This window comes from Tachysurus fulvidraco, chromosome 11 (assembly GCF_022655615.1).
Source record: "Tachysurus fulvidraco isolate hzauxx_2018 chromosome 11, HZAU_PFXX_2.0, whole genome shotgun sequence".
Classification (NCBI taxonomy): domain Eukaryota; kingdom Metazoa; phylum Chordata; class Actinopteri; order Siluriformes; family Bagridae; genus Tachysurus; species Tachysurus fulvidraco.
Genome location: NC_062528.1, coordinates 21,878,235 through 21,950,323, shown reverse-complemented (window position 1 = coordinate 21,950,323; position 72,089 = coordinate 21,878,235). Strand labels below are relative to the sequence as shown.

Sequence of the window (72,089 nt, the reverse complement as noted above, 5' to 3'; positions counted from 1 at the left end):
TGAATGCTGTACCCAATACTGGTGGAATTAACAATCCTTCAGCCTCAGGAGTACCGTATCCAGTTCTGACTATGGATATGATTGATCCTCCTGGTGTGCAAAGAGTCGTGGTGGAGCACGTTGTGAGGACAAGTGATATGGCAGCCCAGCATACTTCCCTATGTCTCAGATCTTTCTCAGGGAAAATTCCACGTCCACCCAAAGAACCAGACTTTGAAACATGGCGAGCAAGTGTGCAGTTCCTACTGGATGATCCATCTGTTTCAGACTTGTCTCGTACAAGAAGAATTCTAGACAGCTTGCTTCCACCTGCTGTTGACATAATTAAGCACATTAGTCCACAATAATCGCCCTCAGTATATTTAGAGTTACTAGAATCAGTGTATGCATCAGTGGAGGATGGGGAAGAGCTGCAGGCAAAGTTCATGACGATGTTGCAGAATCAGGGAGAAAAGCCTTCCAGCTACCTGCAACGCTTAAAAGTGATGTTGAATGCTCCAGTGAGGAGAGGTGGCTTTGCAGAGAGGGAGCGTGATTGCAGCTTGTTGAATCAATTCCGTCGGGGATGCTGGGATAACAGCTTAATTGTCAATCTTCAGCTGGAAAGGAGAAATAACCCACCTTCCTTTGCAGAGGAAATAACCCACCTTCCTTCCAGTGCAGAGGAAGACCGGCGAGCTGCAAAGGAGGATCGGATGAGGAGTCATTTTGGGATGACTAAACAAGGTCTAGCCCCTCCCAAGTCACGAGCTGCAGCTCACCAGTTGTCTGCTCACTTTCATGAGGTAGTCAGTGGAGAAGAATGGAGTGAAACAGACTCCATGAGAAGGCAAATATCAGAAATTCATGCTCAACTTGCCTCCATGCAAGCATTGACTCACCAGAAGTGCCAGCCTGCTTGCTCAAAAGTGGTGGATGTGACTTCACTAAAAAAAGAACTGACTGAACTACGAGCCCAGGTTCAAGCTGCAGTTTCCCAAAAGGTCCAGAACAGAAGCTCAGAAGCAGAGGAAATTACTGAATTAGTAAGACAGGTTGCAGAGCTAAAAGCTCAATTAGCTGTCTCAGAGTCACAGAAACATCAGCCAGAAAGAACATCCAGGTTCAGGAGCTCTTCTGCTATGTCACAGCCCAAGCAGACAAGACATGAAAAGAGTAAAATAGTCAGTATTAATGGATAGACTCCAGCTCGACTGCATCCAGGATATTGCTTTGGCTGTGGGGAAGATGGCCATATTGCCGTAAATTGTGAAAATGATCCAAATCCTGCCAAAGTAGAATACAAACGACGTCAGCTGAGAGAGAAATCACAGAGTTGCATCCTCACAGTTAAACTCCAATCAGTCTCTGTAGCGGGGCATACAGAAACTGAGGAAAGACCCACATGCCCTAATAAACCTAGAAGAGTATTCAGCAAGTGTTGTGAAGAGGTAATGCAGAGAAAATTACCAAGAGGATTGGTTGGAATGAAGTGTACTGCCCAGTTGTCTGTTGAAGGAACTCCAGTGAATTGTTTGCTAGATACAGGTTCCCAAGTGACCACCATGCCACTTTCCTTTTACCACGATCATCTATCTAATCACCCAATGAAGTCACTTGATTCTTTACTGGAAGTGGAGGGAGCAAATGGGCAGTCAGTTTCCTATTTAGGCTATGTAGAGTTCACTCTGAAATTTCCTAAGGAGCTCTTGGGAGTAGAAGCAGAAATTACCACATTAGCTCTAGTGGTTCCTGATTTGATGAACATGCCCCAAATCTTTGTGGGAACCAATTCCCTGGATGCTCTTTATGCGAATCATGCTCAAGAAAGCTCTGGAAACCTCAATCCAGCTTTTAACGGATATCGAGCAGTACTACAAATTCTGCGTGTCAGACACAAGCAAATGAGCACTGAAGTTCTGGGATGTGTGACGTTGGGAGGAATTACTCCTAAAATTGTGTCAGCAGGGAGTGTAGCTGTTCTTGATGGTGTTGATCATATACGTCACTGTTCTCCAGAAAGCTTAATAACTCTAGGGCAGCCAGAAATGTCTTCTATGCCAGGCGGGTTATTAGTGGCTAGCAGATTATATACTTTGCCTGTTAAACGCTCCTATAGTTTACCTGTAGTGGTGAGAAACGACACCCAGATTGACATTGCTGTTCCACCAAAAGCTGTGATTGCTGAAATGTATGCTGTTCAGCGCGTAATTGAGACACAGTCAAGACATGATGCGCCTCAGACTCAACTGAACTCTCACAGCTCACAGATAAAATTTGATTTTGGAGATTCCCCCTCACCAGCAGAGTGGAGGACCCGAATATCAGCTCTATTGAACAAGATGCCTGAGGTTTTTCCTTACATGACATGGATTATGGGCATACAGATTAAGTGAGACATCACATCAAACTTAGTGATGAAACTCCCTTTAAACTTCGACATAGGCCCATTCACCCACAGGATGTCGATGCTGTTCGCAAGCACCTGAAAGACTTGTTGGCTGCTGGAATAATCAGAGAATCTGAGTCTCCCTTTGCCTCCCCTATTGTGGTGCTGAAGAAGAAGGATAATTCCGTACGCCTATGTATCGACTTCAGAAATCTTAACTCTCAAACCATAAAGGACGTCAAATGCTCCCAGTACCTTTCAACGGCTCATGGAGCGCTGTATGGGTCATCTGAACCGGAAAGAGGTGTTAGTGTTCATAGATGACCTTATAGTTTTTTCAGAGCCACTTGACGAACATGAACGTCGACTATTGGAAGTACTTACCCATCTGAAAAAATATGGCTTGAAACTCTCACCTGAGAAATGTAAATTTTTTCAAACCTCAGTGCGATATTTGGGACATATCGTTTCTCAACGTGGCGTAGAAACAGATCCAGCTAAAATCGAGGCCATTAAAACCTGACCAAGGCCCCAGAATCTCAAAGAGCTGAAATCATTCTTGGGATTTGCCGGGTATTATAGGAGGATTATAGGAGGTTCGTTCAGGATTTTTCCAAAATAGTCAAGCCACTCAACAACCTCACGGCTGGATATCCCCCAATTCGAAAAGGAAAGAAGTGTAAAGACATAAATCGTCATTACTACAACCCAAAAGAAAAGCTAGAAGACAGATGGGATGCTTCTTGTCAGGAGGCTTTTGAGAAAATTGTGGAGAAATTAACAACTGCACCGGTTTTGGGATATGCTGACCCTAGATTGCCATACGTATTGCACACTGACGCCTGCACCATAGGCTGAGGTGCTGCGTTATATCAAGAACAGGAAGGCCAGTTGAGGGTCCTTGCTTATGCTAGTCGAGGACTAACTAAAAGCGAAGCCAGATACCCCGCTCATAAACTTGAATTTCTGGCCCTCAAGTGGGCAGTTACTTCAAAGTTCAGCGACTATTTGTACGGGGCTGAATTTACTGTTGTAACCGACAGTAACCCTTTAACTTACATCCTGACTTCTGCCAAATTAGACTCCACCAGTTATAGATGGCTGTCTGGTTTATCAGCGTATAAATTCAAGATCCAGTATAGAGCAGGAGCCCAAAACCATGCCGATGGGTTGTCCAGACGTCCAAATGGTCAGCTGTTGAATGATCTGGAGCCGCCGCAAAAAGAACAGGAGAGGATTAAACAGTTCACTCTAAATCATCTAGCTGAGATGGATGAAGATCTGTCAGTGATCCTGCCAGAGGCAGTGAAAGCTGTGTGTGAGAAGCATCAGGTTAGCCTGTCCCATGATGGATGCCCTGTCTTCATGACATTAGCAGAGTCCATGGTGATGGATGCGGGTGCATTACCCCAAGGATTCCAGGAAGAATATGAACATGGCTTACCTGTAATCCCTCACCTCCCTGAGGAAGATTTAGCAGCCCAACAACATGCAGATCCTGAGTTGAAAGAGGTCCTGGAGTACATAGAGTCTGGTGAAAAAACCCTTAGTAGGACATCCCAGTCACCTACCATGGCTATGTGGATGAGAGAGTGGAATAAGCTTGAAGTCAAAAATGGAGTGTTGTATAGAAAATTAGCGTTACCCATGGATCTTCGACAGATGGTACTCACCAGTCTTCATGATGACATGGGTCATTTAGGGATGGAGCGAACTCTTGATCTCTTCCGTTCCAGGTTCTATTGGCCTAAAATGGCTGATGCTGTGAAGAGAAAGATAAAAAACTGTGAGCGTTGTATTCAGAGGAAAGCTCCACCTCAGAGAGCAGCTACTTTAGTGAACATACAGACCAGCAGGCCTTTAGAGCTGGTCTGTATGGACTTCCTGTCAGTAGAGCCAGACCGTAGCAACACAAATGATATATTGGTCATCACAGACCATTTTACAAAATATGCCATAGCGATACCTACCAAAGATCAAAAGGCTCGGACTGTGGCTAGATATCTCTGGGATCATTTCCTACTGCACTATGGCTTCCCAGAAAAATTGCATAGTGATCAGTGTCCAGATTTCGAATCCCGAACCATTCAAGAGCTGTGCAAAGTCGCGGGTATTCGTAAGGTGAGGACGACCCCCTATCACCCAAGAGGGAACCCAGTGGAGCGGTTCAACAGGACCCTGCTGCAAATGTTAGGAACCCTGAAAAACGACAAAAAAGCCCACTGGAAGGAATTTGTCAAACCGCTTGTGCATGCCTGTAACTGCACAAAGAACGATGTAACAGGGTATTCACCTTATGAAATGATGTTCGGACGCCAGCCTCGATTGCCTGTGGATCTTGCCTTTGGACTCCCAGTCAATGACTCTTCCCAGTCTCACTCGCAGTATGTGAAATCTCTTAAGGACCGGTTAGAAGAGAGTTACCAGCTTGCAACTCGCAATGCTATGAAGGTAGCAGAAAGAAACAAGAGGAGGTTCGATTGGAATGTAATTGCTTCCATTCTGGATATAGGTGACCGAGTCCTAGTGAGGAATGTTCGGCTAAGAGGAAAACACAAAATAGCAGACAGATGGGAACCCGACATCTATATTGTGTTAAAGAAAAGCAGTGGTATTCCCGTGTATATAGTTCGGCCGGAAGGAAGGGATGGTCCAGTGCGTACCTTGCATCGCGATTTACTTCTGCCGTGTGGGTATTTGCCCAGCACTGAGTTGGAAGAATCTGTTCAGCAAAAAGAACATCATAGGAATAGAAACTTTGCATAGTCATTCTGATTCTGAGAGTGAATCTGTTCACATTGATGTACCTGGAGAGTCCTTTGAGTTCACTACTAGAGTTATTCCTGAAGAGAGACCAACTCATGAGTCAGCGAGTTCATTGGTTACAAGAGACTTACCTGTACCAAAATCCACTGTCTTCTATCAGCTAAGAGATGATTCACCTGTTGAACGAAACCCAATTAGTGATGGAGTTGAGATGAACTCACCTGTGATGCATCATGCAGAACCAGACATCTATGGAGTTGAACCTGAAATAAATAGAGAAGAGGGATTAACAAAAGTAATCTCAGAAAAAGAATGTGATGAATTAAGTGAACTACCAGATGAGTCATATGATGTGGTCAATGAAACTGGATTAGATGCACATGAAAAGAATTTTACTCCCTATCCTGACTCACCTCCTGTCAGATATCTTCCAGACATTCCATCTGTGCCAGAGGAGGCAGGAGAGATGGGACCAAGACGTTCAAAAAGGCAGAGTAGACCCCCAGACAAGTTGCAGTATGCACGGCTGGGAAATCCCTTGATTTCAGTCATCCAGTCTTTATTGCAAGGATTGAGTTCTGCACTTTCCGAGTCAGTGGAGGAATCTGATTATATAAGACGTCACAATGCTGAACCCAATGCAGTTTCACCTGTGTGACTGTGTGAGGTTACCAGAGTAACACATAAATAATGTTATTAATATAATAACATACAGATGTATAAATAAAACAATTGGAAACTACTTAAAATAAATGTATTTACAGAGAGATAATATTTATTTTATATAGATTTATATATTTCTACTTGATTATCAGTGTGACCAATCGCGAGTGGTTTTTAACCCGAGCATGAGCCAATGAGAATGTAGCGGAGTGGAGAAATTGGTTTCCGGTTTTGCACGAGGTTTGCTCATGGAGTTAGAGGCAGCCCTTGTTAGCGTGCATAGATGCAGAGGAGCGCGGTGTTTGCTAAAGCTCCGGTGAAACAGAAATAAAGAAATAACCTTTTTGATGTGCTTTATCGACGAATTGATGTTAAAGAGAAGGATAAAATTGGATGTGCTGTAGCTGCACCTTTCTGGAAATTTCTCTGAGTTAACTTGCTCCTTGGTCAGGTTTTTTGTTTTGTTTTTGTTTTCTGATGTTCGAAGGCATGTGTTCCGAATTTGTCCCGGCATTCCAGTGGTTTTGAAGAGGGTTTGGACTGGCGAGCCTCCCTTGAGTTGTTCTTGGACACTCTGTAGAAACACCAGTTTTTTTTCTATACTCTGCAAATGGTAGGAAATCAAATATTTTTTTCTCGTTCGGATGAAGACATATTTTTTCCCTCATCGACAGTGAAAAGACATTTGTATCTCTATGCAAATTAATTGAAGGACTGTTTTCTTTGAAAGACTGAGAAATTGAAAGTTTAGAGATCAAAGGACATTTTATTTCATTGAGAAGTGTCAGTTTTTTTTGTGTGTTGATAAGTGATATATTGTTTTTTGATGCCTGAATGTTTATTTTTGATGAATCAAACTTGAAGTTATTGAACAAAGAACTTACTTTGTTGAAGACCAATGGGAAAATTTCCCGAAACCTGTTAAAACACGAGTAATAACAAAATTTAGAAATAAGAATTTCATTTGTGAGATTATTTTTTTTTCTTTGTTTTAATTATTTCACATTGATTCAATTTACCTTTTGAATGTTGTTAAATAAACACACATTGTATGTTCAATCAACCTGTTCCTCGAGTCCGTTCACTGTTGTTGTTGCATCTTTCTCCGTAGCGTACCTATTCTTCTGAAAAGCTGGTCCATATGACGCGTAAATTATTTATATAATCTATAAGTTATTAGCCAGAGGGAAAGTGTTACAAATACTTCCTCTTAAATTGAAATAAAACAAGCAAATCGTCTGAAACAATATAACATAATTAAGAACATCAACAACATCAATATTTTAAGTAATTATAAAAGATAGCCTCTCGTGTTGACCACGAGGTACCCATACTACGCATGTGCTCAGACACACTATCAAAAGTAATACAAAAGTTTTCAAACCGTTTTCAACACACTTAACTCAATAGTATCGCATTAAATAGTGTTCGTTTTTAAATAAGTGTCTTAATTTACAACTACTGTACCTGTATAGATGTACATAAGGATTAATTACTGAAATAATGACACGGAGAACGCTGCAGTGATGGCTTCCGTGACTGTGTATTAATTCAAAATGAAGTGCATCGGGGCGCATCACCTAGTGGCGGGCGTGCGATGACGTCATCACGCAGGTACGTCAACTAATAATTAACACAATAAATGCGCTAAATTAAACACTTGTTTTATGTAAAAATACGAATTGGAAATTAACCACTATTTAATGAACACTATCTAATGAATATTATAAAAATAAATGTAACATTTTTATAATGCATTTAAATGTAAATACTTTCAGTATATCACACTCTCCCCTCCACTGTCACAGATATGCTCAGTTTACAGTATTTACCTCTTTACCCAGCAGGTGTCTACAACATCATTCATTCATTCATTCATTTTCTACCGCTTATCCAAACTTCTCGGGTCACGGGGAGCCTGTGCCTATCTCAGGCGTCATCGGGCATCAAGGCAGGATACACCCTGGACGGAGTGCCAACCCATCGCAGGGCACACACACACTCTCATTCGGGGAACGGGGAGAACATGCAAACTTCACACACACAAGGCAGAGGCGGGAATCGAACCCCCAACCCTGGAGGTGTGAGGCAAACGTGCTTACCACTAAGCCACCGTGCCCCTCTACAACATCAAATATACAAAATAGTTGTCACGTTACTTGTACATTCTCCTTTCTTTTTTTTATCAAGCATACATTCACAATTGTGATATTGCTCATGTCAACTTACAAAAGTCCTTGTTCATCAATAGACAATAGGCACTTGTTTGTAAATAGTTCCATGCGGTAGTTCTAGAAAAATAGGAAGTCATTTGCAAACTCCATTCATTTGCTCCAGCAAGAAAAATATGACAGGCCTTCGAGAAAAAAAAACTATTCAAACAGTGTCAATAAGGAAAGTCTCAGAATGATTCAAAGTGTCTGCAGATTTAAAACCGCACAACAGTCCATTACTTTCCAAAACCTGAGTACAGAGTATTTTTGTTTTGCAATAGTGTCTCACTGTAGCAATAAACAGTCTCTGGATAACGTTCTGTATAGTGACATCTCACGCCTTCAACACAGGCCATACGGTGACAAGATAGAGGGTGAGAAGGGTATGTAGTAGTGCAATTTAAAGTTAATAGCACACATATGTAGGCTGGGGGTAACAAAGGGGTGTTGATGTCCAGGGTGTCACAGCTGTCGTCCCACTAGATGCAAAGCGTGGGTAGGGGTTGTTGCCAATTATCTGCATATTTTAGCATGATGGGGAGACAAGATTGTCATAGGTAAACTTTCTAGGTGGACGTCGGGTTCTCCTGGTGACTGTCGATGGGAAGCCTTGGCGAGCGCCCGAACAGAAGGTGGAAAGGTGAAAAGCCAGTCACATTTGGTACAGTTATAAGCAAATATGAGTTTATGAAGTGAATCTTTCCAATTAGATTTTTGTCTTTCAGTCAGGGTTTTTAACATCTATAGTAAAGTCTGTTTAAATCTTTCCACCTGCCCATTCCCCTGGGGGTGGTAGGGTGTTGTCCTTGAGCCGGGAATGCCACTATACTTTCTGAGCTGAGGGAAAAACTGATTTTTGAATTCTTCTCCATGATCATGGTGAATTCTTGATGGGAATCAAAATTTGAGGACGAAGTCACTGAATAACCGGTCAGCCACCGTTTTTGCTGATTTTGAGGTGGTGGCGTATGCCTGTGCAAATCGAGTGAAGTGGTCAATGATCACCAAAATGCATTCATAACCTCCCTTGCATTTGTCCAAGCGAAGGAAGTCAATGGACACCAATTGAAATGGGTAGGTAGATTTGATGCTTTTAAGTGGTGCTCTCATCTCTCTACATTTTTTTTTGTTTTAGGCAGGAGCAGGTTCTGAGGACATAATGTTCAATGTCTTTTTGCATGTATGGCCAGAAAAAATGATCTCTAATGAGACTGATAGTATGGTCAAGACCCTGATAACCCATCTCATCATGCAGTTCCCTTAACACAGTTGGTCTGAATTCAGTCGGTAATACCAGATGGGTCCTTTGGGATGTTTTTCGAAACAGAATACCATGTTCATCCAAATTTAATTTATCCCATTCTCTCCAAAGACTTCTGGGTATTGAACTGGCTGAACACCACTGCTGTAGAGGCTTGGATACTGACTGTAAGTGTTAAATGATTTTTCCAATCTCTTTTCATCCCTCTGAGCTTGTCTAATCTCCTCTTTTGACAGGGTTTTGAGAGGTTCCACGCTGTCCGTCTCACATGCTGATGCACTCTGGCAGGCTATAGTGAGGGGTGCATTTTGATCATTTTGAATCTCCACTGCTTGGATCATTGCTCCTACACCATCAGATGAAAGCTCTTCTGTGTATTCTCTCATTTCCAATCTTTTACATATTGGCGATAATAGCTGAGCAGGCCCAGTACTTTGCGTAATTCTCTCACAGTGTTTGGTGTCTTATCTTTGAGTGCTGTTACAGCAACAGTATCTGCAGGGTCCACACGGCTACCTTCAGCTGAGACGAGTCTCCAAAGATAACGTACTTCATTCTTGAAAAGTTCACATTTTCTCGGTTTCAGTTTAACTCCGTTGGATTTCAGTCTTTCAGTACTTTCCTCACTGCCTCAACATGTTCATCAAATGACTCAGTGAAGACAAGAATGTCATCGAGGTAGGGTATGCAGATTTTATCTCGTAGTCCCTCCAGGCATTCCACCATAAAACGTTGGAATGCGGCTGGCGAATTCATAAGGCACCATTCATATAAGCTCCACAATGTAGTGAATGCGGTCAAGTGCCTGCTCTCCGGGGACATAAAACCCTGATGATAGGCCTTTCTTTGATCTAATAGAGAGAACCATGCATTGCCTCCTAGTCCATCTAGTACATCCTGCACCCTAGGTATCGGCTGGCGGTCAGGAAATGTTTTGCTGTTCAGCTCTCTGTTCAGTCGACACACAATCTGAGGCTCCCATCTTTTTTCGGATGCAGACGATTGGGGATGAGTAAGGAGAATGGGATTTCTGCACCCATCCTTGGGCAATCAGATAAGTAGTCCTTCATTTCCTGGTATAGCGAAAGTTTAGGAACTGAAGTGTAGGTGTGATCATTTAAGGTAAGTCTCAGTTGCAATCTTGGAATACAGCCAATGTCATCGTCTGACTTTGAGAATTCGTGACATTCCTCACGCAACATCTGCTTTACTTGTTGTTGTTGGATCCCATGGGTCATTGTTGACGTCTGCACTAATGGTTTCTTTTGGGTCCTGAATAACAGAGGCTGTGACTGCACTCTGTGATGTTGTGGCTGGTAGGACCGATTTAACTGCTTGCAGTGTCCCTAGTTCTGTTCTGCCAATAAGTGTGATGTTGTGATCTGTTCCATTCTGCACACTGATAGTAACCGATGGGCGAGCACCTTTTTTCATAATAAGAAGGGTGTCAAATAGTTCAAGTCCATGAGAATGTTGTGGGTTTACATGTGGTTCAGCAAGATGCTATCTTGTGACACATAAGGTACTTTTACCTGACATTGAATCTTCATAACAGTGTGCTTGGGGATGTTCACAGTTTCCTTCACTGTCCTAACTGCATACTCTTTGGAGTCCTCCGCAGACACTAAAATGATGAAGGTGTGAACCTCCTTCTTCTTGAGGCTAGGGAAAGCATTTCTAACAGTCCTATACAAGTTTACACCAGTCCCATTAGGAAATCCATTCACTTCATGTTGCTTCATAATCTGCTCAATGATGTTATATCCAATGATAGGTCTGGACAATTCTTGGTCCTTCAGAACAAGCACAGGAATTATTAACAACCTCCCCCTGGTCCCAGGAGATGCCAGCTTAAATGTCATTTCCACCCACCCACAGTATGGCATGTTTGTTCCATTGGCTGCTACTGTACCAGTTGTGAAAAAATCTGGCACTTCTGTTGCCTCAGAAATATTTCTCATTGTCAGTTCAGGTGCATATTTTGTTTTCCATTGCTCATCTATAACACATACTTGGGAGCTTGTGTCCCATAAGGCTTCTGTCTTTTTCAATTCAATTCAATTCTACTCAAGTTTATTTGTATAGTGCTTTTTACAATAGACATTGTCTCAAAGCAGCTTTACAGAACATAAACATAGAGCAGAAGGTAAACATAATTAATGATAAAGGAAATAACAAATAATAAAAGTAAAAGAATTGACAGAATAAAAATTCTAGATTATTATTAGATATATATAGTTCACAATGTGTATGTATTTATTCCCCTATGAGCAAGTCTGAGGTGACTCAGGCAGCAGTGGCAAGGAAAAACTCCCTTAAATTGGTAAAGGAAGAAACCTTGAGAGGAACCGGACTCAAAGGGGAACCCATCCTCATATGGGTGACACTGGGGGTGTGATTGTAATATACAGTCAGTTAAATGTTGTATTGGTGTAAGGATCATGGACTTCGGATCTCCTTAGTATCACAGAGTCTAACTGGAGATATCTCAGGATTCTTAGAGTCGGCCTCGGCTCAGTGGACGTCCAAAGGCTTCGTCCCACCGAGGAAGTTGGGAGCTGGCACAGTGTCTGGATGCCTCGGGATGGGTACAAAGAGAGAAGCAGTGGAAAGGGATTAACATATCTGCTGTTCATAAAAATGTGCAGGTCTGATGTACTAGTGCATGATACTATAAGATGTATTATGTGTACGCCTGACTAAAGAGATGAGTTTTTAATCTACGTTTAAACTGGGAAAGTGTGTCTGAGCCCCAAACACTGTCAGGAAGACTATTCCAAAGTTTGGGAGCTAGATAAGAAAACACTCTGCCACCTTTAGTAGACTTAGATATTCTGGGAACTACTAAAAGTCCTGAGTTTTGTGATCTCAGAGAGCGTGAAGGATTGTAACTTGTTAGAAGACTAGTTAGATACATGGGAGCTAAACCATTAAGAGCCTTGTACGTAAGTAGCAGCAGTTTGTAATCAATTCTAAACTTAACAGGTAGCCAGTGTAGAGATGATAAAATTGGGGTTATATGATCATACTTTCTTGTCCTATTGAGAACTCTGGCAGCTGCATTTTGGACTAACTGTAACCTATTTATTAAAGATGCAGGACAACCACCTAGTAATGCATTACAATAGTCCAGTCTAGAGGTCATGAATGCATGAACTAGCTTCTCAGCATCAGATACAGACAGGATGTTTCTCAGCTTGGCAATATTTCTAAGGTGGAAGAAGGCTGTTTTGGTAGTATGGGCGATATGATTTTTAAAAGACAAGTTGCTGTCTAATATAACACCGAGGACTTTCACTGTTGAGCTAATAGTAACAGTACATCCCTCTAAATGGAAGTTAAATTGTGAGAGTTTCTGTGCACTGGTTTTTGGACCTATGAGTAGTATTTCTGTCTTTTTGAAGTTTAACAATAGAAAGTTGCAGCTCATCCAGTCTTTTATCTCTCTAAGGCATTGAGTTAATTTGGACACTGTGGCTATTTCATCTGGTTTTGATGAGATATATAACTGTGTGTCGTCAGCATAACAATGGAAACTAATCCCATGTCTTCTAATAATGTTCCCTAATGGAAGCATGTATATAGAGAAAAGCAGAGGTCCTAGAACTGATCCTTGAGGGACCCCATAATTAACTGGTAATAAACTGGAGGATTCACCATTTAATTCTGCAAAATGGTATCGGTCAGACAGGTAGGATCTAAACCAAAAGACTGACCATGAATACCTGTGTAATTTTGTAAGCGATCTAGAAGAATGTTGTGGTCTAGTAGAACTAATAAGGACATACAGTCTTGGTCCGAAGCTAAGAACAAGTCGTTTGTAACTATAACAAGTGCAGTTTCTGTGCTATGATGGGGCCTGAAACCTGACTGAAACTCTTCAAGGATGTTGCTCTCCTGTAAGAAGGAGCTCAGTTGAGCAGACACAACCTTTTCAAGTATTTTAGACATAAACGGAAGGTGTGAGATAGGTCTGTAATTTAATAGTTCATTAGGATCCAAGTTAGGTTTTTTGATGAGTGGCCTAATAACTGCCAACTTAAAAGACTTTGGGACGTAACCTAAAGATAACGAGGAGTTAATGATATTAAGTAGAGGCTCACCAGCTTTATGTAACACTTCTTTCAGTAGTTTAGTTGGGATGGGGTCTAGTGAACATGTTGTTGATTTAGTTGTAGTAATAAGTTTATCTAACTCTTCCTGTCCTGTACTTGTAAAGCTGTGTAAAGCCTTAGGTGAGATTGTGTCACTGGTTGCTCTCATATGTTGAGCGTCACCTATTTTATTCCTGATACTTTCGATTTTATCAGTGAAGAATCTCACTACTAAGTCCTCACTACTGAAATGTGATGGAATAGTGTGTTCAGATTTCTGGTTTTTTGTTAAACTAGCCACTGTGCTAAATAAAAACCTGGGATTGTTCTGGTTATTTTCTATGAGTTTTCTCAGGTGCTCAGCCCTAGCAGCTTTTAGAGCCTGTCTATAGCTGGACATACTGTCCTTATACGCAATTCTAAAAACCTCTAATTTAGATTTTCTTCATTTCCGTTCGAGGTTACGGGTCTCCCTCTTGAAGGTGTGAGTATGACTATTATACCATGGTGCAAGTGTTTTATCTCTAACCTTCTGTAATCTGACTGGGGCAACAGTGTCTAATGTGCTAGTGAATATAGCGTCTATGCTGTTAGTCATTGCATCTAGGTCGTTTGAGTTTAAGGGTACAGTAAGATGTCCAGACAGATCAGATTATTTGTGAATCTGTCTTTGGTGGTCGGAATAATGGTTCTACCGAGTCGATAACGTGGTGAGACATAGTTAGTCTGTTCTATAGGTAGTGTGTACATTATGAGGTAATGGTCAGTGATGTCATCACTTTGAGGTATGATATCTATATGTTGTGTAACTTCACCTTTATCTTAGTCTGAGCCAGTGTTGCCAGATTGGACTAAAGATTTCCAGCCCAACTACAGCTTACATTTACATTTACATTTACAGCATTTGGCAGATGCCCTTATCCAGAGCGATGTACATAAGTGCTTAAATCTCTAACACTGAATACATTAATGCTGGTTCACTAGGTTACATACTTAAGATACCATGAGTTTCAAACATTTGTTCAAAGTTACAATGAAAAAAAGTGTCAAAGGTTGTTTTTTTTTTTTTTAAATGCAAAGGATAAGGAAAGAAGTGCTAGTTGAAGTGCTTCCTGAATAAGTAGGTCTTCAACCGCCGCTTGAAAATAGCCAGTGACTCAGCTGTCCGGACCTTTAGGGGAAGTTCATTCCACCACCTTGGTGCCAGTACAGAGAAGAGTCTTGTAGTATACTTGCCTCTTACCCTGAGAGATGGTGGAACCAGTCGAGCAGTGCTGGTAGATCGGAGGTTGCGGGGTGCAGTGCGAGGAATGATGAGGGCTTTGAGGTAAGAGGGAGCTGGTCCATTTTTGGCTTTGTAGGCCAGCATCAGTGTTTTGAATCGGATGCGTGCAGCTACCGGAAGCCAGTGGAGGGATCGCAGCAGCGGGGTGGTATGCGAGAACTTTGGCAGGTTGAAAACAAGCCGGGCAGCTGCATTTTGGATCATTTGCAGAGGACGGATTGCGTTAATAGGCAGACCTGCCAGCAGTGCATTGCAGTAATCCAGTCTAGAAATGACAAGAGACTGAACAAAGTACCTGGGCAGTCTGTGTGGACAAAAATGGCCGAATCCTTCTAATGTTGTAGAGAAGAACCCGACATGAGCGACTCACGTTAGCAACATGAGAGGAAAAGGACAGTTGATTGTCCATGGTTACCCCAAGGTTGCGAGCTGTGGCTGAAGGGGAGATCAGATCGTTGTGCAAGGATATAGCAAGATCATGACCTGGTGATGAATCACCTGGGATGAACAGCAGTTCAGTTTTGCTAGGATTGAGCTTTAACTGATGAGCAGTCATCCCTGATGAAATTTCTGCCAGACATGCTGAGATCCGGTCAGAAGCTGTGGCATCTGAGGGTGGGAAAGAGAAGATAAGTTGTGTATCATCAGCATAGCAGTGGTAAGAGAACCCATGTGATGGAATAACTTCCCCAAGAGAGTGAGTATACAGGGAGAAAAGAAGAGGACCAAGTACTGAGCCCTGTGGGACGCCAGTGGAGAGTCTGTGTGGAGCAGATGTCACTCCCCTCCATGTTACTTGATATGAGCGTCCTTCCAGGTAGGAGGCAAACCATTCCCAAGCTGATCCGCAAATCCCAAGACTCTTGAGGGAGGATAAGAGAGTCTTGTGGTTGACCGTATCAAATGCTGCTGAAAGGTCAAGGAGGATAAGGACGGATGACAGTTTGGCTGATCTAGCAGTATGTAGCTTCTCAGAGACATCCAAAAGGGCTGTTTCTGTAGAGTGAGCTGCTTTAAAGCCAGACTGTTTGGGATCTTGGAGGTTGTTCTGTGAGAGATAGACAGACAGTTGATTATAGACAATGCGTTCAAGAATTTTTGAAAGAAATGAGAGAAGTGATACCGGTCTGTAGTTTCTGATGTCTGATGGATCCAGAGCAGGTTTCTTTAGGATGGGAATAACCCTTGCTCTCTTGAAAGTAGTTGGTACCTGACCAGATGCTATGGATCTATTGACGATAGTGGAAATGAAGGGCAAGAGGTCTTGTGAGATGGTCTGGAGCATAGTGGTAGGGAGTGGATCCAATGGGCAGGTGGTAGGATTGCAGGACTGGATGAGTTGTAAAATCTCTTCTGCTGCCACAGTTGAGAAATGTGACAACGAAGGTGTAGGGGGAATCCATACTCTGAGATGTAAGTGCAGTCGGGGCTGAAGTGAAGGTCCGGCAGATTTCCTCAATCTTCTCCTGGTAGAAAGAAGCAAAGACTTCTGCAGTCAGGGAGGATGAAGAAGGTGGAGCCGTGGGGTTGAGCAGAGAAGAGATGATGTTGTGGAATTTCCGAGGGTCATGTGAGGAAGCTTCAAGCTTTTCCTTGTAGAAAGAAGTCTTGGCAGAAGTCACATCTGAGGAGAACTTGACAAGAAGTGTTCTGTAAAAATCAAGATCTGCATCAAGTTGTGATTTCTTCCACTTTCTCTCTGATGATCTTAGCTCTCTTCGATTGTTGCACAGCACATCTGAAAGCCAAGGAGCAGAACAAGAAGTTTTCTTGGGTTTAGTGAACATAGGGCAGAGGAAGTCCATAGTTGAGGAAAGAGATGAGAGGAAAGTATCTGTGGCTGAGTCTAAGGGTAGTGAGGAAAAAGACTTAGCATCAGGAAGGGAAGAAAGAGTGTCAGAAGCTACAGATGAAGGGGAGACAGAGTGAAGGTTGTGGCAAGTAAGAGCGAGGGGGGTGAGAGGTAGTTTTAGGTAAGATGGGTAGAGTGGTGGTGAAGGATACCAGGTGATGATCAGAGATGTGGAGTGGGGTAGCAGTCACGTCTGTAGCTGGAGAAGGACGGGTGAAAACCAGGTCCAGGACATTGCCTCCTTTGTGTGTGGGGATGTAACTGTTGAGTGTGAGGGAGATAGAGTCGAGAAGAGACAGGAGGGAAGTAGAATGTAGCTTGTCAGAGGGGAGGTTGAAGTCACCAAGCACTGTCAGGGGGGAGCTATCGGAAGGGAAAGCACTAAGCAGTGAGTCCATTTCTTCCAGGAAGTGTCCTAGGGGACCAGGAGGCCGGTAGACAACAATGATAACAAGGTTGATAGGAGAGGTAACTGAAATGGCATGAAATTCAAAAGAAGAGATGGTTAAATGAGAGAAGAGTAGAGGTGTAAAGCACCATTTCTTTGACAACAATAAACCTGTACCACCACCCCTGCCTGTTTCTCGTGGTGAGTGAGAGAAAGCATAGGCAGAGGATAAAGCAGCTGGTGTAGCAGTGTTCTGTGGGGATATCCAGGTCTCTGTTAGAGCAAAAAAATCAAAGGAGTAATGGGAAGTTAAAGCAGAGATAAAATCAGCTTTCTTTACCGCAGACTGACAATTCCAGAGCCCACCTACCACTACTGTTTGAGACTTACACAACAGAGGAGGGTAGATGAGGTTATTGGGATTGTGACCTCTGCTTTGTGGATGAGAGCGTCTGCGAGAGTAGGCCTTGAGTACAGAGATGGGTTTAAGGCACATATTTGTAGTCAAACAAGAGTGAGAATTAAGGTAATGTTAGAGAGAGAGAGAGAGAGAGAGAGAGAGAGAGAGAGAGAGAGAGAGAGAGAGAGAGCTACTAACAAACCGCTACAGACGTGTAGCGGAGAACCTTCAATTTAAATAGGTAAGCCCTGCCCCCAATTCACACCTTAAGGGAGACTGAAACTACTCCTGATTAATCAGCTGAGAGAACAACAAAAACCAACACTATAAAAATCAACAATGTTATAGAATATAACACAATTCAAATCATACTACTCTAGAACAAAGTGAGTTAAGCAAATAGTATACAAAAGACAGGAACCTACTTTACCAGAAGACAATATAATCAAATGTAGAGAGTTAAAGCACACTTAAAAAGCCCAACTACAGCTTTTAAATATAAATGATAATTTTAATAAAACACAAGGTCTACATCGGAAACCTCAGAAGGGGACAACATTTTTTATTGTTCTTGTGCTACTATTGTCAGAACTACAGTTCTTTTCTAATACAGTCGGCCACTTCTCAAATCATTTCATTATTTTTGTATTCACATGCTGTTTCAAATCATTTAACTGTGCTCTGATTTCTGATTGACAGTATTTACAAAATGCCTTTGGCATGATGATGATGATGATGATGATGATGATGATGATGATGATGATGAATGATGATCACTGATGATGATAATGCAGTTTTGACGACATAACGAATTAGCCTGCAACAACCCGATAATCAAGCTTGAAGTCTGATTGGACAGGATTCCCCTGAACCTTATTGGCTAACCTGAACCATACCTAATTTGAACGTCAATATACATTATATAATTTATTTTATAGTTAGTCTTCATTATGAAATAATAAAGAATACTGTTTATAATCAAAAAATAAAAACCCGCCTGTTGCATCAAAAACCAGGCCAAATTTTAAAGACCCGCCCAATACATTTTTATCTGGTCGGACATGACCAAAAGGAACCCATTTTGGCGGGAACCAGCCCAATCTGGCAACACTGGTCCGAGCTCCTTTTCTCTATAAAGCCACACCTCCTCTCTCTGTTACACGATCTCTCTCTCTCTCTCTCTCTCTCTCTCTCTCCCCCTCTCTCTCTCTCTCTCTCTCTCTCTCTCTCTCACACACACACACACACACACACACATTACAGAGTCTCTGTGAGATAAAGAGTTGATCTCAGATCTGTTTGTGTGTGTGTGTGTGTGTGTGTCAAATCAAATCAAAGTTTATTTATAGAGCACCTTTTTAAAACAGCAGGTGTTCTCCAAAGTGCTGTACAAACAATATAAAATAAACAATAGAACTAAAAAGCATAAAATAATAATAATAATAATAATAATAATAATAAATAAAATAAAAACTAAATAAAAGTAATAAAAATGCAATAATATACAATAATAATTAATAACACACACTAAAAAGAACTCCTAACAGGTAACTCTCATACTGTGTTGTACAGTATGCTGCACCATACAAATATGTTTTTAAATGTGATTTAAAAACAGCAATTGAAGGAGCCTGCCTAATGTACAAAGGAAAATTATTCCAGAGTTTGGGGGCCGCTACTGCAAAGGCACGGTCACCTCTGCTCTTTAATCTTGCGTTGGGGGATACTAAAAGCAGTTGCCCAGCAGACCTAAGTGCTCTGGATGGAGCATATGGCTCCTCTTACGGGTCGCACGGCACGGAAGTAGCAGTGACCACTAGGGGATGACCCAGAAACAAGCTTCAATTCAACTTTAAAGCATCAAATCCTCCAAAAACACGAAAAACAGACAAAACTGACCTAGGTGGCGCTAGACCGGTTTTTCCCTTACCTTTAGACGCGTCTCTTTCTTCACTGGGGTAATATATTCCAACACAAAAAATCCACACAGGTCCAAGGAATTGAAATCTGTAAGCCTTTTAATCCAAAACGCTCTGGTCACGCCGCAAATATTCCGTTAGTGTTCTGAAAACTGGAAACAGAAGTGCGCCATCATCTGGTTTTGCCGCTCTAACTCCTAATTGGGATATTCAAAAATTCAAAGTCTACGTCATTTTTATAGCCCAGGTCCTAACGAATCAAATAAGCCCCCATTTGAGCCAATCGGTGCTTGTATGGCAGAGATAGACGGCTGAGAAGCCAATGGTGGCATGACCTAATTTTTGGGAACCCGCCTTTGACTGACAATTACTCCTTCCAATAGCAATGAAATGGGCTGGGACCTATACAGCCGTTTAGCAAATAAGCAGACAGTTCCAACGGTATATGACATGCCGTATGTTCTTTGCCTGTGTCTGCGTGAACTGGATGCGCGGAAGAATTCTTGCGTAATCCCTGACCTTTTGTCCCTCTCACAGCTCAGGGCGTCAAGTTACAGGCCTGTTTTCACACCAGAGTGATAGAGAGAGAGTCTAGGCTTATTTATGGCTTGTCAGACTGAGCCTGCAGCCTTTTATTTCAAAGTTATATAGTAAACAAGTACACAAAAATGCTGCACCCGACGACCAGGGCCGTAGAAAAATATTCATATAAAATCCATTTTTGGGTCTTTTGACTTGAAATTTTTTTTGATGAAAGCCAAGACATGTGGCTATGACTCACAGTTGTTGGTTTGTCCCTAACATGTTCCAGAAAAATAAGATTAATCAGTTTATCAGAAAAACAACCCAGGCGGACAGGAAAATCTGCATTCAAACCCCTGTAACTTTGTGCCAGTAAGGCCTAGAATCAATCTGAAACTAGAGAATCTCTTCTTTCAAATGAGACCAGGCTCACCCCTGTGTGTCAAACTATGTGGGAGCTGTACCACTTTTTGTTGGATAATGGATATAGGCGGAGGTCCATAAGAGGTTAATAGGTCTGGAAGATACTTAGGACCAATCTTATTTAATGATTTAAAAACTAAAAGTAAAATCTTGAAATCAATTCTAAAATGAATGGGCAACCAATGAAGGGAACTGTGTGTGTGTGTGTGTGTGTGTGTGTGTGTGTGTGTGTGTGTGTGTGTGTGTGTGTGTGTGTGTGTTTTCTAACAGACACGTTCACAGGCAGCAGTAGATGACAGTGAGAGGATCTTTACTGAGATGATCAGCTCCATGGAGAAAAAGCGCTCGGAGGTGATGCAGCTGATCAGAACTCAGGAGAAAGCTGAAGTTAGCCGAGCTGAACGACTCCTGAATCAACTGAAGCAGGAGATTGCTGATCTTAAGAGGAGAGTCACTGAGATGGAGCAGCTTTCACACACACATGATGACATCCACTTCCTCCAGGTAACACTCACTGTCTGATCTACAGAGGGCGCTGTTCCTCACAAAGTTTCCTCCTAAAAGCTCATTACAGCAACAAGACATGTTCCTGTCTGATATCACAAGTGTGTCTTTGTTCTGATTCAGTCTGAGATTCATTCGTTCCTCTCGTCCACTTTTCTCCTTCTCTATGATGTTTCCTCTCTGTAGAGTTTCCCGTCTCTCTGTGTTTCTCCTGGATGTGACGACTCACTCAGCTTCACTGTCAATCAACATCTCTCATTTGATGGAGTGAGGAAATCTCTCTCAGATCTGAAAAAACAAGTCGAACAAATCTGTGAGGAGGAATTCAACAAAATCAGACCAGAAGGTGAACAAACAAACATTGTTTCTGTATCACAGTAAAAAGAGCCATAAAATTCATCTAACAGAAATAAGAAGTAAGCAGGAACAAGACTGTAGAAAATCACACAGTATTAGCATCAGTCTTGTAAATGACATCAAGATCAATTTAGCAGATAAACAAAGTACAAATCTTACATTTTTGGACAAAATTGTAGCTGATGAATAAATTGAGATGGTGACTTTGTTGACATCTGAAATAAACGTGAGGAAGCAAATTTTTCACATTCACACTTAAACTGTTTCCACGTCTCCAAAGCTGCAGCAGTTCAGATGGTTTTACCTTCAGAACCAAAGAGCAGAGAAGATTTTCTGCAGTGTAGGTTTTACACACACACACACACACACACACACACACACACACACACACACACACACACACACACACACACATATACACACACACTGAAGTAAATTATACTGACATACGTGTCCTTTAGTTACACTTGTTTTCGGATTGCGTAGGAAACCCTTCCACAATCCCAAAGGATGTGTCCTAGTTTGCACGGGTTAGTATTGACAAGTATCTAACAAAGGTTCTGCTCCAAGTTCTTCTACCTATTCTATTGATTGAATCTTTAGATGAAGGAGTCAGACTTAGACCTTTTTGTCTTTTCAGGATACTCACAATGGGAGGCCTTGTTTTTATTAAAAGCAGTGTAATACAAATAGATCTGTTTAATATATGTAAGGTAAAAGAAAAGAACATTACAAACAAAAAGCTTTCACTGTTACTCTTTGTCTTAATATCTAAAACATACCAATGAAAATTATATAATTTCTTAATCACATAATGGTTACATACACTCATATAAAGGTAAATGAAACTTGTCATTATAAAAATGAAAAAGAAAATTTATATAAAGGTAAAGGAAACTTATCATTATGAAAAATGGAAAAGAAAACTTATAATAATTCTATAATCTTCTCTCAGCAAGATGATTGGTCTTGATCCAACTGTCTAGGTACAGTGTCTGTTCCTCTGTGTGTTGAATCAGGTTCTTCCTTCGTCTTTTCTTTACAGTTTTTTAATCAGATATATTCAATTTCTTTATGTCAAATAACAATTTCCCCATTTCTTTTAGTTTATTTTCCACAGCTTCCTTTTTCCTCGCTCTTTGTCTTTGTTGTCTTTTATTTCTTTTCTCTCTTTTTGCTGCATTAATTTCACTTTGTTTCTTTATAGTATTGGATGAGATTGTTAGATGAGGATAACCATGTGTACGTTGTATGGCAGTTACATGTGATATGTGTAATAGAAAAATGTTGTGAATAACAAAAATGAACATTGAACATTCTTTATCAATACACTCACCTGAAATTAGGAACAGCAAGGATAACATCCAGCATCTTGTATAAATAGAGAACTGCTTTTCAAACCAACTAACTCACTCTGTTCAGACTTAGGTCGGGACAGACTGACTTCACACTTGCAAGTGTATTGAATAAAGAAGTTTGATACTCCACATGATTCTGCTACGTTCTTCTCTGCAACTTAGGAAAAGTTTACTTGAACTATTATTTCTGATTAATAGAATAGAATTTTCTCCACATTTTCTGGGGGCTCGTCCGGGATAGTTTGTTCGTCCACAGGACCACCTGAGAGGCGACGGACTGCTGCAGAAGTCACGTAAAGTTGTTAACAACCTCCTGTCTGACCCAAAGGACAGTGGGACTCAGAGTGTGACTGGGACGACACTACTATCCTATAGGGAAAAAGAACCTTGCAGAGAGAAAGAATGAGCAGACTCCAGAGGGGTTTTTTTAAACGACGATTGATGTAAGTACAGTTTTTGGTGCACATAGTGAAAGGGAAACTGGGTTTCCGCTCACTTGACTGACGAGCAGTGAGAACATAATGAAAGGGAAACTGGATTTCCGCTCATGTGCTGACGGGCCGTGAGAGCATATTATTGTTAAGCATGGGGTCCTGTCGTACTGTAGCGATTTTGGCTCGCGAAGCAAGGTAAATATTTATAAGTAATTATAACACGTTATAGTGACTCTAAATATTTTAACCTAAGTTGAAATTAACGGTACTGGAATTAACGTTACACTTATTTGGTCTGTTCATCCGGCGAACAGGCCGTGTAACCTTTATTAATTCTATGAAGGCGGTATCTTCCCGGCCCAGGAAGGTTCACTCCTCCTTTACTTTACACCGTAATTTGAATTAAATTAACTTAATAGAGCATGTAGTTCAGACCAGATGTTGCAGGTACTTTAATTTGTGAGCGATACTCAGAGACAATCACTTATTTGGCACAAAAATATGGCATTTAATGAATGAGACAAACACAACATAAACTAACTACACAAACAAACAAAAGAAATAGAGAAAACGAAGATGAAAATAAAATAAAACAAAAGAAGTTAAAATTGGGGAAAGGGAGGAAGAGACTGGAAAGAAGGAATTAGAGAAAGGAAGGAAAGGAATGGCAAGCTTAAACTTCAGAATTAATCACACCCTAACTGGGAAATCGTCACAGAAACTTAAATTCACCTTATTCAATGAAAGATTCCTACTTAAAAATATGCATCTAAATTGGTTGGTAGAGGAAACGGTTACTTGCATTGGCTTACTGCACAAGAGTCCGGATGCAACAGAGAAATTTCTGAAGAGTCAGTTAGGGTGGGGTCAGACGTTCTTCCAAGTTCTCCGGAAGATCAGAGCAGTTGTCGTTCTTGGAAGTGAAGCTTGCAGGAACTTCCTTGAAGGAAGATGGAGTCGTCTTGAAGCTGTTCCGAAAGTCTCCGGATTAGTGGTGTTTGTGACAATTTAAAGGTCGCGAACTCCACGCATCTTTGGGGAGATGACCAATACTTCGGTCAGGATTTTGGAGGGAAAAACTCCCTTTGTTTCAGGTGTCTGTGGGCGTGGTTTAGCTATCAAACTTTTAGATGACTTTAAAGTTTGATCCAGGGTGTATTAAGACAGTATGGCGCCTTTCGTGCTCAAATAAAATACACCAGTGTTTGAAAAATGAGTAACCGATAATTTTGTGGTCATTTGGATACTAAACATGAAGGGTAATGACGGTATAATGGCAGCGGTACATTATATACACAGATCAGTAATCGAAGGGTAACTGATGTTAATACGATATTGTCTTCTTATATTGGCAAAGAAACAAAAAATGAAACAAAAACAAGATGCACTTTCATTAGGGAAGTAAAAAGAAAACGATAGCTTCGTATACATTCTGACATCAGACCTTAAAGGGGCATACAGCATTAGAACAGGTATACATTAACATGCCATGATCAGTAATTAGAGTATAACTGATTTTAAAATACAATGTTGTTTTCTGACACATGAATAAAATACACCCTTGTCAGGAAATTAAGGAGCAAATAATTTTAAGCCAGGCAAGCCTTAAAAGAAGAAACACATTACAAAAAGGGTTATAAGAATGAGAACCTTAGAGTACCTTATCTTCGGGTTTTATTAGTAAAAGGAATGTCTCATTGTTTGTGTGTGTGTGTGTGTGTGTGTGTGTGTGTGTGTGTATGTGTGTGTGTGTTGAGGGCCCCTAATCAGAGAAGCCGCATGGGGTTACCTGGTCTTTGTGTAGGCTCCAGTCATTCTGGAGCCAGGTGTGTGTGTGTAAAACTGGGTTGCTCATCGGTTAATTGAGGAGTAGATGTTGAAATTTAGGGTGCCTGGGACATGAAATCTAAAATGACTGGTACCAGACGCTACAGTACTAAGAGTGTGTATAAGGAAGAGAAGGATGAGGAAAATGTTTTGCAGAGTCTGGGACTTAGCTAATATGACAAGGGATGTCTAAGAGAGATGTATAGGCTTATGGAATCAAAGTCTGAAAACTGGGAGAATTTAGGGCTTTGAATGGCTAGTACACACGGCACCCCTGATGTAACTTTTTTTTTACCGTTCAAAGATGGCGCCGGTGTGTGTGGCAGGCCGTCTCTTCTCTCTAACCGTAATCATGTTTGTGTTGTTTTTACTAACTACTTTTAACAATGTAGACTCTCTACTGGTGTATGATCGCCAGACACTTCTGAACATTAGAACGAATATGGAAAATATGTTAATTTATAATTCTGGTGACTCGAAAACCTCACCTCACCTGCACAATTTACCTGCATATCTCTGCCAAACGCCGCTTCCTGCTCGGAAGAAAAAGCGACATAGACGGCGGGGGAAGTGTGGGGGCCTGCTAGTAAAAATTAAATCCCAGCTGGCAGTTTCCCACAGTCCCCGTAGAACGTTAGCGGAGTATCAGGTAGTCGACTGCTTTTATATTTCCATGCGCTCTTTGGATCCTGTTTACACCTGGCTGGTACCGGTGGTCGACGCCAACGAGGAGTCCGGGGTTCCCCGGTCAGTGTCTCCCCGCTTGCGGAGAGGTGGAGTAAACTCATCGTGCCTACGGGTGTTGGATCGTGAGACCCGGATAGCAAATAAACCAGCTCCAGCCAGGATTGCTCTGGTAAATGCCAGATCACTGATAAACAAAACGTTTATCTTAAATGACTTTTATACCTCAAACAACTTGGATCTACAGTGCGTGACTGAAACCTGGATGAATGAGGGTGAGTTAAGCCCGTTCTCAGAGATTTTACCGTTAAACTGTGGCTTTCTCAGCTGTCCACGACTTACAGGACGGGATGGAGGAGTTGCTATTATTTTTAAGGAAAAATTAAAATGCCGGCGTGTGATGTGCAACACGTACACAAGCTTTGAGCTGATTGTGTTTGAACTGAATCAACCTGACCCAGTGCTATGCGCTGTGATTTATCGTCCTCCCAAATACCATATAGACTTTATAAACGACTTTTCCGATTTTCTGGCAGAAATCAGGCCGAAGTATGACAGAGTTTTAATCGTTGGAGATTTTAACATCCATATTTGTTGTCCCTCCAAACCGTTGGTTAAAGACTTCCTAAATCTCATTGAATCGTTTAATTTAACGCAGTTTGTGGCCAGCACCACTCATGAGCACGGACACACATTAGATCTGGTCTTATCATGTGATCTACCTGTTAATAATATTAATGTTTGTGATGCTACTTTTTCTGACCACATGCCTGTGCTATTTGAGATTTCTTGTTTTTGTAGTCCGAAACCACGTGCTCCTGCTCGTCGCTGTCGCTCATTTAACTCTTTAACTGCAAAACGGTTTACTGATGTTTTTAAAAACACAAACATGGCCTTCTCAGTGTCCACTCAACATTATAATACTGATGAATTAACCTCATTATTTTATTCTTCTTGTGAGAATGCACTGGACATTGCTGCCCCTTTCAGGACTATGCGTGCTAAGCCAAAATCTGAACCATGGCTGAACGACACTACCCGTGCTGCAAGGTGTGAATGCAGGAGAGCTGAACGGCAATGGAAAAAAGATAGGCTGCAGGTTTCGTCTGATATCTTGAAAGACAGCTTGTTCAAATATCAAAAAACTGTAAAAACGGAGAAGTCAAGGTATTTCTCAAATGTCATAGCAAAAAATTCTCATAAACCTCGTGTTTTGTTTAATACTATTAATTCTGTTTTACATACATCTCAACAAATAAGTTTGGAATCTTCCAAAGAAACATGCGAAAATTTTTTGCAGTTTTTTAACGACAAGATTGTGACTGTTAGAGCCAATATTGTTCACCCTTCTGCTGATATGTCTTCTTTCCCTGTGTGCTCCTCCGTTTTCAATCAGTTTGAGCCAGTGTCTCTTGCCTGTTTAAAAGACATCATTGATAAAATGAATCCATCTTGTTGTCCCTCAGACATTATTTCCCCAGATTTCCTAAAGAAGGTTTTTGAAACCCTTGGCCCTAACATTCTGACGATTGTAAATAGTAGTCTCACTCATGGAGTTGTACCCCTACATTTTAAACACGCTATAGTGGAACCACTGATAAAAAAACCTAACTTGGATTCATCGGTTCTTGCTAATTTTAGACCCATTTCAAAACTCCCATTTCTTTCCAAAATATTGGAAAAAGTTGTTTTTAGTCAATTATTGGCCTATCTACACTTGCATGGCTTGCAAGAGTTGTACCAATCTGGTTTTAAATCACTTCACAGCACGGAAACGGCCCTGTTAAAAGTTTATAATGATTTATTATTGACCACTGATGCAGGTAACTATGCTGTTCTTATGCTGTTAGATCTTACTGCTGCGTTCGACACCATAGATCACAATATACTAATCTCTCGCCTTGAGCATTGTGTTGGTATAAAGGGTGCCGCGTTACAATGGTTTAAATCTTATCTGGGTGAAAGAACTTTCTTTGTACGTCTTGGGGAATTTGTGTCTTCTACTGCATCTCTTGTATGTGGAGTCCCTCAGGGTTCCATTCTTGGACCGATTTTATTTTCTTTATATATATTACCTTTAGGGTCCATTTTTAGGAAACATGGCATTTCATTTCACTGTTATGCAGATGACGGAACGTCTTTGAAACGGAACCATGCAAACTCTGTGGCACCTTTGCTGAGATGTCTTGAAGATATTAAAGCCTGGATGGCCTCCAACTTCTTAAAGTTTAATGAAGATAAAACTGAAATAATTTTATTTCGACCTGGCGGTAAGATTAATACTCATGATGTAGATCTGGGTGACTTAAAGTCATTTGTGAAGCCTGTTGTCAAAAACCTGGGGGTTTTAATGGATGGTGACTTTAAACTAGAAAAACAGATTAATTTGGTAGTTAAATCGTGTTTTTTTCAGTTAAGGCAATTATCTAAAGTCAAGTCATTTGTATCTTTTACTGATTTTGAGAGGGTCATCCATGCTTTTATATCATCCCGCCTGGACTATTGTAATAGTCTCTATGTAGGCATTGGTGAGGCATCTCTAACACGCTTGCAAAGGGTACAAAATGCAGCTGCACGTTTATTAACGGGGACACGCAAACGAGAACACATTACACCTATATTGGCTTCCCTTCATTGGTTGCCCGTTCATTTTAGAATTGATTTCAAGATTTTACTTTTAGTTTTTAAATCATTAAATAAGATTGGTCCTAGGTATCTTTCAGACCTATTAAAGCCATATGCTCCATCCAGAGCACTTAGGTCTGCTGGGCAACTGCTTTTAGTATCCCCCAACGCAAGATTAAAGAGCAGAGGTGACCGTGCCTTTGCAGAAGTGGCCCCCAAACTCTGGAATAATTTGCCTTTGTACATTAGGCAGGCTCCTTCACTTGCTGTTTTTAAAAACATATTTGTATGGTGCAGCATACAACGCAGTATGAGAGTGTAGCGTTTTGTACCAGTCATTCTAGATTTCATGTCCCAGGCACCCTAAATTTCAACATCTACTCCTCAATTAATTGATGAGCAACCCAGTTTTACACCCACACCTGGCTCCAGAATGTCTGGAGTCTCCACAAAGACCAGATAACCCCATGTGGCTCATTGGGGCCTGCAAACAGAACTCACACACACACACACACACACACACACACACACACACACACACACACACACACACACACACACACAAACACACACACACAACACAATGAGACATTCCGTTTACTAATAAAACCCAAGATAAGGTACTCTAAGGTTCTCATTCTTATAACCCTTTTTGTAATGTGTTTCTTCTTTTAAGGCTTGCCTGACTTAAAATTATTTGCTCCTTAATTTCCTGACAAGGGTGTATTTTATTCATGTGTCAGAAAACAACATTGTATTTTAAAATCCGTTATACTCTATCATCATATCTTACTGATCATGGCATGTTAATGTATACCTGTTCTAATGCCGTATGACCCTTTAAGGTCTGATGTCAGAATGTATACGAAGCTATCGTTTTCTTTTTACTTCCCTAATGAAAGTGCATCTCGGTCATGTTTCATTTTTGTTTCTTTGCCTTTATCTTTGCCTTGATTAATGATCTATGTATGTAATGTACCACTGCCTTGGAACCGTCATTACCCTTCATGTTTAGTATCAAAATGACCACAAAATTATCGGTTACTCATTTTTCAAGCACTGGTGTATTTTATTTGAGCACGAAAGGCACCATACCATCTTAATACACCCTGGATCAAACTTTAAAGTCATCTAAAAGTTTGATAGCTAAACCACGCCCACAGACACCTGAAACAAAGGGAGTTTTTCCCTTCAAAATCCTGACCGAAGCATTGGTCATCTTCCCAAAGATGGGTGGAGTTCGTGACCTTTAAATTGTCACAAACACCACTAATCCGTGGTCAGACTTCCGGAACAGCTTCAAGACCACTCCATCTTCCTTCAAAGAAGTTCCAGCAAGCTTCACTTCCAAGAACGACAACTCCTCTGATCTTCAGGAGAACTTGGAAGAACGTCTGACCCCACCCTAACTGACTTTTCAGAGATTTCTCTGTTGCATCCGGACTCTTGTTCAGTAAGCCAATGCAAGTAACCGTTTCCTTTACCAACCAATTTAGATGCGTAATTTTAAGTAGGAATCTTTCATTGAATCTTAAGGTGAATTTAAGTTCTGTGACGATTTCCCAGTTAGGGTGTGATTAATTTTGAAGTTTAAGCTTGCCATTCCTTTCCTTCCTTTCCCTAGTTTCTTCTTTCCAGTCTCTTCCTCCCTTTCCCCAATTTTAATTTCTTTTGTTTTATTTTATTTTCATTTTCGTTTTCTCTATTTCTTTTGTTTGTTTGTGTAGTTAGTTTTATGTTGTGTTTGTCTCATTCATTAAATGTCATAATTTTGAGCCACGGGTGATTTGTCTCTGAGTATCGCTCACAAATTAAGGTACCTGCAATATCTGGTCTGAACTACATGCTCTATTAAGTTAATTTAATTCAAATTACGGTATACAGTAAAAGAAGAGCGAATCTTTCTTGGCCGGGAAGATACCGCCTTCATAGAATTAATAAAGGTTACACGGCCTGTTCGCCGGACGAACAGACCAAATAAGTGTAACGTTAATTCCAGTACCGTTCATTTCACTTAGGTTAAAATATTTGGAAGTCACTATAACACGTTTTAGTTGCTTATAAATATTTACCTTGCTTCGCGAGCCAAAATCGCTACAAGAGTTACCTGTTAGGAGTTATTTTTAGTGTGTTTTACTAATTATTATTGTATTTATTGCATTTTTATTACTTTTATTTAGTTTTTATTTTATTTATTATTATTATTATTATTATTATTATTATTATTATTATTATTATTATTTTATGCTTTTTAGTTCTATTGTTTATTTTATATTGTTTGTACAGCACTTTGGAGAACACCTGCTGTTTTAAAAAGGTGCTCTATAAATAAACTTTGATTTGATTTGATTTGAACTCTTTCCTAAGTTGCAGAGAAGAACGCAGCAGAGTCCTGAGGAATATCAAACAGTTCAGTCCCCCTTTGTTATCTTTGCTGTTCCTAATTTCAGGTGTGTGTGTGTATTGGTAAAGAATGTTCAATGTTCATTTTTGTTATTCACAACATTTTTCTATTACATGTGTGAGCTCAAACTCCCATGCATTATGTGATGACAACTGTAGCTCATTACTCACTTCACCTACTGTCCTTATAGCACACAGACATATACTGAACATGGTGTAATAAATTAGAACATTTATTATTAAACAGTGCTTAGAATTCTTATGTTGGCTTTGTAGAAGCCAACATTCTGTTTTCCTATTTAAGCTTAGACAATAAATTATCGATTAACTCCTCCTAGGGCTTTCAAGCCACATGCACCAAATTCGGATATGTTGTAGACGCTGGTCTGAAGTTTGGTGCTATTACTTTTCTAAGTGATCCGAGTACCAGTACATCCGGTACCAGGTCACAAATTGGCCTTTTTTCCCTTAGACTCCCATTATAAACTTTGGAGGTTCATAACTCGGCAAGCTTTAAAACTATCTACACCAAACTCGGCCAGCTCCTTTAGGGTGATACTCTGAACAAAGGTTGGTGTACCGACTGACCTTTCAGTTGTCCCTCAGCCCCACACCCAAGATATGCAAAATCAAAAAACTTTTTACATCATGGAAATGTGACATATGAAAACACTCAGCACGATAAGGGGAACTGCCTCGCGGGTATTCTGCTTACGTCAAGTGATGTCACGTGAAAACAAAAAACATTCGCACAACATGGACATGTGGCATATCAAAACACCCAGCCCAAGGAGGGGAATTGCGTCACAGGTTTTCTGATGATGTCACATGCTTGTCTCCACTTGCCTCCAAAAGTAACCCTGACCGTTACAGTATGTCCACTTGCCTCCAAAAAGCACTGGCCTTTGAGAATACTTGCCTCGTCAAAGCCAACATCAAAGTTTGTTGCGACAAACTTTACAAATCTAGTTAAACGTTAGACTCCACTTATAGTCTTGAAACAAACCAAGCAGTAATGTTTTTGTTTTTCTAAACCAGTAATGTCGTGTGTGTGTTGGAGCTCACCCCAATCCTGTGTAAACTGTTTTGTCCTTACAGTTCCCTTTGGATTCAAAACACCATTAGCATCCATATCACTTGTGGATAAAAATAAAATAGCTGCATGTATAAACCTGTAGACTCCTACCACAGCGACAAGTCCCAACTCCTTCACTGCAGCAGTTTCCCATGAACAGTCTCCATTCCTCTCGCTAGCACAACTGAAACCCCTTTTTCCTTTCTTATTAAGAAAGCTGAAAGCAGACTTACATAAAAAAATATTTTGGAACATGTGAGTCTGCCTTCATTATGTTTTCTAGAAGCTTCAGATCTTGCTAGACTGGTGTAGATCCACCGGAATAGATTGAACCTTTGAGAGATAAAATACTGTCTAAGCTGTATCCTCATTTATCCTAATTTTTGTTCTTTCTCTTTTCGAAAAAGATCCAGAACTAACCACCAAATTACACAAACAGATTTTATTGATTTAAGTCACTTGTAATAACTTGGCTAACAGTTAGTGTAACCGTATGCTTCTGTGGTCTGCGTTGTGTTTGGAATGAGTGAAAAAACACAGGAGGTCGCTCTATTGGGTCTGCATAGAGAATGTATTTTCATATATAAACAGGCCTTCACGGCAACCTCAGCTCACACATCAGTAACACTGCCAATAAAAATAACAATCCCAAATATACCAATCCACAACAATGAAACTTATGTTAAATATATATGATCTTACATCTGTGAATATCTAACAAAATAAATAAGAACAATTTAAACATTGTGTATTTCTGTGTGTGCATTATTTTCAACCTATGCTAACAGCATACCTCTTTGGTTCAGGAGAAAGACGGAAAAGACCGCTAAAAGAGCAATACAGCAGGTATGGTTACCTGGGCTGAACCACTTTGTTGTAAAAGGAGAGGGGGAAACCATCACTCTGTAAAGCCACACCTCCTCTCTCTATTACACAATAACACACTGAACCAGTTCATTTCAGAGAAAACAAAACTTATAGAACTCTCTCTCTCTCACACTCTCTCTTTTCCTGTGAGTTCAAGAAAATGGCAGAAACTAGTGATCAGGATCAGTTCAGCTGTCCATTGTGTCTGGATCTCCTGAAGGTTCCAGTGACACTACATTGTGGTCACAGTTTCTGTAAGGTGTGTATTAATGGCTGCTGGGATCAGGAGGACGTAAAGGGAGTCTACAGCTGTCCTCAGTGTAGAGAGACTTTCACTCCAAGGCCTGTTCTACGCAGGAACAACATGCTGGCTGAAGTGGTGGAGAAACTGAAGAAGACTGAACTCCAAGCTGCTTCTGCTCACTGTTACGCTGGACCTAGAGATGTGGATTGTGATTCCTGCACCGGGAGAAAACACAAAGCTGTTCATTCCTGTCTGGTTTGTTTAGCCTCCTTTTGTGAAGATCACCTTAAACCTCACTATCAGTCTCCTGCCTTTAAGAAGCACAAGTTAGTTGAAGCCTGTGCAGAGCTCCAAGAGAAGATCTGCTCTGAACATGACAAACTGATGGAGATCTACTGTCGTACTGACCAAAGTTTCATCTGTTACTTGTGTACGATGGATCAACACAAAGGCCATGATACAGTTTCAACTAAAGCAGAAAGAACTAAAAAACAGGTGAGAACTGGACAACATTATTCTTTTCTAAGTCAGATTTTACAAATTGTATTTTAAATCTATTTTCTATTGAGTTATACTACTGTTATTCAGTGTGAAGTGGATTTTTTTTAAGTCAAAGGTTCTTCTGGTATGAAGTGTGAAAAGCTCAGACCAGTCAGTGCACTTTAAACAGCCAACAGTGTAACAAGATTCTTAGAGCATTTTTATACCTAAAGTTTATAAAGGCCATGTTAAAACTCTGCTAAAGAATGAGTTAAAGGAGGATCAGATAAAATCCCAGCAGAGGATCCAAGAGAAGCAGAAGAAGGTGCAGGAGCTGAAACAGACTGTGGACATTATTAAGGTGAGGAGGAAACTGAGAGATTCACATAAAAACACACATTATAGAGTCACTGTAATAGAAAGAGTTGATCTCACATCTCTCTCTCTGTGTGTGTGTGTGTGTGTGTGTGTGTGTGTGTGTGTGTGTCCTTACAGACCCGTTCACAGGCAGCAGTAGATGACAGTGAGAGGATCTTTACTGAGATGATCACCTCCATGGAAAAAAAGCGCTCGGAGGTGACGGAGCTGATCAGAGCTCAGGAGAAAGCTGAAGTGAGTCGAGCTGAACGACTCCTGAATCAACTGGAGCAGGAGATTGCTGATCTTAAGAGGAGAGTCACTGAGCTGGAGCAGCTTTCACACACACACACACGATGACATCCACTTCCTCCAGGTAACACTCACTGTCTGATCTACAGAGGGCGCTGTTCCTCACAAAGTTTCCTCCTAAAAGCTCATTACAGCAACAAGAAATGTTCCTGTCTGAGATCACAAGTGTGTCTTTGTTCTGATTCAGTCTGAGATTCATTCGTTCCTCTCGTCCACTTTTCTCCTTCTCTATGATGTGCTTCCTCTCTGTAGAGTTTCCCGTCTCTCTGTGTTTCTCCTGGATGTGACGACTCACTCAGCTTCACTGTCAATCAACATCTCTCATTTGATGGACTGAGGAAATCTCAGATCTGAAGAAACGAGTTGAGGAAATCTGCGAGGAAGAATTCAACAAAATCAGACCAGAAGGTGAACAAACAAACATTGTTTCTGTCAACTGATCACCACCTGGTGGTGAGTTGGGTCCGATGGCAGGGGAGGAAGTTGGACAGACTTGGCAGACCCAAACGTACTGTTAGGGTCCGTTGGGAACGTTTGGCAGAGTCTCCTGTCAGAGAGATCTTCAACTCTCACCTCCGACAGAGCTTCAACCAGATCCCGAGGGAGGGTGGAGACATTGAGTCCGAGTGGACCATGTTCTCCACCTCCATTGTTGATGCAGCCGCACGGAGCTGTGGCCGTAAGGTCTCTGGTGCCTGTCGTGGCGGCAATCCCCGAACCCGGTGGTGGACCCCGGAAGTAAGGGATGCCGTCAAGTTGAAGAAGGAGTCCTATCGAGCCTGGTTGGCTCGGGGGACTCCGGAGGCAGCTGATAGTTACCGGAGGGCCAAGCGAGCTTCAGCCCGGGTGGTTGCAGAGGCAAAAACTCGAGTCTGGGAGGAGTTTGGTGAGGCCATGGAGAAGGACTATCGGTTGGCCTCGAAGAAATTCTGGCAAACCATCCGGCGTCTCAGGAGGGGGAAGCAGTGCCCTGCTCACACTGTTTACAGTGGGAGTGGGAATCTGCTGACTTCGACTGGTGACATCCTCGGATGGTGGAAGGAGTACTTCGAGGATCTCCTTAACCCCACCAACATGTCTTCCATTGAGGAAGCAGAGGTGGAGGGCTCGGTTGTGGACTCGTCGATCCCCCAAGCTGAGGTCACTGAGGTAGTTGAGAAGCTCCTCAGTGGCAAGGCACCGGGGGTGGATGAGATCCGCCCTGAGTACCTTAAGTCTCTGGATGTTGTGGGGCTGTCTTGGCTGACATGCCTCTGCAACATCGCGTGGCGGTTGGGGACAGTGCCTCTGGACTGGCAGACTGGGGTGGTGGTCCCTCTGTTTAAGAAGGGGGACCGGAGGGTGTGTTCCAACTATAGGGGGATCACACTCCTCAGCCTCCCCGGAAAAGTCTATGCCAGGGTACTGGAGAGGAGAATTCGGCCGATAGTCGAACCTTGGATTCAGGAGGAACAATGCGGGTTTCGTCCTGGTCGTGGAACACTGGACCATCTCTATACCCTCACCAGGTTGCTGGAGTGTTCATGGGAGTTTGCCCAACCAGTCCACATGTGTTTTGTGGATCTGGAGAAGGCATTTGACTGTGTCCCTCGTGATGGCCTCTGGGGGGTGCTCTGGGAGTATGGGGTCCGGGGCCCTCTGTTAAGGGCTGTCCGGTCCCTATATGACCGGAGCAGGAGTTTGTTTCGCGTTGCCGGGTGTAAGTCAGACTTTTTCCCGGTGCATGTTGGACTCCGACAGGGCTGCCCTTTGTCACCGGTCCTGTTCATTATTTATATGGACAGGATTTCTAGGCGCAGTCGGGGGCCGGAGGGAGTCAGGTTTGGGGACCACAGGATTTCGTCTCTGCTTTTTGCAGATGATGTTGTCCTGTTGGCTTCTTCAAATCAGGACCTTCAGCATGCACTGGGACGGTTTGCAGCCGAGTGTGAAGCGGCGGGGATGAGAATCAGCACCTCCAAGTCCGAGGCCATGGTTCTCAGCCGGAAAAGGGTGGCTTGCCCTCTTCAGGTTGGTGGAGAGTTCCTGCCTCAAGTGGAGGAGTTTAAGTATCTTGGGGTCCTGTTCACGAGTGAGGGAAGGATGGAGCGGGAGATCGACAGGTGGATCAGTGTATCTTCTGCAGTGATGCGGTCGATATACCGATCTGTTGTGGTGAAGAAAGAGCTGAGCCGCAAGGCGAAGCTCTCTATTTACCAGTCGATCTACGTTCCTACCTTCACCTATGGCCATGAGCTTTGGGTCATGACTGAAAGGAAAAGATCCCGGATACAGGCGGCCGAAATGAGTTTCCTCCGCAGAGTGGCTGGGCGCACCCTTAGAGATAGGGTGAGGAGCTCAGTCACTCGGGAGGAGCTCAGAGTAGAGCCGCTGCTCCTCCACATTGAGAGGGGTCAGCTGAGGTGGCTCGGGCATCTGTTTCGGATGCCTCCTGGATGCCTCCCTGGGGAGGTGTTCCGGGCATGTCCAACCGGGAGGAGGTCCCGGGGAAGACCTAGGACACGCTGGAGGGACTATGTCTCTCGGTTGGCCTGGGAACGCCTCGGTATTCGCCCGGAAGAGCTGGAGGAAGTGTCTGGGGAGAGGGAAGTCTGGGCATCCCTGCTTAGACTGCTGCCCCCGCGACCCGGACCCGGATAAGCGGTAGAAAATGGATGGATGGATGGATGGAGAATTCAACAAAATCAGACCAGAAGGTGAACAAACAAACATTGTTTCTGTATCACAGTAAAAAGAGCCATAAAATTCATCTAACAGAAATAAGAAGTAAGCAGGAACAAGACTGCAGAAAATCACACAGTATTAGCATCAGTCTTGTAAATGACATCAAGATCAATTTAGCAGATAAACAAAGTACAAATCTTACATTTGTGGAGAAAATCGTAGCTGATGAATAAATTGAGATGGTGACGTTGTTGACGTCTGAAATAAACGTGAGGAAGCTAATTTTTCATATTCACACTTTAAACTGTTTCCACCTCATTTTTCTGTCTCCATTTTGTCTCTGTGTCTCCAAAGCTGCAGCAGTTCAGATGGTTTTACCTTCAGAACCAAAGAGCAGAGAAGATTTTCTGCAGTGTAGGTTTCACACACACACACACACACACACACACACACACACACACACACACACACACACACACACACACACACAGATACACACACACACACACACACACACACACACACACACACACAGAGATACACACACACACACACACACACACAGATACACACACACACACACACACACACAGATACACAAACACACACACACACACACACACACACACACAGATACACACACACACACACACAGATACACACACACACAGATACACACAGACATACACTCACACATGCACGCAGACGTACGCACACACAGGCACGCAGACGCACGCAGAGGCACACACGCTCACACAAACATACGCACACACACACGCTCACACAAACATACGCACACACACACGCTCACACAAACATACGCACACACGCTCACACAAACATACGCAGACACACACACACACGCTCACACATGCATACGCTCACACAAACATACGTACATACACACTCTCACACACACACGCTCACACATGCATACGCTCACACAAACTTACGCACACACACGCTCACACAAACATACTCACATACACGCTCACACACACACACACACACACACACGCTCACACAAACACACACACACACACACACACACACACACACACACACACACACACACACAGACACACACACAGACACACACAATGTTAAAATCTCTGTATTGTTGATCTAAATCTGATCCATGTTTATAGAGCAGCATTAGGAGGATAGAAACACAGACAGGTGTCTCACACACACTTATTATAAATCCTGTGATTAACATCTAACATGTGGACATTTTATTACTGTAGATTTCTGTTATCTGACTCTGGACCCAAACACAGCAAATCCTCATCTCATTCTGTCTGAGAAGAACAGAGTGGTGACATGGAGTGAGAAACGACAGCGATACTCTGATCATCCAGAGAGATTTGACTACTTTACTCAGGTGTTGTGTAAGGAGAGTGTGTGTGGACGCTGTTACTGGGAGGTGGAGAGGAGCGGTAATGTGGACATATCAGTGTCATATAAAGAGATCAGCAGGAAAGGACTGGGTTATGAGTGTTTGTTTGGGCGCAACAGTCAGTCCTGGAGTCTGCAGTGTTCTTCTTCCTCTGTCTCTTTCTACCACAACAACATTGAGACTGAGCTCCGAGGTCCATCATCCTCCAGAATAGGAGTGTATGTGGATCACAGTGCAGGAACTCTGTCCTTCTACAGCGTCTCTGACACCATGAGGCTCCTCCACAGAGTCCACACCACATTCACTCAGCCTCTATACGCTGGATTCTGGATGTGTTATAATAACTCATCTGTGAGGTTTTGTGATCCAAAATAAAATGTTAGTAAAAGTTTTCAGTAAAATTCTAACTGAGGTGTGAGATTTAATTTGTCCCTGAGCTACACTGGTCATTTTGTGTGCAGAAACTGGAACAGTAATGAATGCTGAATGTAGGATTTTTCTAGAAATAAGAAATGCTTTCAAACAGACTATTTAACTGCATGCACTCTTAGGATGGATTTATTATACTTGATATAAAAAAGTTTCTAACCTCAAAAAAAGAGTAGCACCCAGCCAGTGGAGGAGGAACTTTCAGGTTGTGTAAGGGGTGAGGTACCCGATCACCCAGCTGTAACTCCTGTACTTAGGGATACTTTATTGATCTGTTCCTTGCCACTGCTGCCTGCGTCAGCTCAGACTTGCTCATTGGAGGAAAAATACATACACATTGTGAACTATATATATCTAATAATAATCTTGAATTTTTATTTTGTTAATTCTTTATATCACTCCTTATGTTTACCTTCTGTTCTATGTTTATGTTCTGTAAAGCTGCTTTGAGACAATGTCTATTGTAAAAAAGTGCTAAACAAATAAACTTGAATTGAATTGAATGCCTGATTTATAGTATACTGTCCACAGTGCACAGCACAAAACAACTGGGTAAACCTCATGACCAGCTGACTACTCAAAGGTCCATTAGGAAGGTGCCTATCTGGGGTTTGAAAAAAGATGTGACGGGGGGTTAAACAGGATGGGGTTGCATCAGGTAAAACAATCTAGATATTATACTGTACACTTTCACCCTGGAGATTTAGTCTGGCTCTAGACTAGCTCTAGTCTCTGCTAATAACAATTTCTTGTCAAAACCAATTTCTAGGCCTGCACACAGAAGGTCAGAATTTCACAAACAGATTCTTAGTAAAAATTTCCGTCACATTAGTCAGAAAGTGGAAGAATTTGAAATGTCCTGCAAAGAGCCCTGAATCTGACTTCAACGTCATTGAACACCTTTGAGTAACTGGGAAGCCTAATAAAACCTCTATAATGCTCCTGTGGATTAATAGACACCAAAAAAGATATGTTCTAAAATTTTTAGCCAGACATTTGTATGCTATTATATCAGCACAGAGGGAAACAAATGGTCAGGGGTCCACATACATTTTTCCTTATACTTACAGATGCCTTTGTTGCCTTTGCGATATTTCAGTTGCTTCTACAAACCGGTAAGTGGCGCTATAATCATAGAATTTTCTTAGGCAGGACCTAAAAGTGTCAAAGCCCATTGTGTTTCACTTTGAGTTAAAGAGTTTCTTTTAACTAAACAGTGTGAGAAGATCTCTCCGCTCCTCTGGACATACGTCTCTGGTCACTCCCAAGTTTAAATATAAAAAGTTTGGAGGCCGGTCATTTGCCTTCCAAAGCTGTGGAACGCACTTCCAGCACACTTACGATGCATCACTGTGCTGAGTGTTTTTAAATAGCAGTTGAAAACTCATTTAATACCTACAAGCTTTTAACATGTAGCCCCTGTTTCAACTGCTATTTTATGTTCATTTTTTTCTTATATTTTATTGTCAATTGTTGTTTTACTGGAAAGCACCTTGTGCTCCTTTTGGTTGTTGTAAGGTGCTCTATAAATAAAATTTGATTGATCGATTGATTGAGAAAATGTCCCTTGTAAGCTCTGAGCAAGCAGTGAATGTTCCACTATAGTAAATATACTGTATACTATATGGGTCTCATTTTTTTTTTTTTTTTTTTGAGGCAAATAAATTTCTAAGGTCACTGTGAATTTCTGTTTTTTTTTTTTTATAACCAACTCTAGATTTATTGACAGCCTTATAAGAAAATTTACACAAATATAAAAAGTATATTGATACAGTTTGGAGGGTTTTTATTTTTTTTAGAAACATTTATAAAACTGTGTGATTTTGATTTTAGATAAAACTTTCATGATAGTTTATATAAACCCTTCCTCTATTTTCCCATTATATCTATTGACCTGATTGTCTTACAAAAATTTGACCCCGGTGTGAAAGTGCATAGGTGAAAAATCAAGGCAGAAAAGGTCGGTTTTCAGTCACGATTTAAAGCTAGAATGACATTTTTGCCCAAATCCTGAATGCAAGGTTGCAGTTATTCAGGTGATCCGATTAAAAAAAAAAAAAAAAAAAAAAAAAACACAGTCTAGTTCATTAAAGCCTCTCTCAGCAATAATAAACTCACACATCCTTGCCGGCACTCACTCACATGTCTCTGTGCTTCTGTCAGTCAAAGTCAGAGGTGGCAAATGTACACACATCCTTTACTCAAATAGAAGTACAGATACTCTTTATAAAAGACTCCAGTAAAAGTAGAAGTAGTGACTACACTCTTTTACTCAAGTTAAAGTAAAGACGTATGGGCTCTGACATGTACTTAAGTAAAGTACCTGTTTAGTGTCATGTTTTTATTTATATATAATGTGGCCAGATGGCAGAGGGAGGGTATGAATTTAAATGATTTAAGAACCCTAAAGGGTTAACAATGCCCGACTACGCCACCCTGGGAATCTCACCCAAGGAATTGATTGAAAATACTGTGCACAAGTTCCCCACTTTGTGGCAAATGAACAATGGAGACAGAGGTACTGGTATAAAAATGGAACACTGTTTATTGCATTTAATGACAAAGAAAATCTAAAATGCATTCACTTGTAAAACCACAATCACACAAATGGCCCAGAAAAGACAACACGAGGAGCTGCAGCCTGGGCTAAATGACCGGCCGTACAGGCCTTTTCTCTACGTACACTGCAAACTTACACCACTCCCAAAAGCCCCAGTGCACACGGTAAATCACAGCAGTCCGTGAGGAAACACCATCACCACCTAAAGACTTCAGCCCTGCTCTTCAGAAAAGGTCTGCAGCTCCTGTAAAACAGAATAACAGAACTCACTCACTCAAATGTTTAACAAGGTTTAGGCAGGCAACACAGCTAACATTTAATGCCTGCCAAACACACAATAACAAATTAACAGAATTAAATCAAATTAAAGAATAAAGAACACAAAACCAATTGTCACTGGAACAACAGAGAGAAAACAAATAATCTCACCAGTACATTGGCAATGATACAGAGATTAACCAAAAATAACTAATAAATCAATTAAATAAAAACACAACTGGACCATCTAAGTACAAAACAGCACTCCCACACCATTAGCGGATTCACAACCGCATTAAAATGGCATTCACGAACGTTCAACGAAGAACAAGACAGCGGTGACGTCACTGCATGCCCCCATCACTCTACAACATAACTAATCATGTTAGCCAGTCACCATAAAACATTTATATAATAAAACCCACATGAATCAGACCCACCATATAACAGGCGCAGGGACCCGGGAGTCAGTAGAGGTGAAGATAATACTCCATAGTTGCAATGCGAAGTATAGTTTCAGTTTAATCATTCAGCTGGTCAAGCTCAGGATACACGAGGGAAAATAACAGTCGTCATCCGCCCATACACGGCATTGTATTGACTACAATAAACGCTCGAGTTACTACCGAAACGCAAGTACATCAGCACGCCATTACAGTCATTAAAATGCATAACATTACCTGAATATGGTCGCATAAACAGATGCGAGACACACACCACGAACTATAAGTCAAAGCCACGATATCTGCAGCCACGGAGAGGACTACAGTTGGCGCGATCGTCCTGTGAAGCTGCAGAAAACTGACATGTATAATCTGTGTTTTAAAGAGATGCATAGCGATAGTTGTTTCACATACCAAAATCACAACAGCCCTCAGTCCATAAACCGGAAGCGAAACAGGATCCCGGGAAGTGACGCTCGTTTAGGTCACACATGCATGTTGTTTATATAGACATAATCCAACCTCCTCTATCAGCACCAACCAATGGATAATCTAATGCCTAATAATAACTTACCGACCTCCACCTGCCACAGTCCACCCCTAAGGTCTTGCATCGTCGCCTAAAAATAGCTGAGGCTGCAGTAGAAGCTGTATGAGCCTCCGACACTACCCTACCTACAGTCCGAGGAAGGTGGTGAACATTAGAGTGGTGGCCAGCGGTGGTACGTCGCGGCCGTCGACCCTCATTCTCGTCCCTAACGGACGGAACGCTTACCAGCAAATCTGCTGATGACTCACTAGCTTGTCTTACCCCTAAATCAGGTGCAATGGAGGATGTTGGCACAACTCCTGATGGCACTAACATACCTGTGGAAGATGGTTCTGCACAAGCTAGTTCAGCAGGATGTGATACTCCCGCTACCTGGTGTCCTCCTGGAATAACCAACAACCATTCTGGTTCAGACTTATCCTCCTGCACACTCACTTGTTCCAATGGAGGGTTAACCTCAGAACTTTGATGGGTCTGATTACCCTCAAATACCAATAACTCCCTCCGAATACATGCCTTTAATGAGGACCGATGAACATGTTTAACCCTATCTGGCTCACCCAGTGGTGCTACTGAATGTGCCGTCCGCCTTGGGTGCTCTCACTACCTGATGTACAACCGAGCTCCATAAATCCTGAATTTTCTGACGACCTCTCTTAGCATGATCTCGGAGGTACACTAGTTGGCCTTCCTTTAACGGGACATCATGAGCACCTTGATCATAGTTGGCTTTACGGCGGTCAGCAGCCTGCCGTAACCGTTCACAAGCCTTATCAAAAGCAACCTGAAGTCGCGCTTGGTGTTCCACCACCCAATCATGTACAGTACCTTGTACAGCCTCCTGGACCCTACCAAGAAGGAAATCCACAGGGAGCCGGGGTTCCTGCCCAAACATCAGGAAATAGGGCGTCTCGCTGGGTGATAAGGTGTAGTACGAGACCTCTGAATGTTATACAAAGCACACAGCTGTTGCATCAGACAAGACTCAAAATTGCGGCCCTGGTCGGAATGAATCCGACCAGGAACCCCAAACTTGTAAAACCACTCCACCACCAATACTCCAACAACGGTCTAAGCCCTCTGGTCCCGAGTAGGGACAGCCATACTGTATTTGGTGAAGACATCAGTCATCACCAATACATTCTCTATCCCTGTCCGAGATGGCTCGAGGACCGTAAAATCAATTGCCAAAATCTCGTTAGGCCTAGACGCAAACAAATGACCCATGAAGCTCCGGGCAGCGGGCTGTGTGTCCTTGGCCACTTGGCATCGCTCACACTCCCTACACCACTGAGCTACCTCTAAAGCCAAACTAGGCCAATAACAGCGCTGCCTGACTAACTCTGTGGTACGCTCGATTCCTTGATGCCCATGATCTTGATGCAGCAAGGTCAGCACCTCCGTACACAGTGCGCTAGGTAGCAATACCTGCAGGAACCCCTCCCCACCATTAGGACGGAGAACTCCACGATAGACTACACCATCCTGTTCCACTAACCTATCCCACTGACGAAGGAGGGCTAAGGCTGGTTTTGACAGCTGTCGGCGCTCTTCCCCACTAGGGAACCTCTTACTCTCCCACAACCCCAGGACTTCACTAAACACAGGGTCAGCCCTCTGTAAAGACCGCATCTCCTCACCTGAGTAACTGGGAAAAGACATCATAACAGCCTGAGTAACTGGAAAGACCACCCTATCATCCAAGGCCTGATGTACCTCCACAGGCACACTAGTGCCCAAAGTCTCAATACCCAAACCCCAGTTAAGGGAGCATGGTGGGTTCTGTCGTGAGAGAGCATCTGCGTTCTTATTACTCCTCCCTGACCTATACCTGATCTCAAAATCAAAGGAGGCCAGTTGTGCAGCCCAGCGCTGTTCTGTAGCACCAAGTAGCGCCAAATAACTCAGGGGGTGGTTGTCTGTAAACACAACATTTCTGCCCTAATAGGTATTCCCTAAATTTCTCAGTCATGGCCCACTTGAGTGCAAGAAACTCCAATTTCATTGAGCTGTAATTGGACATATTGCGCTCAGTGGGCCGGAGACTGCGGCTGGCATATGCAATGGGCCGCACCTGACCTCCCTGCTCCTGGGATAGAACTGCCCCCAGTCCTGCATGACTGGCATCCTCATGGAAACAGCTCTCTGTAATGGTGGACACCATCGATCCAGTGTCCACCAAACAGGGAATCGAAACGCCACCAAAAAGGGCAACGAGATGAGGGCAAGACAAAACTAACTGAGGCACAGACGTAATGGGATCTAAAATAGAGCCATCAAACTCCCCAACCGAACAGTGGCTCTGCAGTTCGGTGGGTACTTCCCGGGTTGCAGGCACCAACCTAGAAAGAGGCCTCAACCGAGGGGGAGCACGCTGTCCATCGCAGTCCCAAGCAAAATGACTCACGTTGGCACCGCCGACATATTACTGGACCACGACGAGGAGAGGTATTTCGGGACTGAAAGCTCTGTAATCGGGCAAGCCCTTGCGTAAGCTGACCTATTTGCTCTTGCTGTAACTTAAGCATCTCACGCAATTCTGCAAATTCTGACCATGAACTACTGCTTTCAGCCTGTGGCTCCCCTTGTACCCCACACTGAAACCCACATGCTACCGGAAGTGACTGACTCCTAGGTCTCGTTCCCCCGGGCGTCCCTTCCCGTTCCCAACGTATCGCCTCACCCCGGACATCCAAGAAGATACACGATGGCTGCCGGCGCACCAATTGTTCACGACGCAATGCCGGATCTAACACAAATTCAACAAATTGGTCGCGCAACAATATTTCCGCATTTGGCATGGCGGAGAACGACTGCTGCTTAACCAATTACAGGTCACCGTCGCGGAAACGAGCCACCACCGCTAGGAGGCGAAGCTGCAGCAACTTCATTGTAACTTTTAATCATTAAATCCTCTAAATACACTGTTAAATAATATACTGTTTGAAAGCTTAAACTCTCATGATTTTATTAAGCCCACACACAAAGCATAATATGATTTATAGCCGTCATAATAATTTAATCAATTTGATAGCCACCGGAACTAGGCGGCGCTAGTTCGGTCTGTTTAATTACCATTAAACTCTTGCCTTTCTTCACTGCGGTAATATTTTCCAAAACAAAATGCTTGTAAAAACCCCCAAGAGTTTAAGGAACTGGAATATGTAAGCATTTTAATCAAAAACGCTTTGCTCGCCTCACAAATATTACGTTTCTTACCGGAAACTGCGAACAGTACTTCACTTCCGCCCTTTCTTTCGGCTCTCGCTGCTCATTGGAGGCTTACAAAACTACACTTGGGCATCAGATTTGTAGAAAAGGGTCTAACGAATCAAACAAGCTCTCTTAGCCAATCGGTGCCTGTGATGCAGAGATAGGCAGCTAACAAGCCAATGATGTCTCTCCATCATATGTGGGACACCCTCTCTTTGATTGACAATTGCTCCCTCCAGTAGCAATTGCATGATCCGTGAGTGTCATAGCTCTGTAGCCAATAAACAGTCGCTTCCAACGATATATGATATGCACCATCAGGTAAAGGGGTGTGGCTGTTAGAGCCGTGCGTATAAACATATCTCCAGATGCGTAAAGCGTGCGCCCTCACACACAGCTGTTAATGTTGGTGTTATTGCGGAAAGTGACGTTTGTGACGTTGGTGCGGTTTTTGGACAACTTGTAGGTATTTTTGAAAAGTTTGCCAAGAATTTCCAAAATGGAAGGCAAAAAGTTGTTCACGCCTGATCAGGTAGCCAACATGATGTGCGAATTATCCGAAGATGATTTTTCGTCGAGATTTGTGATTTGCCGAGAGCGATTTATCCATGGATTCAGAAGCTGATGAGGATTTCCTAAAAGGAAGAGATCCTGATCTAGAACCGTGAGTACATATATTATGTTATGTGTTTATTATTTATTTATATATATATATATATATATATATATATATATATATATATATATATATATATATGGGTGCGTGCGTGCGTGTGTATGTGTAAGGGGAAATTCTAAATGTGATCTGACTGTGGTCAATACAGAAACTTTGTATCTTGGGAAGGGTGCTGTGTAAAAATTTCTGCCTAGTATTGCATTGAGTTTATTCTGAGTGTTGGGGTTGTTATTGGGCATTGAGATTGTTTGAATGCGTCTGGATGAGGTGTGACAAGCTAATCATCGCATTTCTTTGTTTCAGAGAGCCAGAATTTCTGCCTGGTATTGCACTGAGTTTATTCTGAGGGTTGTGGGTCGTTATTGGGCATTGAGATTGTTATTGGGCATTGAGATTGTTTGAATGAGGTGTGACAAGCTAACCATTGCATTTCTTTGTTTCAGAGAGCCAGAGTCATCAGACTCAGATTGGCAGCCAGAGAGAAAGAGGCCCATGAGGACCCCAGTGACTGTGGAGGAGGAGGAGGAAGACCTGGAACCCCAACCCTCCAGCTCCACACAGCCTGCAAGTCATGTGAGAGGAAGAGGCAGAGGCAGAAAGAGAGCAGGAGGGAGAAGCACTCCGAGTTCTGGACTTGAAGGTGCATGGCAGGGCACTGATGTGGAGGACATCACTCCTGATCAGCCATCCTTCCTCCCAGCACGCACACCTGGTGGCCAGCTCATGGGTGGTGTAAAATACACCATCCTACAATTGTTCAGTTTATTCATGACAAATAACAAAGACATCATGAACAATTCCAACAAATATGGAGAAAGGAATCACCCGGACACATTCCAGAGGATTACCATGGCAAAGATGATGTCCTACCTCGCAATGATCATATATATGGGAATACTCAAGACAACAGCAGTCACTGACTATTGGAGAAGGTATGAGCTGTAACCCTAACCCGCGCCCTCCACCTCAGTGATCCTGGTGAAGATGCTGCCAAGACTCAAGAGGCACTGCTAGGTACGATAAGCTTGGCAAAATAAAGCCATTGTACCAGGAGTTCAGGCAGATGTGCATGGCGCATTATCAACCCCACCAGTGCATTTCAATCGATGAGAGGATGGTCGTCTCCAAAGCCCGCAGCAAAATCCGCCAGTACATGAAGAATAAACCCGTGAAGTGGGGTTATAAGCTGTTTGTGCTGGCGGATTCCACCAGTGGTTACACCTGGGACTTCATCTATGAAGGCAGGGGAGCGCCAATCAACAAGGGGCTCGCCAATCAACAAGGGGCTCAGCTATGACTCCGTCATGCGTCTCACAAATACGCATTTGCTTGGTACCTGGTACAAGTTATTTGTAGATAAATTTAACACAAGCCCAGATCTCTTTCGTGACCTCCTGCAAAAGAAGATCTGGGCCTGTGATACCATTCACGGACAGCGTATTGGGTTCCCCAAAGACAGGCCAGGCGGGCTTGTGAGGTCATCTCCCCGGGGCACCATTTGCTGGATCCGTGAGGGGCCCCTGCTGTTTGTGCAGTGGAGGGACACCAGAGATGTGCTGATGTGTTCCACACTTCATGCAGCACATGGGGACGATAGTGTCCGGAGACTGATCAAGGGGGCAGATGGGCAGTGGCGTGTGCAGGATATCTCCATTCCACCATCCATCAAGGATTACAACAGGTATGTACAGTGTTTTTTTTAAATGAATATTGATATGTCAATGCATCAATATCTCGGATAAGCGATAGAAAATGAGTGAGTGAGTGAGAGTGCATCAATATCAGTGTAATGTAATGGCTATGTTCCTTTTCTACTCAGGAACATGGGTGGTGTGGACCTGTCAGATGCCATGATCGCTTATTACAGTGTCCTGCACAAAACCAAGACGTGGTACCGGCCTTTCCTGTACCACTTCATCGACATCGCCATCGTCAATGCCTTAATCCTTTACAAGGAGATCGCCACTGCAAGGCAGGAGAAGGTGATGTCCCACAAGGCCTTTCAGGAGACCCTGGTGATGGAGCTGAGAGAAGTTGGGTCTACCACCACAGCCCCTCAACAGCCACCCCCTCCTGCTCCCCAAGGTGCCTCACACAAGCCTGTTCACTTTTCGCAGGATGGCACCGTAGGTCGGAGGAGGTGTGTCCACTGCCACCGGAGGACCACAGTAAAGTGCACCTCCTGCAACGTATGCCTGTGCTTCGTAATAACCAGGAACTGTTACAATACATGGCACACCATGAATAATTTGTGACTTTTCTATAACATGTAAATATTTCTTGTGTGTGTGTTTTGTATTTTGCAGTTTTTGTAAATTATGTAAATAGTTCATTTTACAATTCTTCAACATAAAAACACTTTGACAGTGCATTTTGTGTGCCCTTTATCAAAATCTCAGGAGGAATGGAAGAAAATGGGTTTTTTTGTGGTTATGCTAAAGTAAATTTGACTGACATCAAATCCAATTACACAACAACATACCTCAGAGTGTAAGCTTTCGTCAGATACCAAGATTATGTTTCTAGGCAAAGGGGTTCAAAAGTTATAAGCCTTGGAAACTCTGGGTACCCAAGGTTCATTTTGGAGTCTCCAAATGGCACAAAGCAAAAACGCATGGACATACCTGTAGAAAAACATTCATATAAACTCCATTTTTGAGTCTTTTGCCTTTTTTATGGTGAAAGATAAGACATGTGGCTATGACCCTGAGTTGTTCTTTAGCTCCTGACATGTGTTTACAGTAGTGTATTTTAGGCAGTTTTCAGAAAAATTATTTGGGCGGAAATGAAATCCTACATTCTAGCCTCTGTAACTCTGTCAGTAAGGCCTAGAATCACACCTAGAAACACACTATCAGAAACTAGAGATTATCTTCTTTCCAATGAGACCCCTGTGTGTCAAAGTATGTGGGAGCTGTACCACTTTTTAGTTGGGTATGTCATGTAGGTGAAAATCATGACAATAGTGGGGCGACAGGTAAGAGGTTAACTTTCTCCTGGAGGCCCATCAGGGCAAGGGAGGACTCCAAAAGGGTCTCTCCTTCCCGCTGCCTCCGGGAGAAAAAGGGCTCTTGCAAAGCCACATACGACAATGAGCAGCCATACAATTCACGTAGGGCCTCGCTTATGAGAGTTGGATTACTTCTATCGGCAGCGGAACGATGCCTAATTTCCTCCCGAGCTTCACCCTCTAAGTGATCGAACAAAAAGAACGCCTGGTCAGCCGTAGACAAGAAACAGGCCCGGATACAAGCCTGTGCCTCTTCGACCCATTCATCAATACCTATACCTGACGTTCCACTAAATTTTGGACATTTCCGGTCTCTAGGGACAAAAACAAACCTATCCGCTGATGCGGCACCAGCACCTGGCAAAATAGGCCTAGCCGTTGCTGCCGCATCATTGCCATGGGTGATATTACTCGCTAGGGAACTTACTGAAGGTTGTTCCTGTCTCAACCGCTCATTCTCCACTCTCAACTGAATCACCAGGTCCCATAGCTCCTGCAATTCTCCCTCCATCTTGAACAGTAAACAAAATTAAATTACCTGAAAAAATAAGATTAGAGAGAATAGTTGAACATACACCGCTGTCTTGTTCCTACACACACTTTACAAAAACAAATACACATTAAACCCAAAACCAATACCAATGCCTCCAAAATAAGACACCACAAAAGCAGAATCCTGCCGACTACACCAGTTTGTGGCCAGATGGCTGAGGGAGGGTATGAATTAAATGAATTTAAATGATTTAAAACCTTAAAGGGTTAACAATGCCCGACTACTCCACCCTGGGAATCTCACCCAAGGAATTGATTGAAAATATTGTGCACAAGTTCCCCACTTTGTGACAAATGGACAATGGAGACAGAGGTACTGGTATAAAATGGAACACTGTTTATTGCATTTAATGACAAAGAAAATGTAAAATGCATTCACTTGTAAAACCACAATCACACAAATGGTCCAGAAAAGACAACACGAGGAGCTGCAGCCTGGGCTAAATGACCGGCCGTACAGGCCTTTTCTCTACGTACACTGCAAACTTACACCACTCCCAAAAGCCCCAGTGCACACGGTAAATCACAGCAGTCCGTGAGGAAACACCATCACCACCTAAAGACTTCAGCCCTGCTCTTCAGAAAAGGTCTGCAGCTCCTGTAAAACAGAATAACAGAACACTCACACACAAACAAAAATGTTTAACAAGGTTTAGGCAGGCAACACAGCTAACACTTAACGCCTGCCAAACACACTAACAAATTAAGAGAATTAAATCAAATTAAAGAATAAAGAACACAAAACCAATTGTCACTGGAACAACAGAGAGAAAACAAATAATCTCACCAGTACATTGGCAATGATACAGAGATTAACCAAAAATAACTAAAATCAATTTAATAAAAACACAACTGGACCATCTAAGTACAAAACAGCACTCCCACACCATTAGCGGATTCACAACCGCATTAAAATGGCATTCACGAACGTTCAACGAAGAACAAGACAGCGGTGACGTCACTGCATGCCCCTATCACTCTACAACATAGGGAGAACTAATCATGTTAGCCAGTCACCATAAAACATTTATATAATAAAACCCACATGAATCAGACCCACCATATAACAGGCGCAGGGACCCGGGAGTCAGTAGAGGTGAAGATAATACTCCATAGTTGCAATGCGAAGTATAGTTTCAGTTTAATCATTCAGCTGGTGAAGCTCAGGATACACGAGGGAAAATAACAGTCGTCATCCGCCCATACACGGCATTGTATTGACTACAATAAACGCACGAGTTACTACCGAAACGCAAGTAAATCAGCACGCCATTACAGTCATTAACATGCATAACATTACCTGAATATGGTCGCATAAACAGATGTGAGACACACACCACGAACAATAAGTCAAAGCCACGATATCTGCAGCCACGGAGATGACCACAGTTGGCGCGATCGTCCTGCGAAGCTGCAGAAAACTGACATGTATAATATGTGTTTTAAAGAGATGCATAGCGATAGTTGTTTCACATACCAAAATCACAACAGCCCTTAGTCCATAAACCGGAAGCGAAACAGGATCCCGGGAAGTGACGCTCGTTTAGGTCACACATGCATGTTGTTTATATAGACATAATCCAACCTCCTCTATCAGCACCAACCAATGGATAACCTAATGCCTAATAATAACTTACCGACCTCCACCTGCCACATATATATATATATATATATATATATATATATATATATATATATATATATATATATATATACGTATATATATATATCTATATATATATATTATAGTATATATATATATATATATATAATATATATATATATACGTATATATATATATATATATATATATATATATATATATATATATATATATATATATATATATGTGTGTGTGTGTGTGTGTGTGGCAGGTGTGTGTGTGTGTGTGTGTGTGTATAATTTTGGAGTGTGCTGATGAATATTTGTGTTCATCAGCCACAAGAGTGTTACGTGTGTTAGCTCCGCTATCCTTAGTCTATGTCTGATAGCCAGTAAATAATACAGTACACCAGTCACATGGGGAAAAAGCCGCACAATGATAGGATGATAGGCTGGAAACAGCGCTCAATGAGAAGGAATAATACTAAAAGTAACAAGTCCGTTTTGAAAATGTAAGAAGTAAAAAGTACAGATATTTGTGTAAAAATGTAATGAGTAAAAGTAAAAAGTTGTCCGAAAAATAAATAGTGGAGTAAAGTACTGATACCAGAAAAATGTACTTAAGTAGAGTAACGAAGTATTTTTACCCCGTTACTTCCCACCTCTGGTCACAACTTAACTGTATTGGTATCATTACACTGCCCTCTAGTGGCCATCATATACAATATACACATCTCTATACATTTTTAGCTGGTGATATTTATTGAATTATCAGTAACTGCTGAATCAGACAAGATCCAGACAACAAAACACATTTAATAAAAGATATTTAAAGACAATAAAAACAAGTTTGAATGTTTTTTTTTTTTTTTGTTAAAATCCAATTCTTTTAATTGGTTCGTTAAAAGGAGATATAGTTCACGAACCATGACTCGAGAATAACGAGTCGACTCGGGGAGTGATTCATTCATTTTGTGTTGACTGCGCATGCGCAACATCGCAAATGATCATTAATCAAAAAAGATTAGTTCACATTTCTAGTGGTTTGTTCATCACGTGACAGCACCATAGGCTAAGGCAATGCCATAGATATATATACACTAGATGTCGCCTTGTGTAGGGCAGTACATTGGAACGAATACGTCAACTGAGCTGCCATCTTGGTACGGGGGACCCCCTCCTCTTAATGCATTAGCGTCAATGTAGGCAAAGAAATAAAATCACCATAAATCGTCATGAATGCGATTTCTAGTTTTTTTTTGGTTCATTCCAAAGGTCAGACATGTATTTATCATTATGTCCAGAGAAAATTTAACGTTTTGATATTAAGATAATCTACTTTTTCACAATATAATACATAGTGCTAGTAGGTGTAAGTTTATTACTTACATTCTTCCACTTGAGTAAACTTCAAATGAACAATCTCTACTTACCTTATAGACTACTGCATGCTACACTGCTACAATGATTTGACTATATTTATTAAATATGATACACAAAGCAATTTGCAGGTGGAAGCAAATCACAAATTTGAGAGGAACATAATGTGAAAGTTAGATAGTTGAGGTGCCAAAGACTGTTTAATCTTTTCTTTATTCCTTTTCCGCAATACTTTTGCCACATTAAATAAGTAAATAAAGTCACATAAACCAAAAAACAAAAAAACAAAGTTTGACTTTGATGCTGAACTTGTGTGTTACACTGCCAAGCTAACGCGTGACATCCTTCCAGGACTGTCAGCTGAGTTAACCATTAAAAAAAGTGTTTAGTGTCCCTGCAACTTGTCCATGACTGACGTCTCTTTTTATCACTTTTACAAACAGATTCAGATTCCAATTATTCTATTTAATACCATGTCAGCAATCAAAAGCTATTTTCGTGGCAAAATTCAATTACAAAAACACAAATATCATATAAATGCAATAAAAAGAAAACAAATATAAACAGCAAGTCATATTATACAATATTTTATTTTAATTAACATACAAAAAAAAAAAAAAAATCCAAACCCTTTTCAGGCATAATGTCATTAAATCTGTCCTTAAGTGAAGTAAGTTGATAAAAGAGCATTCTGCTTGTGTTAAGTCCAGGACAATCTAATAAAATATGTATGACAGATAAGGGAATCTTACAAAACATACATAAAGTTGGGTCTTTTCAACTTTAAGCAAAAAAACATGGGTCAATTTTTAACGTCCTTATTAAGAGCTTCGGTATCTACAAACATTGTCGGTTTTCCTAACTGTCAAAAACTAATGTTTAACTAGCATGGATTAGCTGCGGTCGTTAACCAAGGACTAAAACAAACAAACGGAACAAGAAATATAATTTCCTACCATTCAACACCATAAAACACATTCTCACTTGTGTAATGTAATCCCTTGCTGTCTGGTTTTTAGATTTCTTTCGTTTGAATAACCAAACGCAGCACAGAAGTCCGGCATCGTCCATGCATTTGAGGTAAAGGAGCACCGTACAAAGATGGCGGCGGTTTTGACACATTTTTAGGCGACATCTAGTGTATAGATATCTATGAGGCAATGCAATCTGAGCCGGAAACATTTTAATTGCATTCTGCTGAAGTGAACGAAATGACTCGAAAAAAGATCTGTTCATTTTGCTGAACGAGATTCAATGAACCGAATCAGTAAAATGATCCGAACTTCCCATCATTTTTATTGGCTACCGAAATGATTTTTTAAAATAAAGTAAATTACTTAGTTTAATTTGTACTGAAGTACAAGTAAAATTATAGACTTAAAAATATACTCATAAAAGTACAAATACCCCAAAAAATGTACTTAATTACAGTTCTGTCAGGACCACTTTGTCACAAGGGAATTAGATGATATGCATACAGTTAGTGTTGGCAGTATGGTTCTGTTGTGGGCAAGAATCCACGTGCCCGTCCATGTGTATGCATGGACAGAGCGGGGAGAGCAGCGACTAGAAAATAGAATAGACCCCCCCTAACAGAACCACTAGCATGCATAGTATTGATAAGCTCACTTACACGTTTTTGGAAAGTAATAAATGAATGAATAGATAGATAATCAAATAATTAGAGAGAGAGGGAGAGAGAGAGAAAAAATGTGGAGATTTAAGACAACTGGTACAGCGAACACGGGTTCCGGCGTGGTGGAGTCGGGGTTGGAGGAGGGAGTTTAGATCGCGGCAGCAGCGAAGCGCTGAACGGCTCTACGAATGGGAATTTAAATGGTCGGGTTATACGGATGTCGTAACCGGATTGGTGCACGTCGTGGACAGCTGATTAACAGCTGATGCACGCTTGACGACGTGGCCTGCCAGAACTAATGCGATGCTTGATTTCTGTCAGGACCACTTTGTTACAAGGGAATTAGATGATATGCATACAGTTAGTGTTGGCGGTATGGTTCTGTTCTGGGCAAGAATCCACGTGCGCGTCCATGCGCATGCATGGACAGAGCAGGGAGAGCAGCGACTAGAAAATAGAATAGACCCCCAAAACAAAACCATGTGCCAAGGGCAAAAACCACTTACATAACTGTAGCAGTGTGAAGCTGGTCATCCAGAACTGATCAAAAATCGGAGGAGCGTCGTCCTGGTTGAGCGAATAACGGCATAATGCAATGAGCACGTTAGTCAATTAAATTACGCTGAGTCAATTAAAGCGAAGTGTGGAGCAAAGGGGGGCGTGATGCGCAGCGCTATGAACGAGCATGTTGGATATCCACTAATAATTAAATGATGGGTAGGGGAGCACGCATCCTGTGGAACTCTGGTTTCTCATGAAGCTTGGTTTCGACATCCTGAGGGAAGAAAAAGATGTTGCAGTATGAAGCCAGTACTTCCACCTAAACAATGATAAGGGGAAGGTCATCCTGGGCTGAGCGAAGCAGCATATTGCGACAAGCATGTTGCTGTAGTCTGTAGAGCCGAGTGTGAGTCGTAGAGGGGGAAGCATGATACGCTGCTGCAGCAGCGATGAAACGATGAGCATGTAGTATATATGCTAGGCTATAGTGGGAACAGGTAGGGGAAGCATGCACCCTGTAGAGGACTCTAGTTGCTCGTGGGGCTTGGTATTCGAACATACTTTTAAAGCTTCCCCTGAGCTGAGCGGATGGTGGCATATTTGCAACGAGCATGTAGTATATCCACTCAGCTATTGCATCAGGGGAAGCTTCCCCTGAGCTGAGCGGATGGCGACATATTTGCAACGAGCATGTAGTATATCCACTCAGCTAAGTGCAGCAGGGGAAGCTTCCCCTGAGCTGAGCGGATGGTGCATATTTGCAACAAGCATGTAGTATATACACTCAGCTATAGTGCAGCAGGGGAAGCTTCCCCTGAGCTGAGAGGATGGCGCATATTTGCAACGAGCATGTAGTGTATCCACTCAGCTAGTGCAGCAAGGGAAGCTTCCCCTGAGCTGAGCGGATGGCGGCATATGCATTTTTTATTTATTTTATTTTTTTTTTGTGTAACAAGCATGTAGTATATCCACTCAGCTAGTGCAGCAGGGGAAGCTTCCCCTGAGCTGAGCGGATGGAGGCATATGCATTTTTTTTTTGTGTGTAACAGCATGATGTGAATCCACTCAGCTAAGTGCAGCAGGGGAAGCTTCCCTTGAGCTGAGCAGATGGTGCATATTTGCAACAAGCATGAAGTATATCCACTCAGCTAGTGCAGCAGGGGAAGCTTCCCCTGAGCTGAGCGAATGGTGGCATATTTGCAACGAGCATGTAGTATATCCACTCAGCTAATGCAGCAGGGGAAGCTTCCCCTGAGCTGAGCGGATGGCGGCATATTTGCAACGAGCATGTAGTATATCCACTCAGCTAAGTGCAGTAGGGGAAGCTTCCCCTGAGCTGAGCGGATGGTGCATATTTGCAACAAGCATGTAGTATATCCACTCAGCTATAGTGCAGCAGGGGAAGCTTCCCCTGAGCTGAGAGGATGGCGCATATTTGCAACGAGCATGTAGTATATCCACTCAGCTAGTGCAGCAGGGGAAGCTTCCCCTGAGCTGAGCGGATGGCGGCATATGCATTTTTTATTTATTTTTATTTTTTTTTGTGTAACAAGCATGATGTGAATCCACTCAGCTAAGTGCAGCAGGGGAAGCTTCCCCTGAGCTGAGCGGATGGCGCATATTTGCAACAAGCATGTAGTATATCCACTCAGCTAGTGCAGCAGGGGAAGCTTCCCCTGAGCTGAGCGGATGGAGGCATATGCATTTTTTTATGCACTATGCTCTATGAATGGGAATTTAAATGGTCGGGTAATACGGATGTCGTAACCGGATTGGTGGCCTGCCAGAACTAACGCGATGCTTGATTAACATGAGTAGTTTTTCCCTTCAGCACTGTTAATAACTGCCAACTTGAAGGATTTAGGTTCGATGTTTATAAGAACTAAAGGATGACGGATGTGTTTTGTGTTTTATTGTTTGTTTGAGAATCTTCAAATCTCAGCAGCTTCATTATTCGAGTCAGATCTCTGGCTCCTCGGCCACGTGACCTCATCAAGCAAGAATACAGTTCTCTTAGGTTAATAATGTTTAAGGAACCAGGTTTAAAGCTTGATAAACACACAGGGTCACTTTAGTGTGTGTAGCTGCTCTGCCTCCTGTCATGTTTTTGAACCAGAGAACTTGGAGGAAACCCATACAAACATCACGGTAAACGCGTACAGGAACTCAGCAAGTTTAAAAAGTAAGCAGATCTCAGGAGTGATACGAGTCAGATTGGTGACAGGTGATGCAGCAGACGTGTCCTTTTTAAAACATAGAAAACTTACTGTTTTTACCGCACACCAATAAATAAAAAGTGTGTTCTGACTCTCACTCGTGTTCTACTGTGTGAGTCTCTGATCATTTTATTGTTACAAACATGATCTGTATTCATATCTGTAATGTGTCTGTCTGTGTTTTCCCCTTGTTTCTGTCTGCCACCTCTCCCTGGTATTAATTGTTTTGCTCCGCCCACTCATTGCTCACCATGGACATTAATCACATTCCATCTCTTCCCCAGGTGTCTTGTCTTTGTCTCTAATCGTCTCTGCTTTGTTATTGGCTCCTGTCCACTATATCTACTCTGTCTGTTCACTTCCCTGTTGTTGGTCGTTGTTTGTGTTTGTGCTTGTATTTGGTCTGTGTCGTTCTCTATTCCTGTTCAGTGTCCCGATCTGTTTTGCCTGCCTACTGTTTGTTTGTGATTTGTCTATTAAAACCTTAAACTGCATTTGGATCCTCACTCGCCTTGTCTCACCGTGTCACATCGTGACAGAACGACCAACCACATGGATCCAGCAGAAATCCTGTTTTGTCTACGTCAGGAGGACGCCCCAGTTGAGGAATACACGGAGGTATTCTTGGACCTGTGCAACGAGGTCAACTTTGGGGAGAAGGCTCTCAAGAACATTTTTAAGTACGGACTAAGGGACATCCTGCGGTATCTGATGCTGTCTACTCAAGAGATAAAAACATTCTCAGAGTTCATCAACTTGGCGTTGCTCCTGGACGGGTCCACGCTGAGCGTGAGCAGTGTAGAGACGGAAGCCGGCCGTAAGTATTTTTTTTTGGGGGGGGGGGCAGCAAGCATCGGGGTCCGTGGGCCACAGAGTGGAATCAGCCACGGACGCCCGAATGCTCCACAGTGCCTCCGCCCATAATTCAATTCAATTCAAGTTTATTTGTATAGCGCTTTTTACAATTGACATTGTCTCAAAGCAGCTTTACAGAACATAAACATAGAAAAAAAGGTTAATATAAGAAAAATATAAAGATTAATAGAATACAAAATGTTCACAATGTGTATGTATTTATCCCCAATGAGCAAGTCTGAGGTGACTCAGGAAGCAGTGGCACGGAAAAACTCCCTTACCATCTATACCTTGAGAGGAACCAGGCTCAAGGGGAACCCATCCTCATCTGGGTAACACTGGAGGGTGTGATTATAAATATACAGTCTAACAAATGTGGTATAGATGCAAAAGATCACATGGAGTTCACATCTTTTTAGTATAGCAGTGTAAGTCTAAGTCTAAGTGTAGCTGGTAGATCTCTGGATGCCTCAGGGTTCGCTGGGTCGGACTCATCTCAGTGGTCCAACAACTTCATCGCACGGAAGACGATCAGGGCTGGTATAATTTCTGGATGCCTCGAGATGGGTAGAAGAGAGAAGCAATGGAGAGGGATTAACATATCTGCTGTTCATAAAATTTGCAATTCTGATATAATAATGCACAGTATTATGGGATGTATTATGTGTACGCCTGACTAAAAAGATGAGTTTTTAATCTACATTTAAACTGGGAAAGTGTGTCCGAGCCCCGAACACTATCAGGAAGACTATTCCAAAGTTTGGGAGCTAAATAAGAAAACACTCTACCACCTTTAGTAGACTTTAATATTCTGGGAACTACCAGAAGTCCTGAGTTTTGTGATCTCAGAGAGCGTGAAGGATTATAACGCGTTAGAAGACTAGTTAGATACATGGGAGCTAAACCATTAAGAGCCTTGTATGTAAGTAGCAGCAGTTTGTAATCAATTCTAAACTTAACGGGTAGCCAGTGTAGAGATGATAAAATTGGGGTTATGTGGCCATCTGTTTTTGTGGTATGGGCGATATGATTTTTAAAAGACAAGTTGCTGTCTAATATAACACACAGGTCTTTCACTGTTGATCTACTAGTAACAATACATCCCTCTAAATGGATGTTTACTTGTGAGAGTTTCTGTGTACTGGTTTTTGGACCTATAAGTAGTATTTCTGTCTTATTGGAGTTTAATAACAGAAAGTTACAGCTCATCCAATCTTTTATCTCTCTAAGGCACTGAGTTAATTTGGACAATTCAGCTATTTCATCTGGTTTTGATGACATATATAACTATATATGAGATATATATGTGTATCATCAGCATAACAGTGAAAATTAATCCCATGTCTTCTAATAATTTTCCCTAATGGAAGTATGTATATCGAGAAAAGCAGAGGTCCAAGGACTGATCCTTGAGGGACCCCATAATTAACTGGCATATTAACCCCATAATTAATTCTACAAAATGGTATCGGTCAGACAGGTAGGATTTAAACCAACTTAAAGCCTGTCCATACCTGTGTAATTTTGTAAGTGATCTAGAAGAATGTTGTGATCTATAGTGTTGAATGCAGCACTAAGGTCAAGTAGAACTAATAGTGACATACAGTCTTGGAACGAAGCTAAGAACAAGTCGTTTGTAACTTTAACAAGTGCTGTTTCTGTGCCATCATGGGGCCTGAAACCTGACTGAAACTCTTCAAAGATATTGTTCTCCCATAAGAAGGAGCTCAGTTGAACAGACACAACCTTTTCTAGTATTTTAGACATAAACGGAAGATTTGAAATAGGTCTGTAATTTGATAGGTCATTAGGATCTAAATTAGGTTTCTTAATGAGGGGCCTAATAACTGCCAACTTGAAGGATTTAGGGACTTAACCTAAAGATAACTCTTCCTGTCCTGTGTTTGTAAAGCACTGTAGCTGTGAGTGTAGCACTTTAGGTCACAACTGCTCTCACATGTTGAACATCACCTATTTTGTTCCTGATGCTTTTAATTTTTTCAGTGAAGAATCTCATAAAATCCTCACAACTGAACTGTGATGAAATAGTGTGTTCATATTTCTGTTATTTTGTTAATCTAGCCACTGTGCTAAATAAAAACCTGGGGTTGTTATTTTCTATGAGTTTGGTCAGGTTCTCAGCTCTAGCAGCTTTTAGAGCCGGTCTATAGCTGGACATAATGTCCTTATATGCAATTCTAAAATCCTCTAATTTAGTTTTTCTCCACTTTCGCTCAAGGTTACGGGTTTCTCTCTTGAGGTTGTGAGTATGGCTATTATACCATGGTGCAGGTGTTTTGTCTCTTACTTTCTTTAGTCTTATTGGGGCAACAGTGTCTAATGTGCTAGTGAATATAGCGCCTATGCTGTTAGTCATTACATCTAGATCAATTGTGTTTGAGGGTACAGTAAGAAGTCCAGACAGGTCAGGCAGGTTAATTGTGAATCTGTCTTTAGTGGTCGGAATAATAGTTCTACCGACTCGATAATGTGGTGAGACACAGTTAATCTGTTCTATGGGTAGTGTGTACATTATGAGGTAATGGTCTGTGATGTCATCACTTTGAGGTATAATATCTATATCAGTGACATCTATTCCGTGTGATATTATTAAATCTAGTGTGTGATTAAGGTGGTGTTTAGCTCTAGTGATGTTTAAGTTTTGTTTAAGTCCAAATGAGTTGAGTAGGTCCATAAATGTGACTCCTAAAGCATCATTTGTATCATCAACGTGAATGTTAAAGTCTCCTACATTTAATGCTTTTTCAAAGTTAACCAGTAGGTCCGAGAGAAAATCTGCGAACTCTGTAAGAAAATCAGTGTAGGGCCCTGGGGGTCTGTACACGGTTGCTATAGCAAAAGACATCATGGATTTTTTTCGTGTGCATGTGCAAGAGTGCAGCATTAAGAATAAGCACTTCAAAAAAACTAAATCTATGCTGTGTTCTCTGAGTAACAGTAAGGAAATCACTAAAGATAGTGGCAACACCACAGCCACGACCAGTCTGACGAGGCTCATGCTTATAGATATATCCTGATGGTGTAGACTCATTTAGACTGATGTATTCATTTTTTTTAATCCAAGTTTCAGAAAGGCAGAGTGCAGTAAGGCTATTGTCTGAGATGATTTCATTTACAATAAGTGCTTTGGGTGTAAGTGATCTAATATTCAGGAGCCCAAGCTTTAGGAACTGTTTTTGTTTCTTTGCCATTTTTCTGGTCTAATTAGAGTAAGATTGTTTTGAGATTTTCTCATGCATTTACTTTTTGATCTCACTACTCGGGGAACAGACACAGTTTCTATAGGATGAGCTATGTGTGCATTTGTATCACTGTGATGATGTGAAGGATGGCTATTGAAATTTAGATTTAAATCATAGTTTACCAGTCAGAAGGTGTGCAGCGCCCTGGAGATGTGGTCCGAGAGGATCTCCGCTCCAACTCTGCTGAGGTGCAGGCTGTCAGCACGGAACAGCCTAGGACGCTCCCAGAAAACATTCCAGTTATCGATAAAGAGTAAAATTCTGAGCCTGACACCATGACTGTAACCATTCACTTAAAGCAAAAAGTCTACTGAACCTTTCCATTCCTCGCTGGTACATAGGAAGAGGACCAGACACGCTGATCCCCGCCATGGGCGCTGAGCTGTGAACCGTCTCCACCAGGGTGTTGAAGTCCCTCTTCAGGATCTCCGACTGCTTCAGGCTGGTGTCGTTTGAGCTGGCGTGAAGAACCACTGCTCCGGTGTTTCTGCTCACGACATTAGGTACCTGTGCAGTGACATCAAGAACATGAGCACCAGGTAAACAGTGAGTGTGAGCCTTACCTTTAGCCACCGTAGTACGGACGTGGCGGACGATGGAGTCTCCGATGATCACAGCGTCACGGTCCGTCTCGCGAAGGGGAGCGAAGAGGTTCTGGGTGGGGATCTCGAAGCCCGGTGGCGGCGGAGGGGGAGAGGTCCTTGCCCGGGGGCCGGCTCGCGTCTTCCGCTGCTGCACCCAGGGTACACGGTACCCTGGCGCCGGAGTGAACAGCGCCTGGGCAGGCCACTTCCTGGGTGCCCTGGGCCTGGGCAGAGAAACACATGGAGTAGAAGTGAAGGGAGTAGTAATTTCACGCAGGGAATTTACCTGAGACGGGTGAGCAAGCGACTGGGAAGCTTCCAGCGCAGCTTTCTGCTCCTGCAGTTCGGCCTGCTTCACCTGTAGGTCACGGATCTGCTTCCCCACGGCCTCCAGCTCCAGTTCCACCGAGTGCAGAACGAACGTGTCCTCATCTGCACTAAAGGCAGACACACAAGCAACATGGTGTTATCGGGCAAATGCAACAGAGATAGTTGGTGTGAAGAAGTTGTAGTAGCGGTAACCAGGCTAACAGTCTAGTGATGCTAATTAGCCAAGCAAACAAATGCGACCGGCGCACCGCAAACAATTCAAATTATGACATCATAGATGGCAAACTAATGCTTTCACACCCTTTATTTTCATCTAGACCAGCGGTATTCAATTAAAATTCAAAGAGGTGCAGTTACTAAAATTTCCTCCCAGTAAAGGTCCGAATCTTGTATTGTCACTTAAAATAGTGCACACTCATGTTAATAAAATCAATAACGCAAATACATTTCTATATAATTTATTGTTAAATTTCAAGTGTTTTCAAAGTCTGAACTTGTCTGGCACTTAAATGGAAAACAATCCTGTAGTTGTCTTTACTACATGTCAAGTAACAGACACTGAATATCTTCTGAATAAAATAAATAAAAAGTACAAACACAGCTTTGTGCAGCCTGAACTTAGGGCCTACATTTCAAGTATTACATTCAAGTAAAACATTCAGAATCTTTTGAATGAAATAAAAGTGCTTTTAATCTTAATTTTACAAAAAATTAAACAAAAGACTTTTGAGCTTCCCCTTTTTTAAACATTAACTATATCTGGTTGCACGCCTGTCTGAACTTTCATAAACCAATATAAGTCATCAATAAACAATAATAAAACAAACTTCACATCAAGAGCAAAAAAAAAAAGAAAAAGGAAAAAGAAGGTAAAACGAAAAAGTCCAAAATATCCAGATTATTTACAGAGGTCTTGAAAATATTTAGAAAGTAAAAATATGAAAAAGAAAGAGAGGGAAATCTATGAAGTACTTCCCCTGAATCTCCATTTTCGCTATACCTTGAGAGCGTTCATCTATGTCACCGTTTATTACACAGGTTTATTTGTCACGCTGCTGTTTTTGTTTCATGCTCTAGCTACACTTTATTTTTGAGGTTAGAAACTTTTCATATCAAGTATAATAAATCCATCCTATGAGTGCATACAGTTAAATAGTCTGTTTGAGAGCATTTCTTATTTCTAGAAACATCCTACATTCAGCATTCATTACTGTTCCATTTTCTGCACACAAAATGACCAGTGTAGCTCAGGGACAAATTAAATCTCACACCTCAGTTAGAATTTTACTGAAAACTTTTACTAACATTTTATTTTGGATCACAAAACCTCACAGATGAGTTAAAACGGTATATACATATTCCAGCGTATAGAGGCTGAGTGAATGTGGTGTGGACTCTGTGGAGGAGCCTCATGGTGTCAGAGACGCTGTAGAAGGACAGAGTTCCTGCACTGTGATCCACATACACTCCTATTCTGGAGGAGGATGGAAATAGCAGCTTAGTCTCAATGCTGTTGTGCAGGAAAGAGACAGAGGAAGAAGAACACCGCAGACTCCAGGACTGACTGTTGTATCCAAACAAACACTCATAACCCAGTCCTTTCCTGCTGATCTCTTTATATGACACTGATATGTCCACAACGCCACTCCACTCCACCTCCCAGTAACAGCGTCCACACACACTCTCCTTACACAACACCTGAGACCAGTACTCAAATCTCTCTGGATGATCAGAGTATCGCTGTTGTATCTCACTCCATGTCACCACTCGGTTCTTCTCAGACAGAATGAGTTCAGGATGTGCTGTGTTTGGATCCAGAGTCAGATAACAGAAATCTACAGTAATGAAATATCCACGTTAGAAGTTAATCACTGGATTTATAATAAGTGTGTGTGAGACACCTGTCTGTGTTTCTACCCTCCTAATGCTGCTCTATAAACATGGATCAGATTAGGGTCAAAGCCATTTACAAGGCTGATATTAATACTGTGTGATTTTCTGCAGTCTTGTTCCTGCTTACTTCTTATTTCAGTTAGATAAATTTTTTAGCTCCTTTTATGTGAGGCAGAAACAATGTATATTTGTTTACCATGTGGTTGTATTTTGTTGAATTCTTCCTCACAGATTTGCTCGACTCGTTTTTTCAGTTCTGAGAGAGATTTCCTCACTCCATCAAATGAGAGATGTTGATTGACAGTGAAGCTGAGTGAGTCGTCACATCCAGGAGAAACACAGAGAGACGGGAAACTCTACAGAGAGGAAACACATCATAGAGAAGGAGAAAAGTGGACGAGAGGAACGAATGAATCTCAGACTGAATCAGAACAAAGACACACTTGTGATCTCAGACAGGAACATTTCTTCTTGCTGTAATGAGCTTTTAGGAGGAAACTTTGTGAGGAACAGCGCCCTCTGTAGATCAGACAGTGAGTGTTACCTGGAGGAAGTGGATGTCATCATGTGTGTGTGAAAGCTGCTCCATCTCAGTGACTCTCCTCTTAAGATCAGCAATCTCCTGCTCCAGTTGATTCAGGAGTCGTTTAGCTCGACTCACTTCAGCTTTCTCCTGAGTTCTGATCAGCTCCGTCACCTCCGAGCGCTTTTTCTCCATGGAGGTGATCATCTCAGTAAAGATCTTCTCACTGTCATCTACTGCTGCCTGTGAACGCATCTGTAAGGACACACACACACACACACACACACACACACACACACACACACGCACACACAGATCTGAGATCACCTCTTCTATTAGTCTACTATAGTGACTCTATAATTTGTGTTTTTGTGAATCTCTCAGTTTCCTCCTCACCTTAATAATGTCCACAGTCTGTTTCAGCTCCTGCACCTTCTTCTGCTTCTCCTGGATCTTCTGCTGGGATTTTATCTGATCCTCCTTTAACTCATTCTTTAACAGAGTTTTCACATGGTCTTTGTAAACTTTAGGTATAAAATGCTCTAAGAATCTTGTTACACTGTTGGCTGTTTAAAGCGCACTGACTGGTCTAAGCTGTTTCACACGTCATACCACAAGAACCTTTGACTTTAAAAAAATAAATCCACGTCACTCTGAATGACAGTAGTATAACTCAATAGAAAATAGATTTAAAACACAATTTGTAAAATCTGACTTGGAAAAGAATAATGTTGTCCAGTTCTCACCTGTTTTTTAGTTCTTTCTGTTTCAGTTGAAACTGTATCATGACCTTTGTGTTTTTTTATCGTACACAAGTAACAGATGAGGCTTTTGTCAGTACGACAGTAGATCTCCATCAGTTTGTCATGTTCAGAGCAGATCTTCTCTTGGAGCTCTGCACAGGCTTCAACTAACTTGTGCTTCTTAAAGGCAGGAGACTGATAGTGAGGTTTAAGATGATCTTCACAAAAGGAGGCCAGACAAACCAGACAGGACTTGACGGCTTTGTGTTTTCTCCCTGTGCAGGAATCACACTCCACATCTCCAGGTCCAGCGTAACAGTGAGCAGGAGAAGCAGCTTGGAGTTCAGTCTTCTTCAGTTTCTCCACCACTTCAGCCAGCATGTTGTTCCTACGTAGAACAGGCCTTGGAGTGAAAGTCTCTCTACACTGAGGACAGCTGTAGACTCCCTTTACGTCCTCCTGATCCCAGCAGCCATTAATACACACCTTACAGAAACTGTGACCACAATGGAGAGTCACTGGAACCCTCAGGAGATCCAGACACACTGGACAGCTGAACTGATCCTGATCACTGGTTTCTGCCATTTTCTTGAACTCACACACAGAGAGAGAGAGAGAGATCTATAAGTTTTGTTTTCTCTGAAATGAACTTCCTGGTTCAGTGTGTTATAGTGTAACAGAGAGAGGAGGTGTGGCTTTACAGAGAAAAGGAGCTCAGCCTTTAAAGATAAAGGTGAAGTTACACAACAGAAGAGTTTTTTTTATAATGATACTTCCTCCACCAAGCTTTAAAAATATTCTAAAAAAAGATTTATTTTTTAAAAAAAAAGTTTTTAAATCCTACTCATGCTAACTGTTAGCCAAGTTAGCACAAGTGACTCAAATCTATAAAATCTGCTTGTGTAATTTAGTGATTAGTTCTGGATCTTTTTCCAAAAGAGAAAGAACAAAAATTAGGATAAATGAGGATACAGCTTAGACAGTATTTTATCTCTCAAAGGTTCAATCTATTCCGGTGGATCTACACCAGTCTAGCAACATCTGAAGCTTCTAGAAAACAGAATGAAGGCAGACTCACAACATGTTCCAAAATCATTTTATATATAAGTCTGCTTTTAGCTTTCTCAATAAGAAAGGAAAAACGGGTTTCAGTTGTGTTAGCGAGAGGAATGGAGACTGTTCATGGGGAAGTCATGTGACATCAAACTTTTATGCTGAAATTGCTGCAGTGAAGGAGTTGGGACTTGTCACTGTGTTAGGAGTCTACAGGTTTATACATGCAGCTATTTTATTTTTATCCACAAGTGATATGGATGCTAATGGTGGTTTGAATCCTAGGGAACTGTAAGGACAAAACAGTTTACACAGGATTGGGGTGAGCTCCAACACACACAACATTACTGGTTGAGAAAAACAAAAACATTACTGGTTGGTTTGTTTCAAGACTATAAGTGGAGTCTAACATTTAACTAGATTTGTAAAGTTTGTCACAACAAACTTTGATGCTGGCTTTGATGAGGCAAGTATTCTCAAGTGCTGGTGCTTTTTGGAGGCAAGTGGACATACTGTAAGGGTCAGTGTTACTTTTAGAGGCAAGTGGACATAAAACTTGTGAAATCTAATGGAGTGCTAGGGTGCCAAAACATTTGGAGGGAAGTGGAGACAAGCATGTGACATCATCAGAAAACCTGTGACGCAATTCCCCTCCTTGGGCTGGGTGTTTTGATATGCCACATGTCCATGTTGTGTGAATGTTTTCACGTGACATCACGTGTCATCAGCAGAATACTCACGAGGCAGATACCCTTATTCTGCTGAATGTTTTGATATGTCACATGTCCACGTTGTAAAAAGTTTTTTGATTTTGCATATTTTGGGGTGGGGCTGTGGGACAACTGAAAGGCCAGTCAGTACACCAACCTTTGTTCAGAGTCTCACCCTAAAGGAGCTGGCCGAGTTTGGTGTAGATAGTTTGAAAGCTTGCTGAGTTATAAACCGCCAAAGTTTATAATGGGAGTCCGGGGAAAAAAGCCCACTTTGAGACCCGGTACCCGAAGTACCAGTACTTGGATCACTAGGAAAAGTAATAGCAACAAACCTCAGACCAGGTTCTACAACATATCCGAATTTGGTGCATGTGGCTTGAAAGCCCTAGGAGGAGTTACTCGATAATTTTTTATCTAAGCTTAAATAGGAAAACATTAGGTTACTTTCGTAACCCCGGTTCTCTGAAACATCAAGTGGAGAGATCCACCTATGGTAAGGGCATCCATTCCTGACCTCTACAGAAGCATCCAATTGCACCAAGTATGGCTTGACAGACAGGAGCGCGTGCCAGATGCAGGTAAGGTAATGCCTCTTACCTGAGTGCATAATGCACCTGCACGTGCTACCTTTCCTCAGTGAGCATATTCGGGTTGAAAGGAGTGCGGGCCTAGTAGCACATGGCTACGAAGAGCCCACACTCAAGACCGCATGAGACACCGTGGTACGGGTAACATCAAGCCGGTAGTGCCTAACAAAGGTGTGAGGAGAGGACCAGCTCGCAGTGGCACAAATCTCCTGCAATGGAACTCCCCCAAACAGATCCCAAGAAGCAGCCAAGCCTCTAGTGGAGTGAGCCCTGAGGCCACCCAGAGGCTGCACGTCCCTAGTACGCGTCCCTGTACGCTAAGGCGATGGCTTCAACAAGCCAGCAAGAGATTCGTTGCTTATAGGTGGGTTTCCCCGTGTTCGGTGGGGCCCAAGTGATGAAGAGCTAATCGCTCCCCCGAAAAGAGTATGTCCTGTCCATGTACGCCCGTAGGGCATGAAGCATTCAACCTCTGGTCCTCCGCATAGGAAAAGATGGGGGTGAAAAGCGGAGAGCTCAATCACACCATCCGTGAAAGCTGGAAAGCACTTAGGCATGAAGGCCGGGTTAGGCATAAGCAAAACCTTATCTCCACTGAGTGAGAATTTGGTGCACGAGGAATGAACTGAGAGCACATGCAAATCACTGACATGTTTGGCAGAAGCCAAAGCTAGAAGCAGCGCCGTTTCGAAGGACAGCAGCTTGAGGGAGATAACCCCCAGGGGCTCAAAAGGCTGTTGGGCCAGCACCTCCAGCACCATGGAGAGGTCAAAATCTGGGACCACACTTCTGGTGACCGGCAGGGAGTGGTGCGTGCCCTTCATAAATCTACGGATAAAGGGGTGCTGCCCCACCGTAGTGACGCCGAAATTGATGTGACATGCAGCGATAGCCGCCAATTAGACCTTAATCGTCGAAAAGGCCCTGCCACAATCTATAAGGTCCTGCACAAAACCAGAATATCAGTGACTGAGTACAGACATGAAACAAGCTGGTGCTCTTCGCACCATGCCTCAAACACACACCATTTGCAAAAATAGAGAGAACGCGTGGAAGAGGCCCTGGCATTCTGAATTGTGGCAATAACACGGGGGTGGGGGGGGTTGAGCCCCAGCGTTCTTAAATGCACCCTCTCGTGGGCCAGGCCCAGAGAGTGAAGTTTGGAGGAGCGCATGGCGCCTTGACAGTTGATATGTGATATGACGGTTGATACAGCTGTTGTATTGTCGCAGCGCACCCGCACATGATGTCCCCGCAGGCGGGGCAAGAAATGCCTTAGAGCTTTCAACACCGTGAGGAGCTCCAAGTAAGTTATATGGGCTGAACGAAGTGAGATCGGCCACACACCGTTCACAGATCTGCCCACCCTGTCAAGGAGGCATCCGTCGTAACCACCTTCCGCAGCATGACAGCCCCGAAAGGGGACCCATGCACGTAAAACTCTGCAGATCTCCAGTGGCACAGCGTGGCCATGCAGGCGCGCGTCACAGAGACAAAGCGGCAAAGATTGCGCAACGGCCCGAGATGAAGGGACAAAATCCACTCCATGAAAGCCCTCATTCTCAGAACACCTAGAGGCAAGACATGGATAGCCGAAGCCATAAGACCCTGTAATCTGAGACATGTGCGGTACTGTATCCACGCTCCTTCCCTGAACTGCGAGATACAGTTCATGAATGATGAAACGTGCTCCTGTGACAGGCGCACACGCATTGTGACAGAATTCAGCTCCAAACCCAAGAATATGACTTCCTGAACAGGAGTGAAACTGCTCTTTAACACATTGCTGCGTTCAGTTTCAGAGTCAATGTGTGAGAGCACACGGGCAGTGTTTTGAATCACTATCTCTCTCTAATCGGCTATAATAAGCCTATGTAAGAAAGGATCCTGAGACCCGCTGTTCCCAATGGCGCAAGCCCCGCCTCCGCACACAGACAGAACGTCAACGCAGAAGGGATGGGAATCCCACGCGGCAATGAGCCAAAAAAGACCAGGGAGCTGTGAGGTAGGAGCAGAAGTCGTGAGAAGCGAATGTTAACTGAGGAAAGGTAGTGCGTGCAGGAGCACTCGGGTAAGGGGCGTTACCTTACCTGCCTTTGGCTTGCGCTCCTGTCTGTCAAGCCAGACTTGGTTAACCGATGCCCTTCCCATAGGTGGATCTCGAACACAAGATGATGAAAGAGAACAGAATGTTGGCTTCTACAAAGCCAACGTAATAATTCTAAGCTCTGTTTAATAATAAATGTTCTAATTTATTACACCATGTTCAGTATATGCCTGTGTGCAATGTTAATGTGGCAGGATAGTTAGTGTTGTGACGTCAGATAGTAATAATGTATCGGAGAGCACCGGTGCGTATAAAGGAGGGTGTCAGGTTCATGGTGATTGAACGTGCGTCATTTTGAGGTGCTCTTCTGGTTTCCGGTTCCGTGTGTCAACAGAGGTGCTGGGTGTTACTGGTGCGGCTAGCGGCACGGCGGTTCTGATTTGTTTCCTATCACTTTCAGTTACCTGGGAGGTAAAAGACTGTTAGCAGCATGGCTACACGGTTTTGCTGTGGTCATACAATAGGCTAATGCCACACGTATGTTTTATTGTCGTGCTTTGCAATGGAAAGAGAAAAGGGTCAAAACAAGCTCTGTTGCGACAGACTGTCTACCTTCGGGTATGTGAGTTTGTGTTATCCATCTTACGTGGGATGCTAGTGTAAATGTCAGGTGGTGTAGTGTTTGTTTTGTATTCCCCGTCAGCGTTTTTTCATTACCCGATGTCTATCTCTCTCCGGGTTATTACCGAACCAGTACTGCATCTGTGATTTGGTGGATTTGCATCTGCATCTGTGATTTGGCGGATGGCTGTATTTCTCCGGTATGCAATAGCATTTTATTTAAGCGTTTTATATCTTTTTTAAATTGCATTTGTTTACTGTGCGTGACATTTTCTGTTAGGTTCCGGGGGATTTCTGCTGCATGTGCAGTTGAGGCTGCACATTGTTCCCGGGACAACGCTGCTGTTTTGATCCATTGCTTTGCTCCTCGCTAAATTGATTTTTGTTGTAATTGTTTATTTTTGTTTTCCATATCTGTTTCTTGATTCTATATCAATAGTTACCCTTTCTCTCTGAAACGTTACTGTGCTTTAAGGCCTACCTTGAGGTAGGAAGCCTTCTGCTGAAGTCAGAGTGGTAACTAGCTATTCTTTTGTTATTTCATTTAATGGTTCTGTCTTGAAATTTAATTTATATATTTTTTCAGATTGATTTATTCTTTTCTCCTGGGCTTTGTAAAATCTTCATTCTTTTGTTTTGTTTATTTGGTTTTCTTAGTTGAGCATTGTCAGTTTTAACATATATATTTTTTTTTGTTTTGTGTACTCTGCAGGAGCTGTAGGCCAAAAGGCCGAGAGGCCTGACTTCCCTTCACTTTTCAAGTGTGTTTCTGTGCACCATGTGCTGTGTGACCACCGACAGAAATTCACTGAGCACTGAGTGACAGGAAGCAAGCTGCACACAGGAAGCAAGCTGCACACAGGAAGCAAGCTGCACACAGGAAGCAAGCTCTCGCTTCTTCCAATTTATATGCCTGGCTGAGTATTTTTTTTATTCAAATCCGAGTTATCTTGAGTCTACACTTTAATTCTTGACAAAGTATTTACTTGTCCCGCAGTGTCAGCTTTTAGCCAGCGAGCATAACTAGCCTGTTAGCTCGGCTACAGCTAGTACAAGCTCTCGCATCTTCCACATTTTATTTTCACAGACTGTGTCTCGCTCCCACCCTGCAACATATCCAGTGGCTCGCTCCCACCCTGCTCTCCTCCATGTCCTTTCTCATCTTTTAGAATCAAGTGATATACAATAAATAAATAAATAAATAAACAGGCTAAATAGTCCGCATCTAGCCGGCTAGCACAACTAGCCTATTAGCTCGGCTACCGCTACTACAATCTGTTGTACTTGCTCTGTAACACCATGCCGGTTACATCTCTGTCTTTGAGTGCAGGTGAGGATGCATTGGAGCTGCACTCGATAGAACTCCAGCTGGTTGCTGTGGAGAAGCAGATCCGCGAACTACAGGTGAAGCAGGCCGAGCTGCGGGAGCGGAAAGCCGCGCTGGAAGCTCCCCGGTCGGTCGCTCACCTGTCTCAGGTAAACTCCCGGGATGTAATTACCACTCCCTCCACCTCTACCCCGCGTGTTTCTCTGTCCAGGCCCAACACACCGATGAAGTGGCCTGCCCAGGAGCTGTTCACTCCGGCGCCAGGACACCGCAGGCCCTGGGTGCAGCAGCGGAGGACGCGTGCCGGTCCCCGGCCTAGGACCTCTCCCCCTCCACCACCGCCGGTCTTCGAGATCCCCACCCGGAACCGCTTCGCCCCCCTTCGCAAGACGGACTGCGACAAAGTGATCATCGGAGACTCCATCGTCCGCGCTACGGTGGCTAAAGGTAAGGCTCGCACTCACTGCTTACCTGGTGCTCGTGTTCTTGATGTCTCTGCACAGGTACCTAGAGTCGTGAGCAGAAACACCAGAGCTGTGGTTCTTCATGTCGGCTCGAACGACACCAGCCTGAGGCAGTCGGAGATCCTGAAGAGGGACTTCAACACCCTGGTGGAGATGGTTCGCAGCACGTGTCTGGACCACTTCCAACTTACCAGCGAGGAATTGAAAGGTTCAGTAGACTTTTCGCTTTAAATGAATGGTTACAGTCATGGTGTCAGGCTCAGAAACTACTCTTTATCGATAATTGGAATGTTTTCTGGGAGCGTCCTAGGCTATT

The 72,089-nt window shown here is 42.4% G+C and overlaps 1 protein-coding gene, 1 long non-coding RNA gene and 1 pseudogene across 7 annotated transcripts; 1 reads left to right on the top strand and 2 right to left on the bottom strand.

Moving 5' to 3' along the window:
* Positions 1-32,448: 32,448 nt before the first annotated feature.
* Positions 32,449-38,260, top strand: LOC113649458 (annotated as a pseudogene).
* A 2,432-nt stretch (positions 38,261-40,692) lies between these two features.
* Positions 40,693-51,053, bottom strand: LOC113649459. 3 transcript variants are annotated; one of them, XR_003442136.2, is made up of 6 exons: positions 50,913-51,053; positions 50,736-50,846; positions 50,496-50,656; positions 49,815-50,033; positions 49,311-49,421; positions 40,693-40,977 (listed from the first exon to the last, which is right to left on the bottom strand). It is a non-coding gene; the product is annotated as an uncharacterized LOC113649459 (long non-coding RNA). The 3 variants fall into 3 exon arrangements; XR_003442137.2 differs by having other exon boundaries at positions 49,913-50,033; positions 50,913-51,052; XR_003442139.2 differs by having other exon boundaries at positions 49,926-50,033; positions 50,913-51,052.
* A 7,105-nt stretch (positions 51,054-58,158) lies between these two features.
* Positions 58,159-65,613, bottom strand: LOC125145852 (tripartite motif-containing protein 16-like). 4 transcript variants are annotated; one of them, XM_047820362.1, is made up of 8 exons: positions 64,965-65,613; positions 64,615-64,710; positions 64,240-64,473; positions 63,892-64,051; positions 61,831-61,909; positions 61,205-61,696; positions 61,011-61,109; positions 58,159-58,174 (listed from the first exon to the last, which is right to left on the bottom strand). In XM_047820362.1, coding segments are annotated over exons 1-8 (1,743 nt in total). In that variant the 5' UTR covers positions 65,547-65,613; the 3' UTR covers positions 58,159-58,173. The 4 variants fall into 4 exon arrangements, with proteins under 4 accessions (XP_047676318.1, XP_047676317.1, XP_047676319.1 ...); XM_047820361.1 differs by lacking the exon at positions 58,159-58,174 and having other exon boundaries at positions 60,135-61,109; XM_047820363.1 differs by lacking the exon at positions 58,159-58,174 and having other exon boundaries at positions 60,999-61,101.
* Positions 65,614-72,089: the final 6,476 nt, after the last annotated feature.

What these genes read in the sequence shown, in the direction of transcription:
- LOC125145852 (XM_047820361.1), bottom strand. Translation starts at nt 65,546, where the DNA reads ATGGCAGAAACCAGTGATCAGGATCAGTTCAGCTGTCCAGTGTGTCTG. An exon ending in ATGACATCCACTTCCTCCAG is followed by an intron (nt 64,052 to 64,239) that starts GTAACACTCACT and finishes TCCTCTCTGTAG; the next exon opens with AGTTTCCCGTCTCTCTGTGT. An exon ending in CAACAAAATACAACCACATG is followed by an intron (nt 61,910 to 63,891) that starts GTAAACAAATAT and finishes GTCTGCCTTTAG; the next exon opens with TGCAGATGAGGACACGTTCG.